General features: G+C 41.9%; 1 long non-coding RNA gene across 1 annotated transcript; it reads right to left on the bottom strand.

Annotated features, from left to right (window-relative positions):
* Nucleotides 1-49,411: 49,411 nt before the first annotated feature.
* LOC125484174 lies at nt 49,412-59,325 on the bottom strand. Its single transcript, XR_007263013.1, has 3 exons — nt 59,246-59,325; nt 50,239-50,313; nt 49,412-49,506 (listed from the first exon to the last, which is right to left on the bottom strand). It is a non-coding gene; the product is annotated as an uncharacterized LOC125484174 (long non-coding RNA).
* Nucleotides 59,326-69,365: the final 10,040 nt, after the last annotated feature.

Raw genomic sequence — 69,365 nt, 5'->3', positions numbered from 1 at the left:
CTGCAGGGTCTAGGCCCGAAACGTCAGCCTTCCTGCTCCTCTGATGCTGCTTGGCCTGCTGTGTTCATCCAGCTCTACACCTTGTTATCTCAGATTCTCCAGCATCTGCAGTTTCTGCTATCTTGGAAATATATTGCCATTCTTTCACTCTTGCTGGATCAGAATCCTGGAATTCACTCGCTACTGGCATTATGGGTCAACCCACAGCAGGTGGACTGCAGCAGTTCAAGGCAGCAACTCACCACCATCTTTAATGGCAACTAGGGACCGACAATAAATGCTGGCCAGTCAGTGAAAACCGTATCCCACAAATGAATTAAATAAAAGCGTTTGATCTGCTCGTGTAGCCATTGTACTTCTATGACTAGTCTAGCTCAGTTTCGAGTTAATGGTAACCTTCATGATGTTGATAGTTGAGGATTCAGCAATGGTGAATGTCAGGGGGGATGGTTAGGTTCTGTCTTGTTGGAAGTGGTCATTGCCTTGCACTTGTGTGGTGCGAATGTTGCTTGTCATTTGTAAGCTCAAGTGGCATGCAAGCCCATGATCATTGCCATCTAGAAGGCCAAGGCAACAGAGACATGAAAACACCAACACCTGATACAATTTGAAGAAATTGAAGTTTCAAAGGAAATAAACTTTGACAGCAACACTGATGCCAGAAGATGTCCTCAGCAAAAGACAGTATTTGGGAAACCAAAGATTCCCAAGGTTCTGGTATGGCAGTGATATGTACCTGAAAATTTTATAAATTTATTTTATTTTTATTGACTTAAAGTCTGAGACTTAGTGTGCAATGGGTAGAGATAAACCTACTTAATTTATTGGAAACATTGTACAAAGAACTAACTACCAAACCAAAGCTTGACAGCATTAAGCAGAAAATGCTGAGAAACCAGCAGATATAACACAGTGTGGAGCTGGAGGAACACAGCAGGCCAGGCAGCATCAGAAGAACAGGAAAGGTGATGTTTCCGGTCGGAACCCTTCTCCCGACCCAAAACATCAACATTCCTGTTCCTCTGATGCTGCCTGGTCTACTGTGTTCCTCCAGTTTCACACTGTGTTATTTCTGACTCCAGCATCTGCAGTTCCTACTATCTCTGGAGAAACCAGCAGGTCTTGCAGCATCTGTGAACTTCAGTTCTGAAGAGTCATATAAGACTCAATGTTAACTCTGATTCTCTTTCCAGAGGTAGTGTCAGACATGCTGTGTTTCTCCAGCATTCCATGTATTTTTTTTCTGATTTCCAGCGCCTGCAGTGTTTTATTCTTTATTTAAAAGCTTGAGGGAGATGTTGTTAAATTTCAATTCATACCTGAAGGGGTTAACTGCCAATATGCTATAGTTCCTCTTGATGAATTGAGCCTAAGGATGTTAATATGTTTTTACGAGTGTTTGCAGTGTTTTTCTCAGCTGATGTTACAAACATAAAAGGCATGTGGCCTATCACATCCACTCCTGTCAACAAAGATCTGACTTCACCAATTCCATTTTCCAGCTCCTCGCCCATAGCCCTGTCGGCTATGTCAATGCAAGTGAATATCTAAGTACTGCTCAAAGTTTGTAAGTTTCTAACTCAACCATTCTTTCAGGCAGTGAGTTCCAGATTCTCACCACCACTGAGTGAAAAACAGTTCCTTTCAAGCCACATCCTTTTGATTTGCAAGCCTACATTTCACTCCTCCCAAACTATCTCCTTCTCTTTAAACCATACATTTAACTCCTTTTACTTTATTTATCCTCTGTCAGTTTGTCCATGGCTCAAGTAGTAATCTGAGATTTTTACCTCAGGGGATTCTGATTTTAATTTAGTTCCTGAATGCTCAACGTCATTCAGCAGGACCTCCTTTCCAGTCCTAGTAGTATCATTTGTACCAAAGTTGATGGCAACAAGTGGATCCCTCCCTTCCGACTCCAAGTTAATGCCTTTAACCCTGACACCTGGTAGGCAACACAGCCTCTGGGACTCATGCTCACAAATGTCATCTATACTACCACTCTCATTCAAACAAACTGCAGGACCTTGCTACTGTTATATAACTTCAGGGACTGAAATTTCCTCAAGAACAGCCCTTGGATCCCCAAACCTGCCTCACCCACAATCACATGCTCCTGTCTTGATCACAGACCAAGTATAAGTGGACCTAACCTAAGGGGTATGACTGCCTCCTGGAGTCAAGTGTCAAGGTAATGTTCCTGCTCTCACTGGTGAAGAAAAAAGACTTCAGCTTAGACTCCAGATACTCAACTTGGGATCCAAAATTATTTGAACTGCAAACATTTGCTGGAGATTTGGTCACTGTGGATCAACGTGGTGTTCAGCAGCTCCCACATGCTGCAGCCACAATACATCATATTTAATTAATTTATTAAGTAATATCACTCTAGATTCCCTGCTCTTTACTGCATTATTTTCCTTTATTGCATGGGTCTCAAATAAAAAAAACGTGAATTATACACTTTGACAGGAAGAACAGAAGATCCGAATATTATTTAAATGGAGAAAGACTGCAGAAAACTGTAACAAGAGAGATTTGGAGATCCTTATGCATGAATTACAAAAAGCTAGCATCTAAGCTCAATAGGTAACAGGAAAAGCCAATGGAAACTGGCCTTTATTTCAAAGGGAATGGAATATAGTACAAAAATAACAAGGTTTTGCTAAAATTATACAAGGCATTGACCAGACCTTGAACAGTTTTGGTCCCCTTATCTAAGGAAAGATATGCTGGCATTGGAGGCAATCCAAAGAAGGTTCATTAGATTGATTCTAGGCATGAGAGACTGTCTTATCAGGAGAGATTGAGTAGGTTTTTGTTGGTTAACATTTGATAATTCTTTGGATTCTAAAAAGGCTCCTGCTGACTGCAAGGTAACAAATGTAATCCTACAATTTAAGTAGGGAGGAAGTGGGAGAGCAGGGAACTACAGACCTGTTGGTTTGACATCAGTAATAGGGAAAATGTTAGAATCTATCCTAAAAACTGAAAAAACTGAACATTTAGAAAAGTGCGACAAAATTGGGTGGAGTCAACATAATTTATGAAAGGTAATCATGTTTAACAAGCTTTGAGCTTCAAGACATTACTGATAGCGCAGACAAATCAAAACCAGCAGATTTGGTGTATTAGAATTTTCAGAAACCTCACACAAGAGGTTCATAAATAAAATTAGAGCACATGCAAGTGGGTGGAATATGTTCGTATGGATTGAGAACTGGCTAAAAACTGAAAGCAGAGAGTAAGAGTAAATGGATCATTCTCAAGAAGGCTGATTGTTACTTGTGATGTATGATAGGTGTCAGTGCTAGGACCACAAAAACAAAGTTGCTGGAAAAGCTCAGCAGGTCTGGCAGCATCTGTGAAGGAGAAAACAGAGTTAACGTTTCGGGTCCGGTGACCCTTCCTCAGCAGGGAATTTAGAGTGATATTACTTAATAAAATAATTTTTTGCTTTTCCAGCAACTTTGTTTTTGTTCCTGATTTACAGCATCCGCAGTTCTTTTGGTTTTTATTTAGTGCTAGGACCACAACTGCTTGTTATCTGTATAACTAATTTGGATGGTGGACTATTGTAACTGTGATAGAAAGAATGCGCTGATAATCAAGCTGCACTAGTCAACCAATCACTATTTGTATAAATGTTTAAACTCAATCCTCAAAATGGCCAATTGTTTCTCTTTGGTACTGCTATCCAGACTAAAAGAATCTTTCATGAGGCTTCTTCAATAAACTCAAAAAAGTCTGTTTATTATAACACCAAACCTATTCTTTAAAAAATGTCACAAAACCAGTTAATATCTAAAATGTAATCCATAACTAAAACTTTTAATCCCAAAGAAATGCACTCACATGAACAGGTCAACAACAACCATGTAGAAATGTGACAACCAATCATCTGTAAATAAAGGATAGAAGTTGATGACTTCTCACAGTCCACCAAGGTTCTTGTTGATAAAAATCAAATTGCTGACATCCATATACCTATGGAAGATCTTTTAAACAGGCTTCAACAGGCTTGAATGGAAATCAAGTTGGTTCCAAGACTGTGGCAAGTCATCACAATTTAGTTTCTTGTGGTTTGCGAGGTGATGAAATTCTGAGGTTTTATCAAATTTCCGAATTTCAACCACGAGAATGAGAGAGAGCGAGCAAGAATGAGAGAGATCCTTTATTTTTACTGATTGTTCTTTGATTCCCCCAGGGTGTTCAAAGCAGAAGTCAAACCTAGCCAAGGTTTCTCAGCAACCATTCGCCCAGAGGCAAGAGTTCCAGCAAGTGACCAAACAATTCAACACCCTCCAGTCTTTTCCTCACAAGTCTATAAATATATACATGCATTTATAACAAGACTAATTGTAAAAATTTCCAAATTTACTGATGACAATAGCTGAGAATACAAGTTGTAAGAGTGATGCAAGGAAGTTTGAAAGGCTAGAACGTGGCAGATGGAATATAATGCAAGTGTGTGTGAATTTATTCGCTTTCGAAGAAAGAGAGGCAGAATTTTTTTAAATGAAGAAAGGTTGGGAAGTTCATGTATCCAAAGGAATCTGGGTATCCTTGTCACCAAAAATTAGCATGCAAGTGCAGCAAATAGGAAGGCAACTGGTATGCTGGCACTTATCAAGGGGATCTGTGTACAAAAATAAAGATGTCCAGTGGCAGTTGCATAAAGCCTTGGTGAGTGGTCACCTGGAGTATTATGAATGGTTTTGGGTCACCTTATCTAACGAAGGATATCCCTGCCATAGAGATGTTCAGCAGAGGTTTGCTAGATTATTCTCTGGGATAGCAAGTGTGTCTAATGAAGAGACATTGAAGAAATTGGATCTGTAGGGTAGGGGAATCTCAAAATTAGAGGGTATAGGTTTAAGGTGAGAGGGGAAAATTTAAAAGGAACCTGAGGGGCAATTTTTTCACACAGAAGGTGGTGTGTATATGGCATGAACCGCCAGAGAAGTCATAGAGACAGGTACAGTTATAACATGTAAAAGACATTTGGACTGATACATGAAAAGGAAAGGGTTGAGGGAGATATGGGCCAAACATAGGCATATGGGACTAGTTTAATTTGATAATCCTGGTCGGAATGGACAAGTTGGACCAAAGGTCTGTTTCCATCCTGTATGATTTTATGAATGAGAAGGTTGGCCCTGTACTCATTAGAGTTTAGAAGAATCTATAAGATTCTTAGAGGGCTTGACAGGATAGATTCAAAGAGGTTGTTTCCCCTTGTGGGAGACTATGGGATGAGAGGACATAATCTCAGACTAAGGGGACCCCATTTAAGACAGGTGAGAATGATTTTTTTTTCTCTGAGGGTGGTGAATCTTTGGAATTCTTTACTGCAGAGGGCTGTTAAGGCTGGATTGTTAAGCATATTCAAGGCTGAGATACACAGATTTCTAATTATTAAAGGGAACCAAACATTATGAAAATAAGGTAAGAATGTGGAGTTGAGGAGTGGACGTAATACGCTAAATGTCCTCCTTCTGCTCTTACATCTAATGGTCTTATGGTTTCAGAGTTAACCTATTTGCAATGTCAAAGCCATTTTCAAACATTTAAGTATTGTCAAAATGTTTTAAAAACATAGGTATACTGAATTTTATATTTTCTTATATGGGGGGGTGGGGACAAGATTGCAATTTTGCACTGTTTCCTCCTCCTTCAGTGGCCTTTTTAATACAATGGACAATTTGGGCCCTTTGTTTCCTGAGCTTTTCATGTTGGTGTTTACATTGGGGGAAAAATGTCATTGCACTTACTTTTTAAAAAATTTAACCTATTTTCTAATCAACCTGTTTAGAGAAGTCACACACCACTGCAGCAGGTGGGACTTGAACCCAGGCTTCTTGGGGTAGGGACACCACCACTGAACCACAAGAGTGCCCCAAAACTTTGAATAGCATCTTTAACCATGATGGTAGAAGTCTAATACACTCTCCATTGTGCTACAGCGCCACAGTCATTGCACTAACAATGCTTCTGGAAGAAATACATTCAGTTAAACAAAAACAAATCCCCTTCAAGCACAGTTTTAAGTAAATTGCTGTTCTGCCTTCAGTTTTTCCATGTTTATTAGTCGAGCTATATTGCTGTTCGGCCAATTATTTTCTAAACAAGTGTCCTTCATGCAAGTATTTTTATCAAAGCTGTTCCCAATATTTATTTAATAGTGATAATAAAGCTTATTTGTTTAATACAGTGATTTAAGCAGTCTTTTAAGTTTTAACCCTAGGACTCCTCTCTATAAGTAAAAGCTTTCATCCTTCCATTAAAGGAACTTAACCCACATCAGGTGTTTGATATTGGTCACAGTAACATGTGTCATGCTTTGGATTCTTCCCTTTTGTGGCTCTTTTAAAGCTCTCCATGGTCTATTCAAGCATTAATATGCCATACTATTTCTAGTTGTTTAAAGGTTGAGCACTGCTACTTTTTAAACCGCCAGCTGCACAATTCACAGAAGCTGACTGTGTTTTTCAGCTGCTGAATATTTAAGATCTGGTCAGAATATAATTTTCTTTTCTTCTCTTAGGGTGGTTGAGACTTTTGTAGAATTGAAGATATCTTCAATCTGTGCCCACCAGTGCTGTCATATAAATTGGCAAAATTCACACCGTTCATCATGTCATGCCTCTAAGCAGCCAGCCTATAGTATTGATGTGACTGACAAGCATTGGGGTAGTTTCACTGTCACCAGTCATCTTAGTGGTATTTGTCTCACTTATTGATACAGGAGAAAGGATGTCAAGACAGAGCCTTGAGCAGAATATAGTTTCAATCTTGATCAATATCAAATAGGGAATTACATGACATCTTAGTTACATGATGGCCTCTTGTGAGACATCAGGCTCAATTACAGAGTAGGTGCACATTAGGAGCTGTTACGAAGAGCTTTCTAAACTGAAGTGGGTCGAAGCAAGCCACTAGTTGTCAGACTTCCACAAAATAATTTTTTGCTCAAAGAAATCTGCGAACCTTGAAAGTGGGTTGCCTGAGAAGTAATAAGAATTTAGCAAAATTATGAGAAAAAAAATCATTGGGTTTGCTTTGTGAGTAAACATGTCTTTTACAAAAGAAGGGGGAATATGGAAGATATGAAATATTAAGTTTAATTTTCATCAGTTAGGGGAGGAGATGGCCTAGTGGTATTATTGCTGGGCTATTAATCCAGAAACCCAGATAATATTGTGGAGACCCGGGTTCAAATCCTGCTTCAGCAGATGGTGGAATTTGAATTCAATAAATATCTGGAATTAAGAATTTAACGATGACCATGAATCCATTGTTGACTGTTGGGAAAAACCCATCTGGTTCACTAATGCCCTTTCAGGAAGGAAACTGCCATCCTTACCTGGTCTGGCCTAAACGTGACTCCATACCCACAGCAATGTGGTTGACTCTTAACTGCCCTCTGGGCAATTAGGATGGGCAATAAATGCTGCCTCACCAGCAATGCCCTCATTCCGTGCATGAACAAAGAAAAAAAATGTTTTACTTACAGATTGTTTGTAGATCTTCTGATTTTTAAAGAGGTTAATTTGTTCACTTGTCATTTAGGTAAGTGGATGATTAGGATTAATTGGCAATTTAACTGACTGGGTACATAAAAGGGGGAACAAATGGGACTGATGTGTGAAAGGAGTTGCAAGACTGAGCACTTAAACTCTATCCGTCAAGAAATGTGACTTGGTTTTTTGGCTCACTAATTAGCTTGGATCTAATTTGGCAATACATAGTTACAGTGGTAGAGTAGTGATAGGCCATGATTTGTGAACTCACAAAACTACTGCCGAGATTGGAGCATAATGAGGAAAATGGCTGGGGGTAGAAAGTGACCCTCCTCAGAGTGGTAAGAGAGACAGTCCAGAGACTAAGGTTGACTTAAGAATTCTGATGTGTGTTTTTGTCAGAAGATATGACAACTGCTGAAAATTTCAATGAAGCACTGAAGCATTTGTAAGACTGAGCAGGGCTCTTCTGGAAAATATTATCTCAGTTGGTAAAGCTGATGACAAATCTGTAGATCCTCCCACAGTCACAACTTAAGTGGGACAAAGTGCAGGAAATTATGAAAGCTTCTTGTTGGGGAAGTGTCATTTCTTGCCTACTGAGGAAGAGAGGTTAATTGTTATTCTTAGGTATGAAATCAGTACAGTCCCTGATGGTGGCAGATGGCAGTGATTCCTTTCCAGAAAATTTACTAAACATACAAGTACTGATTTGGGATCTACCTAGAAATTATAAATCTGTTCCTTTGTAGGTAGTTCTTTTAAGATTTGATTTAATTAATGGCCCTGTAATTGTGAAGTTGCTTCTTAATTTACCTGCTCATTCTTAAAATTAAGAAATGACTCATGAAGATAAGGTCCTGCCATCTCCAGTTGTTTACAAACAACTGTTGAGATTGTTAAAACTAGAGCGGTATCAGAAGTGTCTTAAACCAAATCCATGGTTTCCTGTAACCTTGTTGCGAAAAGTATTGTGTCGATGAAAGATGTGTTCAAAGAGTCAAAAAGGCACTTAATTATAAAGGGACACTGCAGCGCCAGGCTGATAATTAAGAGCAAACCAGCAGTTGAAACCTATTTAAAGCCATTAGCATGGGAAACAAGAGCAAGGTGTGGGAGAAAGATGACGACGACGACAACAACAACAACGACAATGATGATACTCAAAGTTAATGATAAAACAAGAAAACACATGCTTTGAAAGCATGTGACAGAGCTTCAGCTGATCCTGATACCACAGACTTCTGAGGAAGAATGTGTAGTTGAATGTAAAATAAAACTTTAAAATTACAGAACAATTGTCCTTGCTAATAAAGAATTTGACAAAGCTGAAACTGAATGGAAGGATAAAGAACAAAAATAAATTCAAAGTTTGTGTGCTAACTAAAAAAAGTATTGAGCTTTCTTGGCTGACCATCAACATAACTTTAATAAAGCAGATAAAGTGGATTTTATTACCCCAGAAAAATGAACTGCTTGCTGCGTAAGGAGGCAGCTGTAAATCTGTGGTGTTCTTTATCAAGAGATAATCAATCTCAAGAGACATTTAAAAAATGTGATTCTGATTTTAAACTTAAGTAGATTCAAATATTAACAAGCCGATCATCGAAATTGTCCTGTATTAGAGCTTATTCTTACAGATTTAGACATTAAAACATGCAAATATGGAAGAAAATGAACAACCAGCAATTAAAACATGAGAATTGTTCAGAATAGTCTCTTAAAAACAAAGTACAACCGAAGACGTCACTGAATCCAAAAAGTAAGAAGCACTGCAGCAGTGAATTTCTCCTTGGATTTCAGTTCACAGCTGCCTGTACCCAGAGTTCACGTGGTCTGCCAACATCAGCAATGTTCTTGACAAAGGTAAACAGACCGAATAAACCGTGAAATGTTTGGGCTCAAAAATATTATCCCAGAGTCCAGACCATGCATATTCCAAGACAAATTTTTAAAAAACATAAGAGGTGCAAACCATAGTTCAGTAATTTCATTGAGGACATGGAAATGCAAATAAAGATGATGCAAAATGAAGAATGAGGTCTCTTGTAAATGAATTGACCAGAAGGAAAAGAAACTCTCACCTACAAGAGAGTTGGGAATCGTGTATATATTTGTACAATCTTTACAATTAAATACGTACAATAAAATAAGTTTTGCCAGGACAAAATGTTTAACAGTGAAATGTGATAAAAGAGGGAAAAAGTATTACCTCTAATGTATCAGGGATGGGAGTGGCCAAAGACAAAAAACCCTGAAAATTACTCAGTGAAGTTACAAATGTGAATTATTTTCCCTCAACAAGAAAATATATGGTCAACAGAGCACAAAGTAGCAAAGACACTGCAGTGTGGAGTTGGAAAATTTAGCACATTTTATAACCTTTGATATGCAAATGCTTTTGATCACTTTAAATGCATGAAGTTGTGGAAGTACTGTGAGATGAGTGCGCCTAGGCTAATTTTTGAACTCAAAAATTAAATATCCACGTGACCTGACCAGGATACTGGCGTTCTTGTAAGCTTACAATAAAAGAACAGTATGAAATTCTGGAATGGAGTTGGAATCCCGGAATCAGTCCCTGGCCATCTTTCATGAATTAAGTCTAAACATGCTAATATATCAGTCCATCAATCTGTTTACTCAGATTTTGAGGCCAATTCAAAGGCTTCCAGCTCTTATAAGGGTTGTGATTTCTATTCATGAAGCGAATAACGGGGTCAGGAGATGACGATATTGGGTGAAAGGATGGGTTGAAGTGCTACATAGCTGAGCTGCTGATAACTTGGAAGTACTAAGCCCTTTGCAAATGGAGGTGGGCTTTTTAATTTGCCTGTTCTGGACTCGCCTCGCTTCCACTTCTTAAGGCAATTGGCCCACCTCATGTCACTTTTAGCTTTGGAATATCTCACTTGCTACAGTCATTAGACAGAGATGGAACTGTAACAGTGGAATTAATCCACCTCTGGGACATGAAAATCCAGCCCCAGGAATTCCTTCCAATCATTAAACAACTGTATCTATTAATAGAGATAGTTAGAACTGCCGATGCTGGAGTCAGAGATAACACAGTGTGGAGCTGGAGGTGCACAGCAGGCCAGGCAGCATCAGAGGAGCAGAAAAGTTGACGTTTTGGGTCAGGACCCTTCTTCAGAAATGGGGGAGGGGGAAGGAAGCTCTGAAATAAATAGAGGAGGGGAAGGTAGGTGGAATGGTGAAGGGTGAGTGCAGGTAGGCAATGGTGGGGATTGGTCAGTGAGGTGGGAGGAGTGGATAGGTGGGAGAGACGATGGACAGGTTGTGTCATGTCATGGAGGCGGGGATGAGAGGGAGGGTTGGTCATGGGATAAGGCCGGGGGGTGGGGAGATTTTGAAACGGATAAAGTCCACATTGAGAGCATTGGGTTGCAGGGTACCAAGGCGGAAAAGGAGGTGCTGCTCCTCTAGTTTCCGGGTGGTGTCATTGTGACACTGGACGAGACTCAGGATGGACATGTCACCCAGGGAGTGGGAGGGGGAGCTGAAATGGTTTGCGACTGGAAGGTGTTGAAACGTGTTGTCGTTTGCCTCCGCTTGGTCTCACCAATGTAGAGGAGGCCACATCAGGAGCAGCGGATGCAATAGACCACATTGGCAGATGTGCAGGTGAACCTCTGTCTGGTGTGGAAGTTTTTTTGGTTCCTTAGATGGAGGTGAGGGCAGAGGTGTAGGGGCAGGTGTAGCTTCCTGCGGTTGCAGGGAAAGGTGCCCGGGGAGGTGTGGCTAGTGGGGAGTGTGGAGCGGACGAGGGAGTTGCGGAAAGAGAGGTCCCGACGGAAGGCAGATAGGGGTGGAGGGAAATATATCTTTGGTTGTGGGGTCAGATTGCAGGTGGTGGAAGTGGTGGAGAATGATACGTTCAATCCGGAGGTTAGTGGGGTGATACGTGAGGACAAGAGGGATTCTGTCTTTGTTTTTGTTGCGGGGAGGGATGTGAGGGCAGAGGTGCACGAACTGCAAGAGATGCGGTCGAGAGCATTTTCGACCACCAAAGAGGGGAAATTGCGGTCCTTGAAATACGCGGACATCTGGGATGGTCGGGAGTGGAACGTCCCATCTTGGGAGCAAATGCGGCGGAGGCGGAGGAATTGGGAGTAGGGGATCGCGTTCTTGCAGGAAGTTGGGTGAGAGGAGGTGTTATCTAAGTAGTTGTGGGAGTCATTGGTTTTCGGGTGGTCACCAGAGATGGAGACAGAGAGGTCCAGGAAGGAGAGAGAGGTATCAGAGATGGTCCAGGTGAACTTGAGGTTGGGGTAAAAGGTGTTAGTAAAGTTGATGAACTGTTCAAGCTCCTCATGGGAGCACGAGGCAGCGCTGAAACAGTCATCGATGCAGCAGAGGAAGAAGTGTGGGATAGTGCCAGTGTAGCTGCAGAAGAGGGACTATTCCATGTATCCTACAAAGAGGCAGACATAGCTTAGGCCCATGCAGGTTCCCATGGCCACCCCCTTAGTCTGTAGGGAAGTCAAGGTAAGCGGAGATAAGTTCAGTGGGGCAGGAGCAGGCAGAGACAATGGGCCGGCCGGGTTTGTGGATTTTGGGAAGGAGATAGAAACGGGTGGTATGGGCTTGGGGAACGGTGAGCTTGGAGGCTGTGGGCGGGAAGTCACCTGACGTGATAAGATTATGGATGGTCTGGGACATGGTGTTTTGGTGGTCAGGGGTGGGGTCATGATCGAGGGGACGGTAGGAGGAGGTGTCAAAGTTGGCACCTGGCCTTGGCTATGTAAAGGTCAGTGCGCCATACCACAACTGCGTCTCCCTTATCCGCGGGTTTGATGGTGAGGTTAGGGTTGGAGTGGAGGGAGCAGAGGGCTGCACCTTCTGTGGGGGAGAGGTTGGAGTGAGTGAGAGGGGTGGAGGGATTGAGGCAATTGATATCGCGACGGCAATTAGAAATGAAGAAGTTGAGGGAGGGTAGGAGGCTTTGGGGTGGTGTCCAGGAGGATGAGGTGTGTTGGTGGTGGGAGAAGGGGTCTGTGGAGGGTGGGTTAGACCCGTGGTTAAAAAAATAGGCAGGAAGGAAGAGGCGGCGGAAAAACTGCTCGACGTCCAAGCGTGAACAGTATTCATTGATGTGTGGGCAGAGGGGAATGAAGGTGAGTCCTTCACTGAGGACTGACCGTTTGACCTCAGTGAGGGGGAGGTCTGGGAGGATAGTGAAGACCCGGCAGGGCTTGGGGTTGGGACTGGGTGTAGATCTGGCGGCTGTGGTGGTGGAGTTAGGGGCCACATCTATAAATAGTCAGGCTTTAATCTTCACAATGAAGATGCATCTGGAGTACAGATCCTTTCATAATAGGTTGCACTAAGGATTCAAATACACTTGCATCTCAACTAGTCAGTGTATCATCAATCAATGATGTTTCATTAAGCATTGGAGAATACAGCATCCATAATGTAATGGGCAGTACAAGCGGAGATTTTAGCCATATGAGGCGAAAACAGGACATAATTTGAGAAGTCAGTGGATTAAATATCAAAGAGATAATGTTGCAGCACTGAAAAAGTAATCTTCATGACGGTAATAAATTTACAGAAAATTATGCATAAGGTTATCTAAGATCAAAACATATTGGTTCAATGAGCAACTGCATTGTGTGAATGACAACTAAGATGATGGCTGAGTTAAAGCATTTCTTTTGTTCATGAGGTATGAGTATTGCTGACAAGACCAGCATTTATCAACCAGTCTTAATTGCCATTGAGAAAGAATTGATGAGCTACTTTCTGGAACTGCTGCAGTTCACATGGTGTGAACACACCCATTGTGCTATTAGTAAGGGAGTTACAGGAGTTTGACTTAGGTACAGTGAAGAAATGGTGAAACAGTTCCAAATCAAGACGGTGTGTGGCTTGATGACAAGGATCACTCGCTCTTACTTCCCTTTTGGTGATAGAGCAACATAGAGGATAGCAATTCAAAGGCTTTGTTTCTCATGGGAGCTATTATTCAATCAAGGTCTGCTGTCTGCTTATCAATTTGATCGCATATGAGTCTTCAAACTGATTACTAAATAGGATGATGTAGAGCACAGGGGATGTTTAAGCTGAATTATGGAATAGTTTTGTGGAAAATCAACAGCTGGAGACTTTGACTGTAATTTTACTGAGTCACATCAGGACCAAAATGCATATCTCAAACCCATGAGGAGAATGGGCAAATTCAGAGGAGAATTTACCAGCAGTGGCCAATTAAGGAACCTCCACGAGGACCACCATCCCATTATGCATTACAGCATGCCCCTTCTAACTGCCAGCCCGTTCACGGCCAGCAGCACAACAGTCTTAGCAGGGCCACTAATAGACGTAACTACACAGAAAGGGTAAGAACTGCCGATGCTGGAGTTGGAGATAACACAGTGCAGAGCTGGAGGAACACAGCAGGCCAGGCAGCATCAGAGGAGCCGGAAAGCTGAAGTTTCAGGTCGGGACTCTTCTTCGGAAATCGGGGAGGAGGATGGGAGCTCTGAAATAAATAAAGAGGAGGGGTGGGGCTGGGGAAGGTAGGTGGGATGGTGATAGGTGAGTGCAGGTAGGCAGTGGTGGGGATTGGTCAGTGAGGTGGGAAGAACAGATAGGTGGGAGAGAAGACGGACAGGTCAAGGAGGCGGGAATGAGAGGCAGGGTCGGTCATGGGATGAGGCTGGGGGTGGGGAGATCTTGAAACTAGTAAAGTCCACATTGAGGCCATTGGGTTGTAGGCTCCCAAGGCGGAATATGAGGTGTTGCTCCTCCTGTTTCTGGGTGGCGTTGTTGTGATACTGGAGGAGGCCCAGTATACACATGTCATCCAGGGAGTGGGAGGGGGAGTTGAAGTGGTTCACAATTGGAAGGTGTTGTCGCTCTGTCCACCCTCTGTGGGGCCATTTCAATGCTGATAGAGATGTGAAACAGCCATTAATAGGTCAGTTAATTGCCTCTGGTCAGTGTGGCGAGCTGTTGTTGTTCCCACATTTCAAAATCTTCCACGAATAGTGAGGAAATGTTAGACTTCCTTCCCAATGCCTTTTGCCACTACTTCACCAATTCTCCTGTCTCATCCCCAAGACTTGGTCTAATCTTAGCCTGTGTGTTCTTTTAAATATAGGAGACATTTGAAGTATTATGTATTTGAGAAACATTTAAACAATTAGGCTAACTGAATGAGCTGTTGCAACTTTGTGAATTAAATCCCGAAACAATTCACAAGTTCATCCTTAGCATATTTTGCTGCTGAAGATACGGTGGAGAGGGACTGCAACTTTCTCAAAATTGCACCCATGGCTAGCTGTCAGTTGCCAGCATTTCCTGCATTAAAATATTTCTGGTGGGAACCTGTGCCACTTAAAATGGCAGGTGAAAGTTTGGAAGCTAGTTGCCTTGCTGCAAAACAAGTGGAATCCACAACTGCCAGAGACCTTCAAATATTTTTGGTTTTAATCGGCTGGTTTCAATCTAGGAATCAAATGTTTTATGAAGGATTGTAGTTAGGAAACACCATACTCCTCAATTTTAAATATCGCGGATATCTTCAGCAATAGTGGATGCTAGCAACACAAATGGAAAATGTAACAACATACAATATTTCCACTTGTTTCCCCCCATGTGAACATATTTGGCTTTGGCTCAAACTATTTTTCAGAAATTCTGACACAGAGCAGAAAGATTTTGGAATTGACATAACCAAACTCCACTTCAGGTAAGAGCTGTTTAACATTAAAAAAAAAAGTAATTTCACAGTCACTGTCATTTTCTTCTAATTTTAGTGGAACTACAGATTTGAAGCACAAGGAAATATTCATATTACTGCCATAGCAAAGAGAAGGACAAATAGGTTAAGAACTTAAGAAATAAGAACAGGCGTAGACAATATGGGCTGTCAAGCCTGCTCTGCCATTCAACACAATCATGTCTGATCTTTAATGTGAGATAACTAACTGAGCAGATAATTGAAACTTTGGAGTTCAGGCTTCACAAAAGATACCTGAGAGAAGATCATATGGATGGAAAGGAAGTAATCTTCAGTAAAGTGCAGGGCTGGATGAACACAGCAGGCCAAGCAGCATCATAGGAGCAGAGAGGCTGACGTTTCGGGCCTAGACCCTTCATCAGAAAAGGGGGAGGGGAAGGGGGTTTTGAAATAAATAGGGAGAGAGTGGGAGGCGGATAGAAGAGGGATAGAGGAGAGGATAGGTGGAGAGGAAACAAACAGGTCGAAGAGGCGGGGATGGGGCCAGGAAAGGTGAGTGTAGGTAGGGAGTTAGGAAGGGGATAGGTCAGTCCAGGGAGGACGGACAGGTCAAGGGGGCGGGATGAGGTTGGTCGGTAGGAGATGGAGGTGCGGCTTGGGGTGGGAGGAGGGGATAGGTGGGAGGAAGAACAGGTTAGGGAGGCAGGGACGAGTTGGACTGGTTTTGGGATGCGGTGGGGGGAGGGGAGATTTTGAAACTTGTGAAATCCACATTGATACCATTGGGCTGCAGGGTTCCCAAGCGGAATATGAGTTGCTGTTCCTGCAACCTTCGGGTGGCATCGTTGTGGCACTGCAGGAGGCCCAGGATGGACATGTCGTCTGAGGAATGGGAGGGGGAGTTGAAATGGTTCGCGACTGGGAGGTGCAGTTGTTTGTTGCGAACCGAGCGTAGGTGTTCTGCAAAGCGGTCCCCGAGTCTCCGCTTGGTTTCCCCGATGTAGAGGAAGCCACACCGGGTACAGCGGATGCAGTATACCACATTGGCAGATGTGCAGGTGAACATCTGCTTGATGTGGAAAGTCTTCTTGGGGCCTGGGATGGGGGTGAGGGAGGAGGTATGGGGGCAGGTGTAGCACTTCCTGCGGTTGCAGGGAAAAGTGCCAGGTGTGGTGGAGCTGGAGGGGAGTGTGGAGCGGACAAGGGAGTCACGGAGAGAGTTGTCCCTCCGGAAAGCAGATAAGGGTGGGGAGGGAAAGATGTCTTTGGTGGTGGGGTCGGATTGCAGATGGCGGAAGTGTCGGAGGATGATGCGTTGGATCCGGAGGTTGGTGGGGTGGTACGTGAGGACGAGGGGGATTCTTTTTTGGTTCTTATTGCGTGGACGGGGTGTGAGGGATGAGGTGCGGGAGATGTGGGAGACACGGTTGAGGGCGTTCTCGACCACCGAGGAGGGGAAGTTACGGTCCTTGAAAAACGAGGACAACTGAGATGTACGGGAGTGGAATGCCTCATCCTGGGAGCAGATGCGGCGGAGGCGAAGGAATTGGGAATAGGGGATATCTCCCCTCCCCCCACCGCATCCCAAAACCAGTCCAACTCGTCCCTGCCTCCCTAACCTGTTCTTCCTCCCACCTATCCCCTCCTCCCACCTCAAGCCGCACCTCCATCTCCTACCGACCAACCTCATCCCGCCCCCTTGACCTGTCCGTCCTCCCTGGACTGACCTATCCCCTTCCTAACTCCCTACCTACACTCACCTTTCCTGGCCCCATCCCCGCCTCTTCGACCTGTTTGTTTCCTCTCCACCTATCCTCTCCTCTATCCCTCTTCTATCCGCCTCCCACTCTCTCCCTATTTATTTCAAAACCCCCTTCCCCTCCCCCTTTTCTGATGAAGGGTCTAGGCCCGAAACGTCAGCCTCTCTGCTCCTATGATGCTGCTTGGCCTGCTGTGTTCATCCAGCCCTGCACCTTGTTGTCTCGGATTCTCCAGCATCTGCAGTTCCTACTATCTCTAATCTTCAGTAAAACTAAGTTTACCTTGAAAATTGGATTGACATTCAGCATCGCATTTATCCACGAATAATTCATCACATGACTCTGTACTTGTACTATCCTCACAATCTTCAGTTGCGTCATATATATTTATTTCTGGACAGATCAATTCACAAGCTGTACACAAAAGAATCAGAATTTTAGAATATATTTTATCTGCTAATGTCCACTTCATTGAGAATGAGTTCTCAACTTCACTTGAAACATATCCTGGGTTGACACTCCAGGGCAATGTTGAAAGAAATCTTGCCGAGTACATAGTTGAAAATTTCTTTGAAAGCAACTTCTGCATCACCCTATGAACAGCATGTTTACCCAAGTTAGTTCTACTAAATCCCACCTGCTTCTTCACATGGACCAAAAGGATCCTATGCAACATTATCCAGAACAGCAAGTTTTCTTAACCACCGTTGTTCCCATAACCAGGAAAATAAACAGATTAATTATTAAGATTTAATTTTCCATTCATTTGACTTTTATGTGTGCAAATCAATGATTTCATATACAACAGTGACTTCACTTTAGACCTAATTTATTGGATGGAAAATGCCTTGGATGGTCAAAGGACATGATAAACGGATTTATAAATGCAAGTTTTGCCTTTGGTTAAACATGGGCTAGAATGTTTGGTGGAATGGTATTAAGCCACAGTGGAATTTTTGTACATTATTCAATCGCCCATTGAAGTCAAAAGATTAGGCGAAGACCAAATGAGATTGGACCATTTTCCTAAGGTAGCCAGAAAATACTGCCTCAAAATGTTCAAAAGTGTCACCAGTTGAATTTTGAAATGACCCAATTGTTTCCACTGGCATTTCCTTGAAAAGTGAGGCAGAGATTTGAAGTTATGTTTGAGTCAGAGAAGGGAAAAGACAGAGAGAGATAGAAAGAAAGGGTAAGAAACAAAACACAAATATGAAAGAACATTGACTTAGTCTATCCTGATTCCAATTTCATTTTTTAAAATTGAATTTTAACTTTAAAGACACTTTAAACAAACAAAGACACTTTAAATGGAAAATCAAGGAATGGAGGAGTTAGCCATTTAGTCCATTAAACTGGTGCCACCATTCTAGATCATGTCTGATAATGCTGCTTTTCCACACCATCAACATATCCTTTCATGTTATTTGTCTCCTCTGTCAATTTTGACTAAGCTTCCACAGTCCCCCGGGAGAAGTCCAAAGATTTATCACACTTTGAAGAAATGTCTTCTCATCTCAATCTGAAATCTCCTTATGTCCTTTGATTCTAGAATCTTCATCCAGGGAAAAATTCCTGTCTATATCTGCCACAGAGACATACAGCACAGAAACAGACCCTTTGGTTCAAGCAGTCCACACTGAACATAATCCCAAACTAAACTAGTCTCACTTGCCTGCGCTTGACCCATATTCCTCCAAACATTTCTTGTTCAAGTACTTAGCTAAACGTCTTTTTTAAATGTTGTAACTGTACCCGTATCCAGCGCTTCCTCTGGAAGTTCATTTCATGCACTAAAAACACATGCCGCTTGTGTCTTCTTTAAATCTTTCCCCTTTCACTTTCAAGGTATGCCCCCTCGTCTTGAAATCCTCCACCGAAGGGAAAATACACCTGCAATTCACCTTATTCATACCCATCATGATTTCATAATCCTCTATACAGGTCACCCCTCAACCTCCTATGCTCCAGTGGAAGAGGTCCCAGCCTATCCTCCCCTTTTAAATCAAACCCTCCATTCCTGGCAACATCCTGATAAATCTCTTCTGAACCCTTTCCAGCTTCATAGTATCTTTCCTTTAACAGGCAGACCAGTACTCCAGAAGAGCCTCACCAATGTCCTGTACAGCCACAACAAAATGTCACAACTCCTACACTCAAAAGGTGTCAGCAATGAAGGCAAGCCTGCTAAATGCTTACTTAACCACACTATCTATACATAATGCAACCTTCAAAGAATTATGTACCTGAACCCCTTCGTATCTCTTCTCTACAACAATACCCAAGGCCCTATTTTTAATTGTATAAGTTCTGCCCTTGTTTGTTTTACCAAAATGCAATATTTTGCATTTATCCAAATTAAAGTGTGTCTGCCACTCTTCAGCCCATTGACCCAATTGATCAGTATCTGTTTGTAAGCTTAGATAACCTTCTTCTCTGTCCACTACACCACCAATCTTGGTGTCACCTGCAACCTACGAACCATGCCTTCTACAAATCTCATCGAAATCATTTATATAAATGACAAACAAAACCCAGCCCTGTTATGCCCTGTAAAGAGTGCGATGTTTCAATTCAGTCACTGCTCATTCATAGAGTCATACAGCAGGAAACAGATCCTTCTGTCCAACTTGTCCATGCCAATCAGGTTTCCCAAATTAAACTAGTCCCATTTGGCCCATATCCCTTTAAACCTTTCCTATTTTGTGTACCTGTCCAAATGTATTTTAAACATTATAACTGTACCTGCCTCTACCACTTCCTCTGGCAGTTCATGCCATATATGCACCACCTTCTGTGCGAAAAAGTTGCCCCTCGGGTCCCTTTTAAATTTTCCCCTCTCACCTTAAACCTATATCCTCTAGTTTTGAGATCCCCTATCCTATAGATCCAATTTCTTCAATGTCTCTTCATTAGACACTTGCTATCCCAGAGATTAATCTAGCAAACCGCTGCTGAACATCTCTATGGCAGGGATATCCTTCCTTAGATAAGGAGACCCAAAACCGTTCATAATACTCCAGGTGAGGACTCACCAAGGCTCTATGCAACTGCCACTGGACATCTTTTTTTTTTACACAAATCCTCTTGATAAGTGCCAACATACCATTTGCCTTTGCTTGTTGCACCTGCATGCAAAAATTTTACTGACAAGGATACCTAGATTCCTTTTGGAAACCTGCACTTTCCAACCTTTCACCATTTAAAAAAAAGTTCTGCCTTTCTTTCTTCTAATGAAGAGAATAAATTCACACACATTTACATGTTATTCCATCGACCACATTCTAGTCTATTCACCTCAAACTCCTGTTGAAACCTCCTTGCATCATTCTTACAACTTGTATTCCCAGCTAGTTTAGTATCATCAAGTAAGCATGGAAAATTACAATTGGTCTTATTGTAAATGCATGTACGTAGACGTTGTGAGGAAAGAGGCTGGAAGGTGTTACATTATTTCGTCACTTGCTGGAACTCTTGCTTCTGTGCTATTGCTTGCCGAGAAACCTTGGCTAGATTTGACCTCTGCTTTAAACCCTGGGGGAAATCAAAGGAGCAGTAAAAATCAGAAAAATAAAGGACCTCTCTCTCATTTGCCTGGTTGAATTTTGGAAATTTGATAAACTCTCAGTATTTTGTCACCTAGCAAACCACGAGAATCTGAATTGTGATGACTTGCCACAGACTTGGAACTGGCTTGATTTCCAATCAGGCCTGTTGAAGCTTATTTAAAAGACCTTCCATTAGCATGTGGCTGTCAGCAATTTGATTTTTGTTGACAAGAAGCTTGGTAGACTGTGAAGAGTCATCAACCTTTATCGTTTATTTACAGTCGATTGGTTAATAACGGTTCTTTGCCTTTGTTTTAATACCATTTCTACAGAACTGTTGCTGATCTGTTCATGTGATTGCATTTCTTTGGGATTAGGAGTTTTAATTTTGGACTACATTTTAGATATTAATTGTTTTGTGACTTAAGAAAATGTTTGTTATAATAAACAGATTATATGGGGACAACACAGTGACTCCATAGTTAGCACTGCTGCCTGACAGTGCCAGGAGCCCAGGTTCGATTTCGCCCTCAGGCGACTGCCTGTCTGGGGATTGCACATTCTCCGTGTGTCTTTGTGGGTTTCCTCTGGGTGCTCCAGTTTACTACCCTAGCCCAAAGATGCGCAGGTTAGGTGAATTGGCCATGCTAAATTGCCCATTCTGTCCAGGGACGTGTAGGCTAGGTAGATTAGCCATGAGTTACAGGGATAGTGTGGAGTGTAGGTCAAGGTGGAAGGTTCTGAGGGTCAGTGTGGACCCGATGGGCTGAAGGGCCTGCTTCCACAATGTAGGGATTCTATGATTTGAGTTTATTGAAGGGGACTCATGTAAGTTTCTTTTAGTCTGGATAGCAGTACCAAAAAGAAACAATTGGGCATTTTGGGGATTGAATTTAAACATTTATACAAATAGTGATTGATTGAGTAGTGCAGCTTGATGCATACTCTTCCCATCATGGTCACAACAGTCCAGCATTAAATCAGTTATATAGATAATGATCAGTATGGTCCTAGCATTGATGCACATTGTACACCACTAGTAACAATCAGCCTTTTTTGGAATGTCAGAAATCATATGATGCCAGGTTCTAGTCCAACAGGTTTATTTGAAACAACGCTTTCAGAGCCTCAGTCCTCCTTCAGGAGTTAGTGAGAGAGGTAGTATCAGCCACAGAATGTAAGTAAAAGATTCACACCACTGATGAGGTTGTACAAAAATATATCTAAGATGCTGTTAAATCTTGAATCAGTTAGAAGATTTTAATTGATTAATATGTATATTTAAATCCCCAATTCCTTTTGAGTCATGGTCCTGACAGAATCCATTTATTCTTACTCTCTGCTTTCAAATTCTTAACCAATTCTCAATCCATACTAATATGCTTGTGCTGTAATTTTGTGAACCTCTTGTGTGAGGCTTTATCAAAAGCCTTCTGAAAATCCAAATAAACCATATTTACTGGTTTTGATAGAATAGAATAGCCTTATTGTCAAGTGCACTCAAATGAGTGCAGTGAAAAGTTTGTAAAGATGGCGCCAAAGCAGCGACATCTTAGGTACAGTGTTTGTTACAGAATTGAAAGAGTAAAAAAATTCTAGCATAGGAATATAAAGTTTTAAAAAGTACTCGAATTACTCAAAGTCCAGAATAAAACTAAAAAGTATCTTTAAAAAGCAATCAAATTATAGTCCTTTTCAGTGAGTCCGTGACCGCTGGGCTTCAGAACATGAGGCCTAGCTGCCTCAATGCGCTGGGGTCCGGCCTGCGACTTGCTACTCGGACTTGTCTGCTGGGCTGGCCCACGCTCAGACTGTCTCCTGCTCTAGGCTCCGGCCCACGACTTGAGTCCAGGATTTGTCTCCCAGGCTAGCCTGGGCTCGGACTAGCTCCCGTTCTGCCCTGCGCCCCACCATACACCTCTGGGACCCATCTTGCAGGCTGGCCTGCAACTCACCTCTGGCATTCGCCTTTTGTGCTGGCATGGTCTCCAACTCAATTCCACTCTCCATTCCCTCCATGGAATTTTAAGGAGTTAAAAGTTGAGGCAGGGGTGGGGGAGACTGCAGAAAAAGAAAAAAAAAAGGAACTGGCAAAGCAGAGGAGCTCCAGCTGGAGCATCCTACCTGCTGCCATCTTGGACCAGGGGCCTTAATGCCGAACAATGCTGGGCAATATCCATTTCCAACAAGACAAGACAATCTACTGATCTGTCTGTGCTATTAGGAGCACCTTGAAAAGCTGTGTCAAAACTTAGTCAAACACGGTTACCTTTCATAGGTCCTAATATTTGCCCCACTACTGATGTCAAACTAACTGGTCTGTTGTTCTCTGCTCTCCCACTTCCTCCCTACTTAAATTGTAGGATTATGTTTGTAACCTTGCAGTCAGGGGCCTTTCCAGAATCCAAAGAATTACCAAATGTTAACCAACAATGCATCCAATGTCTCTTTTGCTACTTCCTTCAACATATCCCTAGCCCCGCACTCATCCCTGGAACGTCTGGGCATCAAAGACACATACATCAGACTCCTGCTCATTGACTACAGCTCCACCTTCAACACCATTATCCCCTCGGGAATGATCTCAAAACTCCATGACCTTGGTCTTGGCTCCACCACTGCAGCATGTGGGTCAGAAAGCTGAGGATCCAGCTGCAGAGGAAGATAGGTAACTGCACCTCCTCCACAACACAACACTGGACTCCTCCAAGGATGCGTCCTCAGCCCCCTACTGTACACCCTTCACACCTACAACTGTGTTGTCAAATTCCAAATGAATGCTATCCACAAGTTCGTTGACGACACCACGATAGTGGGACAGATATCCAACAACAAGTCAAACTACAGAAGGGAGATACAGGGCTCGGTGATGTGGAGCAATGAAAACATAATCTGTCTCTCAACATTGGCAAAACTAAAGAACTGATTATCAACTTCAGAAAGAAAGTAGGAGAACACACCCCACCCACATCAAAAGAACTGACGTTGAGAAAGTGAACAACATCAAGTTCCTCGGAGTGACAATAACTGATAACCTGTCCTGGACTTTCCACATAGATGCGACATTCAAGAAGGCACAACAACCTCTTCTTCCTCAGGCGGCTCAGGAAAGTTGACATGTCCGTAAGGTCCCTCACTAACTTCCACAGATGCACCACTGAAAGCAGACTGTCAGAGTGTGTAACGGCTTGGTATGGCAACTGCTCTGCCCAGGACTGTAAAAACTATGGAAGGTGGTGTGCACAGCCCAGACCGTCACGGAAGCCAACCTTGCATGAATTCCATTGACGTGGCTTGCTGCCGTGGAAAGGCTGCCAACATCAAAGACCCATCACACCCCGGGAATGATCTCCTATAACCTCTTCCGTCAGGTAGAAGATATAGAAGCCTAAACACATGCGCAAGCAGATTCAGGAGCAGCATCTTCCTGATTGAATAGACTCTCTAGCCTCAAATAATGCTGATCTTGCTAATGGTGATCTTGCTAAAGTTAATCTCGCCGAGCACACACCCTGTGCAATGTAATCTATATGCCTCTAAGTAGCTTACAATGATCTGTCTGTACTGCTTGTAAACAAAGCTTTTTACTATATTTTTGTACACGTGACAATAAATGAAGTCAATAAATAAATAATCAATTCAAATTCTGAGACTCAGCTCATCTGGTCTCGGAGATTTATCGACACTCATTGTAGCTATGTTTTTCAAGTACCACCTGTATAAATTTCTTTTAACACTGCAGTTACACAGGTCCCTTGGACACTGAAGAAAATCTCTCAGAAATAGTAACTTCTTCCATGACACAGCTGCAAAGAAGAAGTGTATAGGTACCTAAGTCCCCTGATCCTGATGGCTTGCATTCTAAGATCCTAAAAGAGGTAGTTATGAGATTGTGGATGCATCATTTTTAATCTTCCAAAAATCCTTGGATTCTGTAGAAGCACTGGAGGATTGGAGAACTGCCAATGTTTAACTCCTATTCATAAAAAAGGGAGGAGGCAAAGGCAGATAACTATAGGCTGATTAGCATAACAGCTATTGTTGGAAATATGAAGAAATTAATTAACGAAGTAATAGCAACACACTTGGAAAATAATAATCTAATCAAGGGAACTCAGCATGGCTTTATGAAAGGGAAATTATGTCATTGGTGGCCACTTTTTCTGCCTATGTTAAACCTCACACCTGAAAGGAGAGAACAGACACAGACCCACAAAAAAGCAAGTTCAACAGGATAACTCAAGCAGAGAAGATGAGAGACTGATCTAATGAACAGCAACAACACCACAAAGATGTCATAAACGGACGACATAAATGGATGACTGAATTCTGCGTGTAACATTGAGGAGAATAAAAAACATAACTTAATCAAGAGCACTGATGCTGAAATATTCAGTACAGCAAAAGCGTCTGTACAAACTCCATTTGTGTCCTGTTGGTATCCATCTAACAGAGTAAGGCCATTTGGCCCATTGAGCGTTTACCATTCAATCGGGGCAGGTTATGTTTCTCAACCTCATTCTGCTGCCTTCTCCCGGTAACCCTTGCAAAACCATGAAAATTCTCAAAATCACTTTTCCTCACATAAGTGAATCTACTCTTATCTTGATCCCCTGGATTTTCTTTAGAACTGCACGCCACTAGTCTGGCATTAGACTTATGCATTCCATCAGGAAGCACCTTTTCCGTACATGTCTGCGCTGTGAGATTGGGCTAGCAATCCCCTACCAGCCACCTTTGCTTACAAAATTTCTCTCCAGACTTGTATTTATGGCTTCAGAGATAGTAGGAACTGCAGATGCTGGAGAATCTGAGATAACAAGGTGTACAGCTGGATGAACACAGCAGGCCAAGCAGCATCAGAAGAGGAAGAAACCTGACGTTTCGAGCCTAGACCCTTCTTCAGAAATGGGGGAGGGGAACGGGATTCTGAAATAAATAGGGAGAAAGGGGGAGGAGGAAAGAAGATGGATAAAGGAGAAGACAGGTGGCGAGGAGACAGACAGGTCGAAGAAGCGGGGGTGGAGCCAGTAAAGGTGAGTGTAGGTGGGGAGTTAAGGAGGGGATAGGTCAGTCCAGGGAGGACGGACAGGTCAAGGGGGCGGGATGAGGCTAGTAGGTAGGAGATGGGGGTGGGGCTTGAGGTGGAAAGAGGGGATAGGTGGGAGGAAGAACAGGTTAGGGAGGTGGGGACAAGCTGGGCTGGTTTTGGGATGCGGTTGGGGGAGGGGAGATTTTGATGCTTGTGAAGTCCACATTGATACCAAAGGGCTGCAGGGTTCCCAAGTGAAATATGAGGTGCTGTTCCTGCAACCTTCGGGTGGCATCGTTGTGGCACTGCAGGAGGCCCAGAATGGACATGTCGTCTAAGGAACGGGAGGGGGAGTTGAAGTGGTTCGCGACTGGGACGTGCAGTTGTTTGTTGCGAACCGAACATACGTGTTCCGCAAAGCGGTCCCCAAGCCTCCGCTTGGTTTCCCCGATGTAGAGGAGGCCACATCTGGAACACTGGATACAGTATACCACATTAGCAGATGTGCAGGTGAACACCTGCTTGATGTGGAAGGTCTTCTTGGGGCCTGGGATGGGGGTAAGGGGGGAGGTGTAGGGGCAGGTGTAGCACTTCCTGCGGTTGCAGGGAAAAGTGCCGGGTGTGGTGGGGCTGGAGGGGTGTGTCGAGTGGACAAGGGAGTCACGGAGAGAGTTGTCCCTCCGGAAAGCAGATAAGGGTGGGGAAGGAAAAATGCGTTTGGTGGTGGGGTCGGATCGCAGATGGCAGAAGTGTTGGAGGATGATGTGTTGGATCCGAAGGTTGGTGGGGTGGTACGTGAGGACGAGGGGGATTCTGTTTTTCAAGGACTGCAACTTCCCCCCCTCAGTGGTCGAGAATGCCCTTGACCGTGTCTCCCGCATTTCCCGCAACTCATCCCTCACGCCATTCCCCGCAATAACAACCAAAACAGAATCCCCCTCATCCTCATGTACCACCCCACCAACCTCCGGATCCAACACATCATCCTCTGACACTTCTGCCATCTACAATTTCGCTTGGGAACCCTGCAGCCCAATGGTATCAATGTGGACTTCACAAGCTTCAAAATCTCCCCTCCCCCACCCGCATCCCAAAACCAGCCCAGCTTGTCCCCGCCTCCCTAACCTGTCCCCTCCTCCCACCTCAAGCCCCACCCCCATATCCTACCTACTAGCCTCATCCCGCCCCCTTGACCTGTCCGTCCTCCCTGGACTGACCTATCCCCTCCCTAACTCCCCACCTATACTCACCTTTACTGGCTCCACCCCTGCCTCTTTGACCTGTCTGTCTCCTCTCCACCTAACTTCTCCTTTATTTATCTTCTGTCCGCCTCCCCCCCTCCCTATTTATTTCAGAATCCCCTTCCCGTCCCCCATTTCTGAAGAAGGGTCGAGGCCCGAAACGTCAGCTTTCCTGCTCCTCTGATACTCCATGGCCTGCTGTGTTCATCCAGCTCTACACCTTGTTATCTCTTGTAATTATGGCTGTTTGTCATCTTTTATTAACTTATATTTTAATCTTTTCATGGCCACTAAGACTTCCCAATCATTTGGTGTTCTGCATCTGGTGGTATCCTGGTCTGTACTATTTTCTTGTCCTTGTTCGACTATGCCCTTTGTCTTGCCTTTTATCTCTTTCTCCAATTAATAGAATTCCTTTCAATGGTTTTATGGGGTATGTTCACTCCCAGACCCACTGTCCAATGTGTACTGCATTTTTCATTCCATTTTTGCACTTCATATTCTTCATCCATAAATCTAATCTCCTAACACTCAACCTGTAAATTCAATACCAACTTTTACATCTTCCAGTGGCCTTCCCTGCTCTACTAAGAACAGTCCCATTTCTCTACTGACTAGCTCATTCTGTTTGTTTTTAGAACCCACTTTTGGCAGTTGTCTTTTGGACTAATAACCTCATTTTGATTGTCAGAACTGATCTGTCCATTATTGGACAAACTTTCAACTGGAACAATTTAATCCCCATCGCTGTCGGTATGAGGGGTGCTTGGTTCGTCTTTCCTTTATAAAACTCCATTTGATTCTGCAAATTTGTATTTGATGCCAAGCAACTTCGAAGTAGATACCGCAATGTTCTGGCTCCCTTACAAGGCAGTTATTTGTGTTTTTGCTAAGAACCATTTTCGCAAGTCTCTCCAATCTTTAAGCCTCCCTCTCAATAAACATATATCCTCAACTGAAACTGGTTTACAAAGGCTTTACATTATATCTTAAAGCTTGTTGAATTCTTGGAGAGACTGCAGCTTTTTGCCTGAATGAAGTCCATTCAAATGTTTCAAAAGGTAAAGCTAATTGTAATCCTTTCCCAAACTAAGGTTGATTGTTTATTACTGATGGAACTTCAGGATCTCTACCAAAACACAACTGATGTGGACTGCATAAAACCCGAAAGAACTGCAGATGCTGTAAATCAGGAACAAAAACAGAAGTTGCTCGCAAAGCTCAGCAGGTCTGGCAGTATGTGAAGAAAAATCAGAGTTAATGTTTTACAACACATGATAATTTACAATCTGGCTTATCTTGCAAAATTTTATGAACGACTGCAGCTATGATTGCTTTCACACACCCCGTTGCCAAAGGGGTTTTCTGTTGCTGTAATCATATGTATTATGATCATATTTGCACATAAACAGCTGAATTCATCATTAGCAAAGTTTCCCCTTCCCCAATGAGAAATTTTGCCAGTGGTCCAAGTCCAGTCCCTATCCAAATTGTCATTACTGTCAATCATGGTTATTTTCTTGCTTATTATGTACTATTGTTGACTGGCTAAATCTGTTTGCCAAATATATGAAGTATAAAATGAAAATGTTCTTTTTCTCTACATCTTAAAATCAACGGCCACTACCTTGATTAAATCTCTTGCTAAGTGTAGATTTTCTATGGGCTTACTATGGGGATCTCTTGTGGCATGATGGTAGTGTCCCTACCCCTAAACCAGGAGGTCTTGGTTCAAGTTCCAACTGCTCTGAAAGTGTCATAACATAACATATCTGAACAGCCTGATTAACGACTGCTTACTATAGGCTGTGATGGAATCCTTCAGTATTAATTACATCTATCACTCATCTCTACTATGAACATATCATAACCCCAACTACTACTCTTGTATCCTTCACTAAATTTTTAACACACACCTTAAGTGGAGAACAGAGAGAGAGGAGGGGTAGAAATAGAGAGAGAGAGGGAGGCAGAGATGGGAGATTCAGGCTGAATTGTCAATTTAACCTTGAATCTGGCTGCAGTCCATTCATGCTCCATGACTCACCAAATGCTAAACCCTACTCTATACTAGAAGCTGGTGGTTGCAAGGTTTCTTGCAGCTATGAAGGCTCTTCAGTGTTATTGTTCTCTCATCACATCCTGAGATGTTGTGAAATGCATAGGCAGGGTGACTGAAAGCAGGATGACAGAAGAGAAACACAAGGTCAGTGGATTTACAACATTAACTCTGTCCCTCTACAGATGCTGCCAGACTTGATGAATTTCTCCAGCACTTTGTTTGGTTTGCGTTTCAGATTTTCAGCATCCACAGTTCTGTTTTTAATGTCAGTAGAAACAGATTGGACGACTGCTGTTTGACAGACATGATATTATTAATGCCATGACAATCAATGTCTCCATTCAAAAAACTTTACAATTCAAACTGCTGAATCTCAAACAAATTGCAGTAAATTGTAGCAAAGATATATAAAAAATCATTTTAGTTGTCTTTTGTCTTATATTTCTTCTGTCACTTAGAATTATAGAATCCCTACAGTGTGGAAACAGGCCATTTGGCCCAAGTCCACACAGACTCTTCAAAGAGCATCCCACCCAGACTCAACCCCTGCCATATCCCTATAATCATGCATTTCCCATGGCTAATCTACCTAACCTACACATCCCTGGACACGATGGGCAATTTAGCATGGCCAATCCACACAACCTGTACATCTTTGGATTGTGGGAGGAAACCCACAGAGACATGGGGAGAATGTGCAAACACCAGACAGACAGACACCGTCACTGGGGCTGGAATTAAACCCAAGTCCCTGGTGCTGAGGCAGCAGTGCTAACCACCGAGCCACCGTGCTGCCTACTTTATTAATCTTTTGTTTTTTTAAATGACCCAGATATTCCATAACCTTTACCATACCATTACAAGTTTGCGATTCTAGAAATTTTACAGTGCAATTTGTACTTAAGCTGAAGGGTGCAAAAAAGTATTGGTGGACACACAAGATGCCTGCTCAGAAAGATTGGCCCATTATTGCATGTAATTGCACCATGTAAGAAACGAATAGATCCCACAGTGGATACTTTATGCCATTGATCCATCTATGTTATTCAAAAATTTTTAAAAAGTGTTATATTTATGTAGCAGCAATCAATGCCTGGGGTCATCCCAAAACACTTTATAGATAATGCACAGTCACTCACAGGATAGGAAGCACAGCAGCCAATAGGTGAACAGCAAGACAATGGTTTCATACTGAACCTGCCTCAATGAAATGCTTTCAAAGGGAAGAAATGAGGAATGATATCACATGAAACAGTTTATTTTACTGCTGCTTATGGAGTGAGGATCATGGAATCAAGTTAACATTAGACAGCAAAATCTAAATTCCTCTTTGCACTGCTTGCTGATGAGAGTTACCATTAATAATCAGCTTCTAAACTGGCACTGTATGATATTCCAGTGACACAAGCATTACAATGAAATTGTTGCTGCTCTTCACTCAATATATGAAAGAACAAGACGCTAGAAGTGCGCACAAGAAGCCATTTATTATGATCATCAGAGATAGTAAGAACTGCAGATGCTGGAGTCAGAGATAACACAGTGTGCAGCTGGAGGAACACAGCAGGTCAGGCAGTATCAGAGGAGCAGGAAAGTTGATGTTTCAGGTCGGGACCCTTCTGACGAAGAGTCCTGACCACAAATGTCAACTTTCCTATTCATTATGATCATGCCTGGTCTTGGGGCTTCAACGCCATATTCTTTGATTCCCTGGTAGACCAAAACTGATATCACAGTTTTAAATTTGTTTCAATACTGGAGGATCTGCAACTCACTGGGACACAGAATTCCAAACATTCATAACCCCATGAGTAAGAAATCATCTCAGCCCTAGCTCAACAGTCCCTTATCCTGAAACTGTGTCCCTGTATTGAGATTGCTTCTATTGGTCACGCAATCTCAGCATCTATAAAATACCTTCAGAATCTTGGGCCTTTCAATGAGATCACCTCTCATTCTAAAAGGAGAAGAATATTGACTTAATTTACTCAGTCTCTCATCATAGGAAAATCCCTTATTCGAGGGGGCAGTTTCGTGAGCCCTGTACTCCCTCCATTGTAAATAAATCTTAAATGTGGAGACCAAAACTTTAACATCTTTCACCCCGACCTCAAATTCACCTGGACCATCTCCGATACCTCCCTTTCCTTCCTGGACTTCTCCATCTCCATCTCTGTGACTGCCTCGAAACTGACATCTATTTCAAGTCCACCAATTTCCACAGCTACCTGGACTACACCTCCTAACAACCACCCTCCTGCAAGAATGCGATCCCCTATTCCCAATTCCTCCGTCTCCACCACGTCGGCTCCGAAGATGGGGTGTTCCACTCCCGCACTTCCCAGACGTCCTACTTCGATGACTGTAACTTCCCCATCCGGTCATCGAAAATGGCCTCAACTGCATCTCTTGCATTTCCCGCACTTCTGCCCTCACATTCCCTCCCCCCAACAAAGATAAAGACAGAATCCCTCCTGTCCTCACATATCACCCCACCCACCTCTGCATCCAGCATATCATTCTCCGCCACTTCCGCCACCTTCAATCCAACCACACAACCAACAAGATATTTCCCTCCCTACCCCTATCTGCCTTTTGTAGGGACCGGTCTCTCCGTGACTCCCTCGTGTGCTCCACACACCCCACTAATCGCACCACCCCCGGCACCTTTCCCTGCAACCGCAGGAAGTGCTACACCTGCCCCTACACCTCCCCCCTCATCTCCATTCAAGGCACAAACACCTTCCATATCAGACAAGGGTTCACCTGCATGTCCGTCAACTTCATCTACTGTGTCCACTGCTCCCGATGTGGCCTCCTTCACATCGGTGAAACCAAGCATAGAATCAGACTTTTTTGTAGAGTATCTGCGCTCTGCACGTGTTAAACGATACCACCTTCCAGTCGCCAACCATTTTAACTCCCCCTCCCCCTCCCACTCTCCGGGTGACATGTCCACCCTGAGCCTCCTTCAGTGTTACAATGACGCCACCCGCAAACTGGAGGAGTAACACCTTATATGCCACCTCGGGAACCTACAGCCCAATAGCCCAAACATGGAATTCACCAGTTTTAAAATCTCCCCACCCCTGGCCTCATTGCATGTCCAAGCCTCCCTCTCATCCCCACCTCCTTGACCTGACACAACCTGTCCATCTTCTCTCCCACCTATCTGCCCCTCCCATCCCCCTGACCAATCCCGACCTGCACTCACCTATCATCATCCCACCTATCTACCTCAGCCTCACCCTTCCTCTCTCTATTTACTTCCGAGCTCCCTCCTCCCTCCCCATTTCTGAAGAAGGGTCTCGATCTGAAATTCAACTTTCCTGCTCCTCTGATGCTGCCTGGCCTGCTGTGTTCCTCCAGCTCCATACTGTGTTATCTCAGTACTCCAGACATGGTTTCATAAAAACCTTTAAAATTGTAACAAAATTCTCTTTATGCTTGTACTTCAATCCCCTTACAATAACGGTTAACATGCCAGTTAACATGCCATTTACTTTCCAAAATGCTTGTTGCAAATGCACGTTAACTTTCTATATATCTTGTGCAAGCACACTTAAGTCTCAAGTCTCTGAAAATTAACATTAAACGTCTCTCAACGTTTAAGATATTTTGCTTTCCCATTATTTCCAAAGTGAATACTTCCCTATGTTATATCATCCATCCACCATCTTGTTATCCATTCATTTAACCTAACACTATCTCTGTGCGGTCTGTCCTCCTCACAGCTTATTTTCCACTTAGCCTAGCAAGCCAAGGTACATTGCTGTCTTTTCAACTAAGTCATTAATGTAGATTATAAATAGCCAAGACCCCCGATCTGATCCTTGTGGCAATTCATTTTCAAGATGGCAGGCAATGAATAATGTCCTGTTTATCTTATTGGAAACTTATAAAACATTGTGGTGATGGAAAATTAATTGTTGCAACAACTACAATTTCATTGACTTAATTGCCATTGAGATATATTACCTGAATATTCAGAGTATAATTGACTGCATGTATAGCTATAATTTTGGATAATTTAAGAAGAACACTTTGCAAAACAAAACTTTGCATCAGGGAAAATGTTGTATTTGTAAAGAATGCAAGCTGCTTGATTTGAGTCACTCAATCTCCAAAACTGAGTGAAGTCACAAGACCCAGTCTGCGTATATAATAACTTTTAATTTGTTATTGAAGGAACCTGGCTGACTTGTTTCTGGTCCTGAGCTATATGCAGTCTGATATATATATATATATATATAAAATATATATATATATGATAGCATCAATTTCATTACATATCACATCCCTTTGTAAGTTCAAACTTTGTGGAGGAGTGGGACAAGGAATCAATTCACCTCCTAACTTGATGGTAACAAAATATAAAATACCTGTAAGATCAGATTGACATGAAGCATTATTAGCCATCCCTGAACTGGTACGCCTGTGTTGTTTTGATACTGCTGTCAGATTCTGTTCATTAGTTCTTTCATCTGAATACAAAAGAATGCAGGTTTTAAAAATATATTCACCTGAATCTTTGGTTTGTTTTTATCTAGAACTCTAACAAATAATTATAGCTTTGACGCTATTAAATGGAGTACTAGTACATGTATACTTAGATATTTACATGAAGTTTCTTCCTATAATAAAGACATCACAAACTGTAGTCACAGTCCCCTTGGCGTGATCTGAAATAAACTGCACAGGCATCACTTATACTAAGTAAAAAAAAAACAATAACTCATATTCCAGAATGATCAAGATCCAAAAGGAATGAAACATGTTGCTGTTTCTCAATAATCAGTAACCAGGTTTGTCCTCAGGCAACAACTGGTAAGTGGAATGCAGGTTGCTCCCTCTGCTGCAATTCTGGAAGAATTACACCAGCAGTGTGCGGCTGAGAATTGATTCAGATTTGTGATCTTGCATCAGGATTTTACCCAATACTGAAATATTGAGCACTTTGCCTAAATTTGTCTTTTCCTCCCCTTTTCCCCAGATTTCCTTTTACAGATATTTCTCTTATAATAGGATAGTTGCGTTCTTGTGTGACTTTGCAGTATCGAAAATCATGTTATGGGGAAATCAGTAAAAACCTCGATACTGTAGTGGAAAGTTCACGTTATCCAGTGTCCACTATTCAATCATGTTACAGCCAATTTGCATTAAACCACATGTTATAGCAGAAATACCTATATTCCAATTCTTGCTCTCAAATTTTACTTAATTTTAATTTTACACTGGGTTGAATTTTCCCATATTTTGGTGAAGGGTCAAAATTAATGGTATTTTTAGGGGATACCCTCAGTGAGCCCTGGTGACATTTCTCATGCATTTCTCCACTGTCCACTTCATAAATTATGCATTTGGTCTCCACGCTACTCTCACAATGTTATGGTCAACACAGGTAGGTGTGCTCACCAGCGCTGGGATGCTCTAGTGTTCATGCTGCAGTCACTGTATTTAAAGCCAGCTGCACACACTGCAAACCAGGAACAGCCCTCAGTGTGTTGCAATGTGGTTCCAAACAACATGGTAGAGAGTGGCAAATTTTCACCCTGACTCACAGACAGGGACCTGGAGGTTCTAGTGTAGAGGAGGGCCATCTCTTAACCCAGGAAACCGGAGGAAATAATGTTTCCAGACACTGCCAGTCTATTCTGGAACAACCAACTGGGTGCACACTCCATAGGAAGGCACAGCAAAAATGCTAAAAAAGGTAATAACCTTCAGGGATCAGTGCCACCATTTGCTATCTCTCACTTACCAAGCCTTCTATTGCACTCATTTCCAAGGCTCATGACCCAGCACTGTCACAGCTGCATGCAACATCCTCCGTCAACACCACTCATCCAACCCACTACTCCCAAACTACATCCTCTCTATCCTATGTTTTCCACTCAAGTCATGGCATCTCAGCACCTTTTCTGCACTCGCACCAACGGCTGTGCCAACCATCCATTTTCATGTCACTCAATCCCCCTCTGTTTCACTGCAGGTGATAATGGCTCACAATAGGGTTGAAATGGGCAGGTGGCGGAGTTGCTGAAATTTGACTCCTTACCCTTGTACGAGGGAAGAAGTCCTCAAGCTTGTGGGAAATGGCCATAATCACTGATGTAACGATACTGAGACCTCCATGTTCTAGCAACCAAGGAAGATTCACTGTGTGTGCTGTACTGCTCTTCCATTGCCAGAATAGTAAATGTATTCTTAAGATGTTCAAGCTTCCATTCCTATGAAAAACATATTCCCCCTCAATTTTTTGCAAGCACCAGCAGCATCCACTCATCCTCTACCTGTAAGACACCAGACTCTGGATATTAGTTCCACCTCCAACTGAGAAAAAGGCATAAATCCCTCAAAGAATGCACTGAAAAGGCTTTCTCCTGCTACCATCTCATAGAATCATAGAATCCCGACAGTGTGGAAACAGGCCCTTCCGCCCAACAAGTCCATACCGACCCTTGGAGCATCCCTCCAGACCCACTCCCCTATAACGCACCTATGCTAGACTACACATCCCTGAACACTACGGGCAATTTAGCATGGCCAATCCACCTAACCTGCACATCTTTGGACTGTGGGAGGAAACCGGAGCACCTGGAGGAAACCCACACAGACACGAGGAGAACGTGCAAACTCCACACAGACATCTCAGATACTTTCACGTTTGATTAGACTCAGGATCATATTTCGGTGATTACCTGGCAGAGGAAGAAACACTCTTGGTCATCTGTACCCAGAGGTGTGCCAAAGCCCAGATACCTGCTCAGCCCCAGGAAGAAAAGGACCCCAAGGTATCAGCCATTAATAATGTGTGAAAAAGCATAGACAATAGCCGCAGGCAGGTCTTTAGGAGGCACTAGGTAAAAATTGGAAGAGTCCAACAATATTCAGTGCTGTGTTGGTTCCAGTGTACTGGCTCACTGCTTGGTCAGGTTGGCAGATGCCATGGAAAGACAGGTCCAGCAGAATGCTCAGTGGCTGTCAGAGTTGCATGCAGACCCCAGGGCTGCACCTGGATGTTCTTGGAGGACAAGGAGAGAGAAAATCTTCTGAAGGCACAGATGACATTTCAATCTAAATACAATTTAACATCTAAACATATTGGCATTTTAAGTCATAACCTGTCTGGTCATCATTTTTTCTGCAGATACAAGAAAAAAATTACAGAAGCTAACCTTCCTTCGTGCCACACAATGTTAGAACCCTGTCTGAAGGAGTGCTACTCTTTCTCTATAGCCTATTGCAACTGAACATCTGGTAACTTTTAATGTGAGCATCAAATGTTGAAGTCTCATACAGTTGCTAATATTGTTTAATAAACAAGAGGAAAAGCAAAGACAGAAACAAAAAAGTTGCATCTGCTTTTGACCAAATAGGGTCGGCTGGCTTTTGGGGCATCAACACATCAACAATCAATGAATAATATCTTCATCCAACTCATATCTATTGAAACTTGAGTGTTAATAAAGTCCAATCTGGCCTGTTGCGCCTGACATTAGTGCTCTATCATTGAGAAGGTGCTGATGATCCTCTCATTCAACGTCCCCATTTTCTGAGCAAGGGTCACTTAACCCGAAAACATTAACTCTTTCTCTCCAGAAATGGTACCAGAACTACTTAGCTTTTCCAGCAACATCTATTTTTGTTTGATTTACAGCATCCGCAATTTTTTCGGTTTTTAATTCCGAATTTTCTTCTGCTGCCACTCTCCTACCTCTTCAGCATCTCTCATACTTTGAGTTTGTTGTGCTCTGCATAGCTGGAGCAGACAAAGAGGAATTGTAATCCCTGTGCAGAGCACAAGAAACTCAATGTATGTGGCACATTGTCTGGAGTGTACTGCAAGGAATCCTCAGATCAATCCAAGCATTCAAACCTTACCTTGAAAGGTCAACTATATGGTTCATGACGGTCCTGATGGGAGAATTGGTTTTATGGTTATCTACCCTTGGCCTCAATCAGGGGACTGTGTAATACAGTCATCAGATATGACTGGAGATAGTAACCTTTGTCTCTCAATATACAAACTTGGGAGCAATACACCCTTGGAATGAAGCAGTAACCTGAGAGTGTGTTATCAAAGATTCAGACATCATGGTAGCTTACTGAATACTGGCACAGATTTCTAATATATCGAAGATATGGTAGTGATGATCACAAATAATCTGTACATTGACCAGATGGAACCATTTCCTATTGAAGAAATTCAGCTACACTATGATATGGCATTCTGAATGCAACATCTGTAAACATCCCCCTGCACGTGGGGAAGTCACTTATGTTGGAAAAGCCTACTGTCTCGGCTGTAGCACTGACCTCATCATAAGGAAACAAGATGAAGCAGTTTGATCTTCCATAAACCATGATACCTTTGTGGGTTGAAGACTGAGAGATCTCACGCTGGTCTCACAGCAGTTCTTTGGAAGAAGCCAGTAGCATAAATTTTTTAAGTGCTGCTGTCAACTTGATTGCAAGTCCTGTTCCAGCAGATGACTCAGTTCTGTGACAGTGTCATATGACATCCTCATTCGGTGGCAGTGTTGGGCTTTACTCATCTTGGGAATACAATAGTAAGGTCTGTGTGCTCTTGCACTCTGGAACCTCCTCCACAGCCTGAGGAAACCCTCTGATGCAACTTCATATGAACACAGTTCTGCACTCAGTGGAGGCTGCTGCTTGTCTTGGATCTGTTGATGCCCTTGTACCTCCTCAACTTCTCTGCGTCTTTCTTGTGCAGCAATCACAACAATGATAACACTTCCTGTGACTAGATGAATGGGGACAGTTCCTGTGAACCTATGTTGGGAATATCAGAAACAAAACTGCTCCATAGTAATGTGACTAGTCAATCACAGCCTGTCCCCCTGTATCCCAAACTGCCCAAGAAATACAACATTTCATATAAAAGCATGTTATCATAGATACATTGCAGTGTGACACCCTTGTGCAGCCTATGAAACCTTCATAATTTGTATGAGTATTGATCATAGCAGGTACAGTTTAGAGATTGCATATGACCACTTCAGCTTCAGACAGATTGCTAGGATTAATTTGTATGGATCAATTACATGGTCAGGAATGGTGTGGCTAGGATAGAAACAGGAGGAGGCTATGTGCTCTTCGAGCCCACTCTGCTATTCTTCATGATCATGGCGGATCATCTGACTCAATAGCCTAATCCTGCTTTCTCCCCATAACCTTTGATCCCATTCACCCCAAGTGTTATATCTAGGCCTCTTGAATACAGTCAATGTTTTGGCATCAATTATTTCCTGTAGTAATGAATTCCACAAGCTCACAACTCTTTGGATGAAGAAATGTCTCATCTGTCCTAAATCGTCTACTGAATTCTCATACTGTGAGCCCTGGTTCTGGACATACCCACCATCAAGAACATCCTCCCTGCATCTATCCTGTCCAGTCCTATGAATTTTAAAAGTCTCTGTGAAATCTCATTCATTTGTCTGAATGCTAGTGAAAATAATCCCAACCTAGTCAGTCAATCTCTCCTCATACATCAGACCCGCCATCCCCGGAATCAGCCTGGTAAACCTTTGCTGCACTCCCTCAAGAACAAGAGCATCCTTCCTCTAGAAAGGAGACCAAAACTACACACATATTCCAGATGAGGTCCCACCAAGGCCCTGTACAATTGCAACAACACATCCCTGCTCCTGTACTCCAGATCTACAGAGCGTGGTCACATCAAGCATCCAACTGGCCATGGTGAGCTTCCTTTATGAGATCAGACAACATCCTTGACTGACTGTGGTGGCATTCACTCACCGACCATCGTCCACTTTGACTGGACTAAGGGCTCTACATCTTCGACTTTCAGACAAGGCTATTTACTTGAGGCATAACACTTAAGAAGCCTAACATCACGAGGATAAAGAAGCCCACCCAAAAGGCACCACATCCAAACATTCATTCAATTCACCATCAACGCACAGTAGCAGTATGGCATACAGACACTACAGAAATTCACCAAGGCTCCTCTGACAGCACCTTTCAAACCATCCAAAAAGACAAGGGCAACAGATACATTGGAACACCACCTGCAAGTTCCACTTCAACCCAACTTATCCTTCTAACTTGGAAATATATTTCCATTCCTTCACTGTCTCTGGATCAAACTCCTGAAATCTCTTCCTTAATAGCACACCACCACCACCTTCTCAGTAACAATTACATATGGGGAATAAATGCCAGTCCAGTCAGCAAAAGCTACATCTCCTGAACAAATAAAAATGCAGTGTGTCTGCTGTTTTAGTTGCTTGTACAAACTGTAGGTGTGACACTGAAATATCAGTGTCATTCAGCAACTGTTCAGAGCTGGCAAGCATGAAGGAAAAAAAAAATGGCTCGCTTTGTTTGCCTGAAAAGACAAGGCAAGATAGCGATGCTGTGAGCATCCAATAAGCACAAAGTGAGTGAGTGCTATGAAATGAAGAAGCATCTTCTTTTGGTGCACAGTCTTGTCAAAGTGGCCTGGCAGTAATATGGTAATAAGGTGTCGGTGAGCTCCAAAGTGCAGTGCTGAATTGTATTATCGGTTAGTCTCACAGGTGCCATGATGATCTGGTGAGGATGATACGTTTCTGATGCCAAAGTCTGTTGACAGAGATGGCGTGTGCGTGCACGTGTGCATGTACGTGTCTTGAGATGCTGGCACTGCTGGCCAAGATAATTACCTTGAAGATGCCAGCAAACTGTTACTGCCAGGCAACTGCTTTGACTTTCAAAAATCAGGAATTGGTGCTATTTTCTCATCGGTACCGAGGAGAATAGCAGCCTTTAAACTGGAGATTGATATTCTATTGTTAACAAAGATTTTATGAATCTATAATAAAAGAGATAAATGAAGTTAGGTCTCAAATTAGCTGTGATCTTCGAATCAGGAACAGGTACAACAGACTAATTGGTCCATTCCTGTTCTTATGTTCTTAAGCTGCTATAGGTCGTTAATGCTTGTAGTTCAGAGTTCACATTTCTTCCTGTAATGAGCATGCACATACACTGTTGTGGAATGCAATCGCTTGCAGAAGAATGAGGACTGCCTGCAAACCATTTGACCACAAACACAGCAAGTTCACATGTATTTCAGTGAAGCCCTGTTTTGGTATGCTGTAAACTGAAGCACTTAGATGAATACTAGTCCCAGAAACTCTTGGTTATTTTCATACAAGCAAAATCATAGGTATCGTAAATTTATGCTTAATTCTACAGTCTTTCTAGCATCTAAACTGGCATTAGGCCAGACCATTTCAATGTCTGAAATCAAAACTGATTTTGATGCTGACTAGAAGTTTGACTTGTGATAACTTATGACACTGAAGAAATATTTTTGGCAGAAACTGAAAATTCAACACTTTCACATAAGCAGGCTAAGTACCTGGACAATCAGGGAGACTTGGAGCAAGATCTTTGCTGGTCAATGAACTACTTCCGCTCTGTTTTGAGACAGCAGACATACTACGACTTCTTGCTGTCGGAGAAGTCAAGTTATTATCTGAACACAAAAGAATTGTTGTTTTAAGAAATATAGCATGAGTGTTTTACACAGTTTTAGAAAGTTTAGTCTGAATCTTGCACCTCATGTACCTGAATATCAAGCAGCATCAGAAGAAGTATAGTATAAAATGAAACAGGATCCTGTTAAATTAGATTCCGCAATACTGATGAATAATTGACATTTATATTCTATTTTCCAACATTGTTATCTCACTTATGTTGGATATTAATCATATTTGCATAAAGTAGGTTGCTATTGTTGCACGGTTTTAAGTGAAAGGCAAAAGTGGATTTTCAAGAGTCTGAGAGGTTTTCATTGAGTTTGGCCACCTCTCCAACCTTTTATGACTACAATGAAAACAACACAGTTTTGAGGCACAAGCTTCATTTGCATTCAGCTGGTAAGCTGTGCATGCCAAACCAAATCTCTGAAACAGTTTTCATTTGCAGAGCTGGTGGAGCTCAGTGAAAGAGGGCAAGGGCAGGCGTGGGGAGGCAACCTTAACGGCAGCCATGCACAGACTGCAGTATTTGTGTGGAGTCCAGCAAAGCATTCCAGCTTCCTCTGGCTCCACAAAAAGAAATGTAAAAAATTTCTTTGGGCACTTTTTAGAAAGACCTCCAGCATTCCTTTAAGGATGATGCTGTTCATGCCATGACAAGTAGATGGAAGTGCTAATTTGACCAATCGAAAGCAGCCTGAAAACAGCTTGGGGCTTTGTCTGACCTTCAAGGCTGTAATTAAGATAGTAATGGCTAGAATATCAACATAAATGGGGCAGTATGTGAACTGTTAACATTTCCAGAATGGTGTTTTATTCTACAACATAGGCAAACTTTCGATGTCTGTTTAATTTTTCTTAACTTTACTAGTTCTTCACAATTCATTGGCCACCTATCTTTGTTGCTGCCTCAGTACTGCACACCCAACCCCTAATCGACATCAAATTTTCAGAACCCACAAAGGGATTCCATCTATTTGAAATCTGTCCACATCTTCAATAAACTGTTTTTGTTCTCATAATGTCACCTGTGCTGTGTGCACTGGGAAGACCAAATGGCTATTGGGTGATGCTTTCGGAAACATCTTTCAGTTTGTAAAGATGACTAAGATTTCAATTGCCTTTTGGTTTGATTTTCTGCATTTCTCTCACATTGACCAGTCATCAGCCTCCTGCAGTGTTCTAGAAAAGCTCATGGCAAATTGTAGGAATGGCATCTTACTTCTAATTAGACACTTTAGAGCCTTCCAGACTTTCTGATCAAGAATCAGATCGGAATCTCTGCCCCCATTTTTTTTTCATGTCCTTTTTGGGTTTCAGCTATTTTTCCCATCCATACTTTGTTTTGCTTTTGGATGGCAGCTGTTAATCAATCTGCCATTCATGCCTCCTCTCGATTTATCTTCTCTTGCTGTTACATAACCACTGCCTTTGCCCCTGCACCATCAACTCTTCTGTAATAAAGATCTGAATCTTCATAAAGTAGGAAGGCCTCCACAATTTAGACAAAATAGCCAGAGTCCCAACTCCAAAAGTCCCACCCCCAAACCCAGCAGTCACCATTTTTGCTACCGGAAGATGGAGTAAGAATGGGGTTGGGCCATATTTTGTCCATCTGTTGCTCATAGAGACAGCTGCGCTGGTTTAAAGTGCAGCTGCAAACTGAAGCAATTTTAATTGCTAGGATTTCCAAAGCACGACTTGTGGGCTTTAGATATTTGAAGAAAAAGTCTGAACTGAGCAGAGTTCTTTGGAGACATAAGGTATCCTTTTGGAAAGATCATGTACCATGTTGGGAAAGGTCACGTACTGTTGTATTTGTTAAAACATAAATACGAATGTGTTTAAAAAAATGGATAAATATTAAATGTATTGAATGGGCTTTTAATCAATTAGTGTTCTATTCAAAATAGAGTGAAGCTTCCAAAAGATTTTTAGAATTTCATTTTTTATTTTATCTCACCATGGTTCCTTAGGTCCGTTCATGGTGAATACTCAGTGAATTGACATGGAGAGTGTAATGACATAGGGTGGGGGACGGTGACCATGGGTTAGTATCAGTTAGCACTAAATAGGCATGGGGCTAAAAAAGATGAGTAGCAGGTTATGAAAGACTAGAGAGAGTGACAAAGAGACACAGGTTTACACAGAGCATATGAAGGGCTTTGGGAGCTAGGTGGATTACCCAGCTTGTATGGGCTTGAAGGGTCGAGGGGGTGGTGTTATTGGGATGGGTGGGGCAGGCAGTGAGGTCGTGGGTGAGGAGAAGATGGCAGTAGACTGAAGGCCCTTTTTTTCACAACAGGGATGAAATCCCACAACACTGAGAAGGGCATTTTTAAAAAAAAAAGTCACTTTGTACTCAGCAGCTACTGTGGTTATCACTGAATTCTTTCTGGGCGTTATGCATCACTCTAGATAGCCCCTGCCCCCATCCCCGTCACTCAGAATGAAAATTAGACCACGAGGTGCACTTTATCCTGAGTTGTGTTTGTAGACTGGTCCTTAATCTCATCTGTCAATACCATATCGAAGACCTTCCCTTTGATTCTCTCCCTCACCATCCCAACCTGCCTAAAATCCAATACACTAACTTTCCCAGTTATGGGAAGAGGTCGTCAAACTGAAACTTTAAGACTTCTGCTGATGCTGCCTAAACTGCCTATTGTTTCCATAATATTGTTTTCTTTACACTTTTTTTGGATAAAAATACTGTTAATGAAATATAACCTGTAATAGTAAATAAATACTTATTGCTGGGAACTGAAAATACTGAATTTTTGATAAGTCAATACCTGGGGAACTGGACTGTGATAGTGCAGAATTTTTGTCTATCAATGGGCTTACATTTTCTTCGTTTTTTGAGAGACTGTTCGTACTATGGCAACTTCCTTTTGGAGAATTCAATCTATCATCTGAATACAAAAGAATTGTAGTTTAAAAACATACATAATTCAATTGCGCTCTTAGTCTGCTTTGTATTCATGCATTGCTTGTGACTATTGCTGACCAAGGCCATATTTACTGTTCATTCCCAATTTCTTTTCAGAAGGTGTTGGTGAGCTGTCAACTTGACTATGATTGAGTTTGTTTGGCCATTTCAAAGAACAATTAAAAGGCAACCCTTGATGCTATGGGTTTGCAATCATTAGTTGATCATATTAAGCAAGGGCAGCAGATATCCTTCAAGATGATATAGGTAAACCAGACAGGATTTTAACAATTCTATATAATTTCACTGTCCACTGGTACAGATATCAGCTTTTAAATTTCAGATTTATTTAATTAGCTACATTTAAAATTCCCGGCTGTCAGGTTGAGATTTGAACTCAAGCCAGATCATTAGTCAAGCCTCTGGGTTACAGTTTCAGTAGCATAACCACTATGTTACCATACATGTTGAAACAACTACTTTCTTTTAATGCATACTTATTCATCTTAGAATGAGAGTTTCACAAATTTATTGCCTACCTTGAGTTACTCTTGAGCAGTTTCGTACTAAGCACCTATTGTAAACTACTGTGGTACATATGGATAGATGCATCACAACAGGTGTTCAAAAAGGCATTCCAGGATTTTGAAAAACCAGTGACAGCATAGTATATGACTTGGTGTTCTCAGGCATCTGTTGCCCGAGTTTGTTTATATAGTGGAGGTAAGAGGTTTGGAAGGTGCTTTTGAAAAAGCATTGGCAAGCTGTTGCTGTATATTTGGAGATGAAAGTACTGATGCACTGCACTGGTGGTGCAGGGTGTGTATCTTTAAATGGTATACCATTGTGTACCAATCATGTGGGCTGCTTTGCCACAGTGTCTTGTTTGAGTAAATTTTAGAGCTGTATTCAGACAAGTAGAGAGTACTCTACTATATATTTGCACTGCAGATGGTAGACAAGCTTCAGGGAAAATTAGGAGTTCAGTTACTCACTGAAGAATTACCAGCGTCTGACTTGGTCTTATAACCTGACTTATAAATGATGTGATTAGGTATCTACAGAATGGTAGACCCTACGATGTTGATGGTGGGGGTCTTGGTGATGGTAATGCTGTTGAATTTAGTGGCTATAAGTTGAAAGAAAGAAACACGCAATGAAACTGGAGTATCCTCATACATCAGTTGCTAACGGCAAGCATGCAGGTGCAGCAGGTAGTAAAGAAGGCAAGTGATATGTTGGCCTTCTTGGCAAGAAGATTCGAGTACTTAGGAAGGGATGTCATGCTGCAATTATACAGGACCTTGAGACCACATCTAGAATACTGTGTGCAGTTTTGGTCTCCTTACCTGAGGAAGGACGCTTTTGCCACACATGAATGTGATGAAGGTTTGCCAGACTAATTCCTGGGATGGCAGGACTGACGTATGAGGACACATTTAATCAATTACGATTAAATTCACTGGAGTTCAGAAGATGAGGGGTGATCTCAAAAGAAACCTATAACATTCTATTAGAACTAGATAGGGTAGATGCAGGGTGTTCCCAATAGTGGGAGCGTCCAGAATCAGGGGTCATACTTTAAAGGAGGCTAGACAGATCCACAAAATTCCAGGGTTTTAACCCAGAGACAGTGAAGAAACTGCTATAGTTCCAAATCAGAATGCCGAGTGTTTTGGAAGCGAGCTTGCAAATGGTGGCATTCCCATGCATCTGCTGTCCTTGGCCTCCTAAATGGTACAGGTTCAGAAGGTGCTATCAAAGGAGCACCGGTAAGTTGATGTGTTGCAGATTGTTCACTACTACTACTGTGGGGGAGGGAATGAATGAATGTTGGAGTTATTCAGTGGGATGTCAATCAAATGAGTAGCTTTTCCCTGAGTAGTGCTGAACTTGAATATTGCAGCTACACTCAGACAAATGGAGTGTATTCCATCAAACTCTTGACCCTGCCTTGTAGGTGGTGGACAGGCTTCAGGATGGCAGGCTGTGAGTCAATTCACAGCATCTGTCCTGCTCTTGTCACCACAATACATACATGGCGAGTCCATGTTCGTTTCTAGTCAATGTACCCCTCAGGATATGGATACTGGTGGATTTAGCAATAGTAGTGCTATTAAATGACCAATGGCAACAGCTGCATTCTGCCTTTATGGCGATGGTCATTGTCTGACTTTTGTATGGTACAAATGCATTTCATATTTGTTCATCGGCATCACTGACTAGGCCAACATTTATTACCTAATTACCCCAGAGAAGGTAGTGGCAAGCTGCCTTCTTGAACTTTTGCAATCCTTTGCTGGTGGGGTCAGCCACAGAAATCTGAGGAAGAGGTTCCATGATTTTGAGTCAGGAGCAATGAAGGAATGTCAATATAGTTCAAGTCAGGATGATGTGTGGCTTGGAGATGAACTTGCAGGTGGTGTTATTTGAATACATCTGCTGCCCTCGTCCTTGTAGCTGGTTGCAGTCAAGCGTTTGGAAGGTGCTACTGGAGGAGCCTTGAGTGTTACTGCAATGCATCTTATAAATGGTATACACTACTGTCATTAGTGCATTGTCAGTGAAGGAAGTGAATGTCGAAGATGATAGATGGAATGACTGTCAAGCAAGCTGCTTTGTCCTGGATAATATCCAACAACACTTGAAGTTTGACATGTGCTTGAGCAGGCCAGTGGAGAATATTTCATCATACTCTTGTCTTGTAGATGGTGGACTGGCACTGGGGATACAGGAGGTGACTTATTTGCTGCAGAACTCTTAGCCTCTGACCTGCTCTTGCAGCCACAATAATTATAGCTGGTCCAGTTCAGTTTCTGATCAATGCTAACTCCCAGGATGTTGATTGTGGGGATTCTGCGATGGCAATTCTATTGAATGTCAAGAACAGAGTTAGATTCTCTCTTGTTAGTGATGGCCACTGCCTGGTATTTGTGTGGCATGAATGCTATCTGTCACTCATGAGCCCAAGCCTAGATATTGTCCATGTGGATATGGACTGCTTCAGGATCTAACAAGTTACGAATAGTGCTTGACATTGTAATCATCAGTAAACATCATGATGAAAGTAAGGTAATTGATGAAGCAGCTGAAGGTATTTGGGCCTAAGACAAATTAAGAACTCCTGCAGGGATGTCCTGGACCTGATCAGACTGATGTTCAGCAACTACAATCATCCATGTTTAACCTACATACAATTCCAAACAATAGAGAGTTTTCCCATTGATTCCAGTTTTCTAGTTACCTGATGTAACTGACCAGTTGGATTTGTCCTGGTTTTTATGACTCGGACATACCTGTGCAATTTTCCCCACATTGTTTGGTCAATGCCAGTATTATAGCAGTACAGAAAGAGCTCTAGTCACTCTTGTCCTTAATGCATTTGTAGAATCTCTTTCAATTCTTGTTAACCCTATTTACTAAAGATATCTCATGTTCTCTTTTTGCCCTCTTGATTTCCCTTTTAAGTATACTCCTACTGCCCTTATACTTGTCTGATCTCAGCTGTCTATACTTGACATTTACCTCCTTCTTGTTCTTGATCAGGGCCTCAATTTCTCTAGTCCTCTCGCATTCCCTATAAGTACCAGCCTTGCCCTTTACACCAACAGGAACATACTGTCTCTGAACTCATTTTTGAAGGCTTCCCACTTTCCAACTGCCCCTTTACCTGTTAATAACCTCTCCCAAGCAACTTCTGAAAGTTCTTGCCAAATACTGTTCTAAACTGGACTGAAGCCAATTTTGACCAACTTTTAGATCAGGCCTATTCTTTTCATCACTACTTTAAAACTAGTAGAATTATAAATCACTAGCCCCAAAGTGCTCCCCACTGACACCTCAGTCACTCGTCATGCCTTTTTTCCCAAGGCTCCTTCTCTAGTAGGAATATCCACATGCTGAATAAGAAAGTTTTCTTGTGCACATTTAGCAAATTCCACTTCATCCAAGCCCTTAACACTATGGCAGTCTCAGTCTGTCTAGAAATTTAAAATCCCTTACCATTACAACTTATTCGAATAGATACCTGAGATCTCTCAAATTTGGTTTTCAATTTCTCACTGACTACTGGGGGCCTATAGTACAATCCCAATAAAGGTGATCATCCTTTTCACCCAAATGACTTCACTAGACTTCAAAGGAATCGAAGTACAGCCATAATATTCTCCCTAACCAAAAACGCCAATGCCCCTCCTCTGATCCCACTCCTATCCTTCCTATTGCATCCATACCCTGGAACATTAACCTGCCAGTCCCGCCCTTGAGCTACACTTTTGTAATAGCTATGATGTCCTTGTCTCATGCCCTCAATCATGCTCGGAGTTCATATGCCTTACCCGTCAGGCCTCTTGCATAAATGCAGTTTAATTTAACACTCTTACCTTACTCTCACCTGCCTTGACTATTTGACTTGCTCCTCTTCAACTGTACTAGCCTCAGACCTCTTCTCACTGTCCCAAGCATATAGGGTAAGATAAGGGTGAAAGATAGGGCTTATGATAATTTCATAAAGTCATTGTTTAGGAAGTATGAAGTTGTATAAAAATATAGTGGTAAAGTGAAAAGTTAGTTAGGAAAGCAAAGAGAGGGTATGAAAAATATTGACCAGTGAAATGAAGGAAAATTGAAGGATGTTTCATCAGTTCATTTAGAGCAAGCTAAAGTGACTTGTAAGTGGGTTCTAAATGAGCACTTCAAAATGAGAATGATATAGCCAATCTAGGTAAAGAAAAACCATGTGAAATATGAAAGAAATGAACATTGAGAAGGGAAGCACTGGATGGATTGACTTCCTTGAAGTGGTGAAATCACCAGAGCTGAATGAATTGTATCCTTGGCTATTAAAGGAAGGCAGGGAAGAAATAATGAATGCTCTACAGTTCATTTTCCAGTCCTTGTTCGGTAGAGGCAAAGTACTACAGGATTCGGGGTCAGCAAATATCACATTATTATTCAAAAAGGGTACAAGCGAAGGGTTATTGGACCCAAAACATTAACTCTGAATTCTCTTCAGAAATGATGCCAGACCTGCTGAGCTTTTCCAGCAACTTCTGCTTTTGTTTCCCACATTAATATTTATTTTAAATATCCATTATGTGAACATGTCCTTTTACAAACAACTATTTTGTACTTTCTTGCATGTGTTCTGACTTTGATACAAATGGACTTATTAATTACTCAGGAATGGAACCCATTCATAAACCAGGGACTGCCTGCATACTGATGATTTAAACATGAGGAGGGACCAGTGAGAAGTTTGCAGATGATAGTTATTGGCAAGGTAGTTGATAGTGAAGAGGGCAGCTGTTGACTGAAGCATGACATTTGATTGAGTGAGCAAAGAAATAGCAAATGGAATTCAATCCAGACCAGTGGAAGGCTATATTTGTGGTGGTTGAACACAGCAAGAGAATAAACAATTAACAGGAGAGAATTGAGAGAGGTTGAGGAAGAGAGAGACTGGAGTGTATGTCCACAGGTTCATTGTAGTGGGATGGATAGATATGGTGGTAAAGAAGCTATATTGGATACTTTCCTACATTACTTCAACAGTCCAGTTCTGATGAAGAGTCACTGAACTTGAAATGCTAACTCTGCTTTCTCTCTACAGATGCTGCGAGACTTGTTTAGTTTCTTCAGCAATTTGCTTTTGTTTCATATTTCCAGCATCTGCAGTTCTTTGCTTCAACAAATACAAAAAACAAAAACAATTTGGGAGTTTGTTATGTTTACTAACACGAGCTGTTTATTCCATTCTATTACAATTTGAATTTAAAATACCCACCTCTGCTTATGACTGGTTGCACTCACATCCAGTTCAGGCCTCTGAGTTATTAGTCCAGTAACATAGCCATTATGCTACTGTGTTAGGCAGTTTCCACCCAGGAATTAAAATCCACACTGACTTAATAAGCATAATAAAATAAAGGTTCTTGTATTCATAAAGCTCTTTAAAATATTACCATTGAGGATTCAGTGCAAGATAGAGACAATTCACAGGAACACTGCCAGAAACTGTCAATATTGTGTTTTCAATTAGGTAGAAAGAATGAAGAATTAGTACCTTGCTGACTGAAATCAGAGGGAGCATTAGTTTGTTGCACCTTTAAACTGCTGTCATCATTTGAGACTTCAGTCATGCACTCTTTACTTTGGGCTGGAGAGTTTGATCTAATATCTGAAGATAGAGGAACCATAGTTTTAAATAATTTTTCAGAAACCTATGTTTTAAGCAGCATCAAATGCTTTGCATTTCAGACATTTAAATATGTAACCAGCATGTTAAAAAAAAACTCAAAATTACAAACTTCTCATAAACTTTTCCATTCTATCATTTGGAGTTTAGCCCCAGAACAGACTGGCCAAAAAAGTTTACAAGGAATTGTATTAATGACAAAAGGTGTAGCAAAGGCAAAATACAGGCATAAATTAGCAGAAGAAGCAGACAAAATAACAACATTCTGAAGTAAAATTGTGTCCAAGTTTGCGTACTTGCTCTTCAAAAGGATGACACTCCCTTAGAGAGGGTGTAAAGGAGGCTTGCTAGAGTGATACTAATGATAAAGGACTTTAATTGTATGGGTTATATGGAAAGACTAGAGCAGCTGTGGGAATATTTACATTAGATAGACTACAGTGATTTAACAAGGTGGCTCATCACCACCTTCTCAGGGGCATTTAGAATGGGTAACAATCTGGCCTTGCCAGCAACACTGCCATCCCTTAAAATTATTCTCCTTAGACCACAGAAGGTTTTAAGGATATTTTAAGAGATGGTCAAAATTGAAGGATTTTTCAGGTAGAGAGAAACTGTATCCTGTGCCAGGTGCATCAGTAACTAGGCGACAGATATTTAAGGTAATTTACATAAAAAGTGTACCTGAGCAATTGAACTGACATAGTAAATTACCTTTGTCCAGGGAATGCTCAACACTTGAGGTTGTAGTTACCGTCCCTGGTATTTCTACTGAAGAATTTTGTCCATCTGAATATAAAAGAATTGTAGTTTAATAAATATTTACACATTTCACTTTGTTTTCTTGTAATTCTACACGTCTTTGGGGTTCTTTCTACAAAGAAAATGTTCTTAGGATGTGTAAGGTGTGATTTTCTATGTCCAGATGTGCTTCATTACATTTGATGTGAAATCATTACTGTTTTGCAAGGCAACATGGATGTCAACCTGCACACAAGGTCCCACAGACAGCTGGTTTATACAAGTGAAATTTTTGCTGATCATCCATTGAAGTTACAGCCAAAGTTATGAAACACTGTGACAATGGGAAAGCTTTCCTTATAAACATTTGCAAACAGTTCCAAGCTGTTTGCGGACATTCACTTTCAAACAGACATTAAAAATCAAATTTTGCTTCATTTCTCCATTTTATCAAAATGAATGCTTGAATTTCAACTATAAAACATATGACTGCCTCTTCAATTGTTTGCTAAATTAGCCAACATTTTTGATAAACAGTAACATCATATTTGATATCAATCTCCATAACTTTCATTATGTTCAGTAATTTGATTACTTCTTATGGTTTCTATTGGCTCAAAGATCTAATGAGGTTTAGGTGAAGTGATCAAAGAATTACATATTGCAATAGATTTAGAAATGTCAGCATGATTCTGCCCTTCTTGCAGAAATTGCTCCCAAAATCTGCAGTTTATGTTTGGCTTCAATTTATAGAGTCAGAGTTATACAGCACAAACAGACCCTTCAGTCCATCTCGTCCATGCCAACAGATATGGTAAACTGATCCAGTCCCATTTACCCACATCCCTCTAAATCCTTCCTTTTCATTCATTGGTCTTCCTGGTCATGAAAACATCATCCAGATAAATGGCAACTTGTGGTAGGCCTTGTAAAATGTTCTCTCACCCATTGAAAAATGACAAAGGCTGTTGATACCCCAAATGACAGTCTTGTCTATTGGTACAAACCCTATTGGGTATTAATTGTAGCATAGCTCATGTCCAGCTTTGTGAAGGACAGGACCCACCCAGTGACAGTTTTGCATACAAGTCTTCTATATAAAGGTATTGGGTATTTATCTAGCTACAAAAAGATGTTTTCTGTTTGTTTGAAATTCCAACAAATGCAAACCAACCCACCAAGTTTCACAATCAGTACAACTGGTGCTGCCCATTTTGCAAACTGGGCTGGTTTCCTAATTCCCTCACTTTCTAGCCTCCTGATTTCTGCCTGTACTCTTGCATGCATGGCAAATGGCAGTGGACAGGCCTTACAGATACCTGGAATTGCTTGCTGGTCAACAAGGTGGCCTTGGCTCCTTTGATAGTTCCTAGATCTTTCTGAAAAACCTTTTGGACGTTAGGATGGCACAGTGGCTCAGTAGTTAGCAATGCTAACGTCACAGGGAGCAGGTTCAATTCTACTCTTGGGTGGAAGTCAGTGTGGAGTTTACACAGTCTCCCTGTGTCTGCGTGGGTTTCCTCCAGCTGCTCTGGTTTCTTCCTAAAGTTCAAAGATGTGCAGATTACGTGTTTTTGCCATGCGAAATTGCTCAGACTGTCCAGGGATGTGCAGGCTAGGTGGATTAGCCATGGGCAATGCAGGGTTACAGGAATATGGCAGGCAGTGGTCTGGATGGGTTAGTGTAGACTCAATGGGCCAAATGCCTGCTTCCACATTGTAGTGATTCTATGACTTAATTAGATATTTCACTCAGGTAGCCACTTTCTAATCTAAAAAAAAGTTGAGTCTCAACTAATTTCACCACATCAAGTTTGGGCCCAAGCCTTTTACTACAATCAGTGGTAACTGAGCCAGCTGCTTCTCATAAGAGATCAGAACTGAAATGGTACCCTCAATCAGTACAGGATCTCCAGTATAGGTTCTAAGCCTAGCTAAGATCTTACACAAATGCAAGGGTGGGAGTCCAGACAGAATGCTGGTAAAGACTGGTTCTGCAATCACTGGTATTGACCTCAATTAGAATTGGGTGACTATTTACCCAGATGTTTATTTTAATTGGTTCTCATCTGGATGTTGCTAAGCAATGTAACTGTTCCAAGCCAGCTGTAGTGGACTTTCCAGGATGTGCACACTTCGGGATACCAGCCTTAGAGTTTTCTTACTCAGTTCAGGCAGGTGGGACTCTTTTGCTGTCTCAAGATCACATACCAGCAGCAACTGCAATGGCTTGCCAGAGCAGATCCTCAAGAAAAAAAATTTAATCATTTGGTTAAGGCTTTACTTTGTTTTGGGGTTTTTCTGTGGGCTGACACAGTCCATCTATTCAGGATGTCCTCAGTGAGGACATGCACTTGCTTTCACTCAAGTGGTGTTTCCCACAAGCTCGGTCAGCTTGGCAAGGGTACTCACTTACATAACCCTGTAACTCACAAGCTCCACTTGCCACATTATCCAATGACCAAACAGGCACAACGTCTGGCTTCAAGTCCAGCTGGGCTTCAGCAAGTAGGCACTTTTGAAGAGTTACATCATTATTCCCATATAACCAAACAAACAAACACTCAGTATTACACTTAGAGTTAAACTAAAATCACATGCCTCTGCTAGTCATCTTAACCTCACCAAAATCTCCCGTACAGATTCCCCAAGTCTCAAACTGCCAAGTAAAGCCAATAGCATCTCAGAATTAGGAGGCTTAGGGTCATAATATTCCTTAGCTAAATCCATTAAGTCTAAGAGATAGTAGGAACTGCAGATGCTGGATAATCTGAGATAACAAGGTATAGAGCTGGATGAACACAGCAAGCCAAGCAGCATCAGAGGAGAGGAAGGCTGACGTTTTGGGCCTAGACCCTTCTTCATTTTCTGAAGAATGAAGCTGCGTTCATCCAGCTCTACACCTTGTTATCTCCATTAAGACTAAAACGGTTTTAGAATCTGCTGCCTCATTCGGTTCCCAATAACCAAAAATACTGCAGGTCCACAAGCTGTCAGAATTACTTGTTACTTCACATCTGCCTCAATTTCATTTGCCTGGAAAACATAACACATTCTTTCCACATACAGGCCCAGTCTTCAACAGCAAGATCAAACAGGTCAAGCTTCTCAAATAGCAGCATTATGCCAGACATGCTTCGTCCAAATCAAAGACAACCGCTGCAAGCAAATCTCTTCAGGGGTGTGTTTTCCTTGTGTCACAACTGAAGTAACTCCAAGACCAGTAATCCAACACCAAATCACCTTTCATTAACACATACATTGTACATGACACTGATCCAGCTAGTTCACAGCAGGACTCCTGACACTCCTGTCTGTATCTTTAAGCCACACTCCCGGATTGGGGCTGTTAACCTGGTCCAATCAGGGAACCTATATTTTACAAGAGCCACCTGGGTGATATCATTCCAATCATCACGCTCAGGTCCGTTTTAAATTTTACCCACTCTCAACTTTAAAATATGCTCTCTAGTGTTGGAATCCCCTACCCAATTCACCCTTTTCATGCCTCTCATGACTTTAACAACCTTTGCAAGGTCAACCCTCAGCCTCTGAGAGCAAACAGCCCCAGCATATTCAGCTTCTCCCTATAGCTCAACTCTTCCAATCCCAGCAACATCCTTGTAAATCTTTCCTGAACCCTTTCAAGTTAAACAAATTCTTTCTTACAGCAGGGAGACTAGAATTAAATGCAGTATTCTAAAAGTTACTTCACTCATATCCTGCACAGCTGCAACATGACATCCTAACTCCTATATTCAATGTACTGACCAATGAAGGCAGGCATGCCAAACACCTTCTTCACCATCCTGTGTACCTGCGACTCCACTTCCAAAGCACTATGCACTGGCACCCCTAGGTCTCATTGTTCAGCAACACTCCCCAGGGTCCTACCATGAACTGTATAAGTTCTGTCCTGATATACCTTACCAAAATGCAACACCTCATATTTATCTAGATTAAACTCCATCTGCCACCCTTTGGCCCGTTAGCCCATCTGATCAAGGTCCTTTGTACTGAGAAAACCTTCTTCACTGTTCCCTCCACCACCGATTTTGGTGTCATCTGCAAACATTCTCACCATATCTCCGTCATTCACATCCAAACCATTTACGTAAATGATGAAAAGCATTGGACCCAGCACTGTTCCCTGCGGCACACCACTGATCACAGGCCTCCAGTCAGAAAAACAACCCTCCACCACGATCCTCTGTCTCCTACTTTCAAACCAATTTTGTATCCAATTGGTCTCTCCCTGGATTCCATGTGATCTAAGCTTGCTAACAAGCCTACCCAGTGGAACCTTGTTGAATGCCTTGCTGAAGTCAATTTAGAGAAAGTCTACCTCTCTACCTTCATCAATCTTCTTTGTCACTTCATCAAAAAACTCAATCAAGTTAGCAAGACACAATTTCCCACACACAAAGCCATGCTAACTATCCATAATCAGTCCTTACCTTTCCAAATGCACGTAAATCCTGTCCCTCAGAATCCCCTCCAATAACTTAAGCAGCACTGAAGTCAGGCTCATTGGTCTATCGTTCCTTGACTTTTCCTTCCCACCCTTCTTAAATAATGGCACCACATTAGCCAACCTCCAGTCTTCCAGCACCTCACCTGTGGTTATTGATGATCACAAATATCTCATCAAGGGGCTCAGCAATCTCTTCCCTAGCTTCTCACAAAGTTCTGGGATACACCTGATCAGGTACCAAGGATTTAGTCACCCTTATGTGTTTTAAGACCTCCGGCACCTGCTCTTCTATAATATGAACACTTTTCAATGTATCACTATTATTTCCCCAAGTTCTCCAGCTTCCATGTCCTTCTCTACAGTAAATACTGATGCAAAATACTTGTTTAGTATCTCACCCATCGCCTATGGTTCCACACATAGACAACCTTGTTGATCTTTAAGGGGTCCTATTCTCACCCTAGTTACTCGTTTGTCCTTAATGCATTTGTAGGATCTCTTTCAATTCTTGTTAACCCTATTTACCAAAGATATCTCATGTTCTCTTTTTGCCCTCCTGATTTCCCTTTTAAGTGTACTCCTACTGCCCTTATACTCGTCTGATCTCCGCTGTCTATACTTGACATATACCTCCTTCTTGTTCTTGATCAGAGCCTCGATTTCTCTAGTCCTCTAGCATTCCCTATAACTACCAGCCTTGCCCTTCGAACCAACAGGAACATACTGTCTCTGGACTCCCATTATCTCATTTTTGAAGGCTTCCCACTTTCTAACTGTCCCTTTATCTGCAAATAGCCTCTCCCAATCAACTTTTGAAAGTTCTTGCCTAATAACCATCAAAATTGGTCTTACGTCAATATAGAACTTTACTTTTGAATCAGGTCTATCTTATTCAAAAACTATTTTAAAACTAATAGAATTATGATTACTGGCCCCAAAGTGCTCCCCTACTGACACCTAAGTCACGTGCCCTGCCTTATTTCCCAACAGGAGATCGAGTTTTGCCCCTTCTCTATAATTTTCTTCGACTTAACAAATTCCTCTACAAAGAAGCCCTTAACACTATGGCAGTCCCAATCTATGTATGGAAAGTTAAAATCCCCTACCATTATAACCCTCTTATTCTTACAGATATTTGAGATGTCCTTACATAATTGCTTCGTAGTTTCCCTCTGGCTGTTGGCTTCTAGAGGTATAGCAATTTGTTCTTCTTTACTACAGAGTGAATGAAGTTTGCATTGTCACAACAGCACAACACTATTTAAGTTATGGCATGTCGCAAAATGATCAAGAATTTGGTTTTAGCACTCTGGACAGCTAATATGTTTTTAGCTAGATCTTCTGATAATGACCCCTAAAAATCCTAATATCTCAACATCCACTATTTAAAGCCTAGAAACTTATCTCTTGAAAGATCAATGATTTCTCAGTTATCAGGTCTAAAATATCAGGATGCATGAAAAATTATTCATAATGAATGATATACTCATATGCTATCTCGACATTTCCAGTTCTGAGACTGAAAGTAATTTTTAAGCACTCAGAAATTATCCAAGACTGTAGATTAGAAAAGTAAATGATACCTCCAGGAATATGCTGAATGTTTTTGAAACATACCACTTACTTCTATCAATAGACATAAAAGACTGTGTCTCAGATCTGTGTGTACTAACATCCAAATGAGTCAAGCCTTTCTTTGCTTCCATCTTACTTTCTGAAAAATGCATTTCACCCCAGCAAAAGATCCCAACAAGTCCCGTTCCAACAAAGATGATAATTGGCAATTTGAAATAATGCAGGCAGAGTTGATTAAAGCTGTTAGTAATTTCTGGCTTTACTTCATTGACTTCTCTGACCATTGTCTTCAGAATGCAGTACTACCATGTTCATATAATGTGGATTTAAGAATTGTAAATCCAAAATGAGGACTCCCATTCTAAAATAAATGGAGTTAATAAGTCAAGTGACCTTTTCATTCCTGCTAATATACATGGAACTACCAGACTCCCTGTGCATATTGTCACATTTGGACAAATCTCGACAGACATTCAAATATAAATGACCTTTCTGGACTCATCTTTTGAGAAGTTATTGAACTATAAACAACCCTTCCTTTGGCTGTACTTCTCCAACTTATCTAAAAAAAAACTTGTTTCACAGCACTGATTGTACTTTTTGATTATAGAAAAAATGTTTGAAAAGCCCTATTTTGCCACAATGCATGTGTATGGGTGACACTTAGATTCCACTGCTTGACAAGATCTAGCTATCAGAAAATTTTTATGAGGACAATGGAAAGAAATGCTTTAGTCAAATGTTAGAAGCCAGGTTTCTGATAAGGAGATTTAATAAGGCATAGTTTTGGGGCAGAGAAAAGAAACATCTTGATCATTGATGGAACAAGACCCTGCTTAAAAAAATACTAACGGGTAGATCTGGGTTGGCTATAGACTCCTGACCTGAGGAAATGGATTAGAGATGATGGGATGGTAAATAAAGGGAGAAGAAAATTGAGAATGCAGTGTTGCCTCACGTGTCAAAAGAAAGGGTGTACAGGATAGGAATTCCCAAAGACCCATGTGCTTTTTATGTGTAATACAATAGGCCATTTGAAATCTGACTGCTCGAACTTCAAAGGAAGCCAGGAGGTTTTGTCAGGATTCGCCAAGCCAGTCCAGAAAAGGGTGCTAGCACTGTTCACAAATGCGTGGTCTAGCCACAGTGATTGATCCTCCAGGAACAATACCCTGGCTGCAGCAGAAACAGTCAAAATCCATGAAAGTTACCACTGGTTTGTCTTAAAGAGAATAGTACCTCTGTGTTCCTTCAATGAAGTGAGAAAACAATTGTCCTACTCCGGGATACGGGGACTACCCAATCATTACTGATTGTTAATGGCATGATCTTCCTACCAGAGAGCTTAATGTATGCAAAGGTTCTGGCAAAAATGGTACTGAAGGTGCCCATACATACTATGCTAGTTCTGGTTACTGTGGGAGGCCAGGATGCAATACGATTACAGGAGGAAATTCTTGGAATATTCCTTGACTGTGTAGTGGTCAGTTCCATGCTTAAACAAATAAATAACAACAATCAGTCTGTCTTCCCAAAATCTCCAGACTCCAATGGACAAAAAACAAGGATAACAGGTTTGCACCAGTTCTGAGGAAGGGTCACTGGACCCGAAACGTTAACTGATTTTCTCTTCATAGATGCTGCTGGACCTGCTGAGCTTTTCCAGCAACTTCTGTTTTTGTTCCTGATTTATAACATCTGCGGTTCTTTTGGTTTTTATAGCACCATTTCAATGTTTCATCCCGGGGGTTAGCATGTGCAGCACAGATCTCTTTAATTATTAAGATGTAAATGCATGCTACTTTTTGTGATTAAAGGTATAAATGTGTTTCTGTATGAATTTGCAAGTGAGCATTGTTGCATATATACTCGGGTGTTAAATAATAAACATTTATCCTTCTTTAAAGTCGTGTAAAAAAACCTATAATTTATTTGTCGGTGTTTATAAGAGTACCAAAAGGTTAAAACATAGTCTTTAAAAGCACATCGTCTTTGGTCAGTTAAAAGGTGGAAGAATGGGAACTCTCCCTATCACTGGTCCATAAGAGCTTGAAAATGTTTCGTTCTCATAGTCTATCTCAAGTTCATTTTAGAGATCATTGAACCCAATTTCATTTGCACTTTTGATGGTCTTTCCCATTTTTTTTAATCACTTGCTACTTGAACGAATTAGGATTTGCTCCAAAACGATCAACTTTCAAGCCATGCAAGCATTTCTCACCATAACTAAAATCTCAGTTTCTGACTAAGTTCAAGATAGTTCTGTTTTTTTGTGGATTTTTCTGAAACTATACTGTTTAGTTAATTCAGTCTCTGACTTTGTACCCAAAATAGTAGTACTTAGAGCTAAAGTTCAGATATGTATACTTTTTTTTAGCTAATTCTTTTCCCGCAAAAATAACAATTATTATGACACAAAATGTAGTCACCTCTCCTAATTATTCTTTACTATAGGGTGGAGCAATTGTGAATAAATAATCTAACAAGGTCAATCCATGGTTGTTAAACAGGGTGAAATTCCACATTGTTTTAGTGTTTATGTTATTAATCAGAACTGCATATTTGAGTAACATTAAATGAATTATAACACTATATGGCTATACTTTGTAAATTCAAGATATATACAAATATGCTGATTACAGACAGGTACAATATTATGCAAACTACTGTATATCAATGGGAAACTTGACATTATATACATTCATCAGTGAATATGTGGTGTATAATTGCACAAATGCAATGACATATAAAATGTACACGTATCATTGTTTCACCTCCTTGTGACTTGGGTTGCACAATGCAGACAATTACACATCAGAATAGTTTTAAAAATCAGAAACTCCTAACAAAGTGATTACATTTTCAAAAATAGATGGAAAAATGCTAATATGAATAAATGGGAGTGGCTGAGGGAGGTAGGTAGATGAGTACCTGAACACGGAGAGCAGTTAATGGCACTTGAGGAACATTTTCTTCTAGATTCTTCCTCGAGATTAGGTATCTTCTGTTGTATTTCTACAAGAGATATCAGTTTATCAGCTGGATATAAATTATGATTACATGCTCAGCATACTTTTCTCTGTACTAAACAAAATATCTGCTTTCCTTCATATGCAATGCTCTGACAATTTTCAATTTAAATACATTCACAAGCTTTAAGGTCTTGGATCTTTCAATCGTTAAAACTAGGAACTTTGGGTTCAAAGTCTGGGTAACAATTCATTATATCAGGTTGCTGCACATACTGGATATTCTATGCATATCAGATCTAAATGATTCAATACATGCAATTCCAGTACAGGATTTCATGGATGTAAGAAGGTCCAATCTGAGATATGTGTTAACTTAATGAGAATAAGTTAATACATTAAGATGACCATGCAATCTTCTTATACGTGTATAACATTCTTCTGACTCACATATAATGGACGGTAGTTACAGTATACATTTGGAAGCTCACTGAATGAGCTCAGTAAGAAGAATGTTTCTGAAATAACTCCACCGAGGCTGGTAACCCATCACCGAGTCACCCTTTACTTACATATGGAGAGTCCTTGACACTGATCCAGTCCCTCACAGCCAGCTCTCAGAGTGAACAGGATGTCTGATTCTCTTGTTCTTATCTGTCAGCAGAGCTCCATGATTGGACTAGATTAACAGCCCCAATCAGGGAGCTCATATTCTACGCAGTCCACCTGGCTGACCTCATTACAATCACTATAGTTCCCACCCTGTCCAGCTACTTCTCATCTGTCTTTCATATTTTAACTTTTGTTATGTCACTTAGATTGCACAGAATATAAGGCAGTGAAACAGGTCATTCTGTTCAACCAGTCTATGTTGCTGTTTATGCTCCACTCAAGCCTCCTCCCATTTTTCTTCATCCTAATCTATAATCTATAATATTCATTTCAACGATTCCCTGCAGAAGAAAATTTCATCACTTTTGTTTTAGTTGGTCATGGGACATAAACGAGCCAGTTTCTTTTTACGACAACCGACAGTGATTAGTTGTCATTAGACTCGGAATTCATTCCAGACTTCTGTGACACTGAAATTTCACCTTCTGCATGGTGGGATTCTTTGAACCTATATCCACAGAACATAAGCCTGGGATTCTGGATTACTGGTCCAACGGCATTACCACTAGAGCATCTCCTCAGTGTGTGGGTTGAAGAATTTCTTCTGAATTTTGCATTAGATTGCTTTGTATCAATCTTACATTGATGTTCTCTAGTTCTGTTCCTCACACAAGAGGAAACATTTTCTCTGCATTCACTGTATCAAAAATCATTCATTAAAAGAAATTATTTTAGGTAACAAACCCACTCTCAGTTTTCATTTTTCAATGGAACAAAGATCCAGTTTGTCAATCTATTTATGATATATACACCAATATATTCCTGGTATCATCCTTGAAACAGTCAATGCAACCTCTTTATTGCCTCTGCATTTCTTTATTGTGTGGCAGCCAGAATTGCATGCAGTATGCAATATAAATGCGTTTTAACCAAGGCTCAATAGAGTTGACAAAAATTCCTTACTTTTGAATGCTATTCCTCTAAACATAAAACGTAATGCTTGATTTGGTTTCTTTATGGTCTTGCTAACCTCTACCACAATTTTTAGTGTTTGGTATTAAGGAGATGACTTTATCCTTCTACCTACCTAGACTTGCACCTTCCAAGAAATAGAACCTCTCTATTCTTCTGGCCAAATGTACTACATAATATGTAGTAATCTGAGGAAAAGAACAGTTGATGACAAAGACCTCAAATTTGTCACCAAACGCATGGTCTACAATGCATCAGCGTTACCAGCCCTCTTGTCTTAGAGACGTGCACAACGTACAGCAGACACCTCAGATCCTTTGAGAAAAATAACCAGTGATGCTTTCACAAAATCTTACAAATCCACTGGCAGGATATGTGTGCTCCAATATTAGTATCCTCTCTAAAGTCAACATCCACAGATACTTTGCAACTCACACATTGGGGAGGCACTGGTTACAGTCTGTCAGCTGCATTGGCTAGACTGCATTGTCCACATGTCTGATACAAGAATCACAAAATGAACTCTCTACTCTGATCTTTGGCATGGCGAAGAAGAAGAAACACTTCAAGGACATCTTCAAAACCTCTCTGAAAAAATTTAACATCCTCACTAACTTATGTGAAACCCCAACTGTAGCTCCTCTGCTCACCGGCTCCTTTTCCTCTTCCTTTTATTTCCTCTTGCTGCAGGTTTTCTTCCCCACTCATTCCCCTCTCCCCCCAACACTAACTTTTGACTTCTTAAAGTATCTTACCTGGAGGGAATGGAGAACAGTTGAGACTAGCCCAGTGCGGGATACGAATCGTGGCCGGAGTGGGAGCGGAGAGAGAGCGGGCAGAGTCCTGGAAGCGAGTCGCGGCCAGAGCAGGAACAGAGCGATTGCGGGCCGAGACCAGAAAATGAGTCGCGCGTCAGAGCCCAGAGTGGGTAGCAGAGGGAGTGCAGGCCGAAATGGGAGCTGAGTTGCGGCTGGACAGTGAGCCCAGGCCAGCTGGAGGAGTGGGGGAATGTGTCCCGGAGGCAAGTCTTGGACAGAGGCCAGTGCATTGAGGCGGCGAGGCCTCGTGTTCTGAAGCCCGGCGGGCACACACTTAGTGGAAAAAGGACTATAACTTGAGTAATTTAAAGACACTTTTTATTGTCATTCTCGACTATTTAGACTCCGTATTCACATGCTAGTTCTTTTTGTAACTATTTCAATTCTGTAGCAACACTTAAATTAACTGTACCTTGGTACCCTGTACCTAAGATGGTGCCGAGAGGCAAGATTACAAACTTTTTACTGCACTCATTCGAGTGCGTGTGTCCACAAAGCAGCCAACCATTTTCAGTGTCTGTGACAAGCCCATTTGAAAGCCAGCATAAACAGTGGAAGAAGCATGCAAAAGTCTGAGTGTCTCACCCACCCACTTTAACAAACGTTTCCTCCCCCATGTATGGAAAGGTATCCGTGACCAGTATGGATGACTTAGCCACAACACTGCAAGGGACTAAAGCCACCCTTCATCCTGAGGGACTATCTAAAAAGTCAACACATAAATCTGTGTTGAATTTAAATTGGCAATTGTTTACCCACTCTGCAAGTTTATTAATGTAATCCTGTAACTTGTTACAGACTTCCTCAGCATTGACTATACCCTCTCTCTACTCCAGTTTGTGTCATACACAAACTTCAAATTGTGTTTTTGATTCCAAAGTCCCAACTTTTAATGTCAATTGTGAACACAGCATCTTTGTAGAACACCATATCCCACTTTTTGCTACTTTGAACAATTACCCTTTACGCACGCTCCACTTTTTGTCTTGAATCCATCGAGTATCCATTCTAAAGAGATTTCAATTCACAAGAAATATCATGAAACATGACATGTGCTACAGGCACCGAATTTCTCCATAGGTATGGCACTATCACAGCCCATTAATGACACTCGTTTTAATTTCTTTTTTCATTAATGGGATGAGGACGTTGAGGATGAGGATGAGGCTATGCAGCATTTATTGTCCATTGTCCTAATTGCCCAGAGGGCAGTTCAGAGTCAACCATATTGCTATGAGTCTGGAGTCACACATAGGCCAGACCAAGTAAGGATGGCAGTTTCCTTCCCTAAAGGGCATTAGTGAACCAGATGGGTTTTTCCCAACAATCAACAAAGGATTCATGGTCATCATTAGACTCTTAATTCCAGATATTTATTGAATTCAAATTCCACCATCTGCTGTGGCAGGATTCAAACCCAGGTCCCCAGAATGTTATCTGGGTCTCTGGATTAACAGTCCAGCGATAATACCACTAGGCCATCGCCTTCCAGAACATCAGCAATGTAAGTCAAATAATAGTCTATTGACATCAAAGCAAGATTATTCATGTGCTCAAGCAAGAAATTTCATCTCCTTTACTACGGTCTTAAAGGAATGTATGACTTTATAACATGGTAGGTTTCTTGAAATTCCAAGAATCCATATGTCACTACATATCATCTTGCACAAATGCAACAATAAAATAAATGTGTGGCTACAAGAGAAGGTCAGAGGCTAGGAATACTGTGACAAGTAACACCCCTCCTGACTCCCCAAAGCCTGTTCACCATCTACAAAGTCAGGAGTGTGATCGAATACTCCCACTTGCTTAGATGAGTATAGCTCCAGCAATACGCAAGAAACTTGACACCATCCAGGACAAAGCAACCCACTTGATTGGCACTACATCCACAAGCATTCACTCCCTCCACCACCATCGCTCAGTAGCAGCAGTGTGTACTATTTACAATATGCACTGCCGAAATTCACCAAAGATCCTCAGACAGCACCTTCCAAACCCACAACCACTTCCATGTAGAAGGACAAGGGCAGCAGATATATGGGAACATTACCACCTTCATGTTCCCCTCCACCTCATTCACCATCCTGACTTGGAAATATATTGCCATTCCTTCACTGGGTCAAAATCCTGAAATTCCCATCCTAATGGCATTGTGGGAAACCCACAGCAGGTGGACTGCAGCGATTCAAGAAGGCAGCTCAACCACCTTCTCAAGGGCAACTAGGGATCGGGCGATAAATGCTGGCCAGCCATGACACCCACATCCCACAAATGGCTGTTCAGTTCATTTAAAACAATATTTAAAACAATACCCACTCCAAAGGCAGTTTTCATTTGAAAGGCTTTAAAACAAGTCTTATAGGGCTCCATTATATATTATTTCCTACTACGGGTGCAATGCTGCAGGACATTTGTTGAGCACGTGCATAATGAGATGCATGCACTTCCTAAGAAATCATCAAGATATAATTATAATGCTGAAATGGCTTTAGACGTCTGGATTGATCTGGGGACAAAGAAACCTTTGCTGGGAACATCTCGTTGAAACTTACAGAATACTGAGTCACCTGGACAGAGTGGACGTGGAGAAGATGTTTCCACTAGCATGAGAGACTAGGACCAAAGGACATAACTCAGAGGGAGGGGAAGGCACTTTAGAACTGAAATGAGGAGTAATTTCTTTTGCTAGAGGGTGGTGAATCTGTGGAACTCATTGTCACAGAAGGCTTGTGCAGGCCAAGTCAGTAAATGTACTTACGACAGTGAACCTTATGGAAAATTTTAACTTCCTCAGTTTTGCGTGCTGATATAAATTCAGAAACCCTAAAAATGTACACCTTGCTGGAGAGTTTGTGACCACTGGGAAGCCTGCTGAGGATTCAGGAACATCTGACCATTAAGAGTTCAATGTCTTGACAACTTCAAACACCACTTTTAGATGTTGTATTGTAATAGAAATGTCTTGAAAATGCCAGGAAAACTTCATCAAAGCTTCTATCTTTGCTGAGAGATCCTAATTTAAAAGGGAAACTAAAAAGAGAAATTGAAAAGGGAAATTCGCCCTCCCAGGTGCTAAGGAAGCTTAAGATTGATTTGAATCCAAAACATCTGATTCAAATTATATAAAAGGAATCAGTGCCATCAAAGTTCGGTAGAAATTGATATGTCCTATGGTAGAGGACAGTACAGGCAGGATGAAGACAACAGGCTAGATCCAGATGCTAAGTAAATACGTAGTTACTGCACCTGCTTCTGTTACTTCGAAATGGAGCTGTGCCATGCAGACCACGTTCAGGAGATTCTGCAATTATATTTTGGTCTGGGCCTGAAATGTTGGAACTCTGGTTGGTTGTGCGCTACTGTCTGCTGTGGATCAGGCAGTATGAAGAAAGTTGAAATTCAAGACAGAGGACGAAACTTTATGTTTTTTTTAGCGAAGTCCAAGTTGTGTCAAATCTCTTGGAGGGTTTTTTGCAGGAAGGCCAGATGAGTTCTCTCATTGTATTTTACTAAATTCACCACATTGCCCCATGGCTTCCTCATATCCAAATCTAGGCTGATCTTATCGTGTGCTATTCCAAGGACAACTTGTCACTCTCAAAGGATGTCTGAAAGTGTGGATACAAGGGATGCAGCTCTATCTTTAAATGTTGTGTACCTTGACACTCACTGGCATTCCAAATCTGCCTTGCTCTGTCAAGGACAGTTTTAGAACATGTCCAAGAAGGGGAAGATGGCACTGTGGTTCTCCAACCGGGACCTGGAGATCCTGGTGGACTGGGTGGTGCAAAGGACAGGAGTCCATTTCCGTAAGAACTGTCAGAGGAGGCTGTGGTACCAGACCTTGGCAACCTGGTCTAGGGTTGCCACCTGGATCAGTGTTATTTACAGGATATGGGTGAATGACCACCAGTGTTGTAAGAAGTTCAATGACCATCACCACTCCACCAGGGTTATGCGTCATATTCTTCTCTATGCTATTTCACACTCACTCTCTTTCTTTCTCTGCTACTGCACTCATCTCTATCCAAGGCTCATGCTCTGCTACTTTCAATATTCTCTGCAACATATTCCCTCACCATTCCCAACTACCCACACCACTATCTCTGCAAAGCCTCTATGCTGCCTCCTCACTCCCTCAGAACACTCCAGCATTTTTCCGTTTCCTACACCTGCACTAACAACCATGCCATGTACTTTCATTTCACTCAATCCTTCCATTTCTCTCATTATAGGAGAAGACCATAACATGGTAAACAAAAGTAGGCACCCAACATCAGGCTCCTCACCACCTACGAGAATCCTGGCCCTCACAGGAGAAGACTGCGGCAACTTCTGTGGGCTTACAGAGACCTCTGTTAGCCTCATTCACTGCACATTGCCTCTAACCACTAGGCGTGACTCCTTCTGTGTATTGTGTTTCGCAGGTTGAGCCAAAAGTCTATCACCTCCATAGTGAAATGGCTGACTCCTCCAAAGTCTTTCATCCTCCTTGACCTCAGAGGATGAAAGGATTCAGAGGAAGCAATGGCTCCTGCGCACCCCCTTATCCCATTCAACCCAGATGCTGACACCTCAATGGGAAAGTTAGGCTATGAGTGCAGGAGTACAACCACTGTGACAGCTCCTCACCTGGCCAAGGAAGAAATGCCCCAGGCTGCTGGCACTCAGAGGACTGCCAGAAACCAAGCACCTGATCAGGACCAGGAGAGAGGAGACACTGTACTGTTGGAATTCATTCACGCAAAGGTGGAACAAGTATTTAAGACACAATGGCTCTTATTGTCCAGAAACAGCAATAGTAGTGTAGCAAATCATGTGACCATTCAACAGGTTGCTCAAAGTATGCTTGGTATGGTACATGCACCCGCACTTCAACACCCCAAAGGTATGATGACACGATGACGGGGAACATGGTACGCACTGCAAGTGACCTGATCTTACAAAGAAATAGGGTGGTGTCAAGAGAGATAGCCACAGGAGGAATCACACACAAGTCCCTCAGATGTCTCCACACAGGATGGCCCAGAAAAGGCCAGGCCCTCCACATCCGCCCAACCTGATCCCTCCAATCTTTGTCAGTTCAAATTGAGGAGGGTCATCTTGCCTCTGCCTTCACAAGCCCCCACTAAACCTGTCTACGTGAACAGTACCTGCCCACCTTTTCCACTCAGCCCTTGGCATATGAAGTGATCGTGCCAGATCTGGTCATTCACTGTACTTGCCTTGAAGCCAAGGGTTCCTGCCTGTGGACAATCCATCTACTGCATCACCATTTCCCAGTTATGTTTTACTGTATTCCACTCACCCGCGCCCTTCAGATACTGAGGCTTCACCAGACCCTCTCACAACTCTAATTCTTCCTTTCCCATAACCTGTAGCCGCCAGTTCTGGACTAATGCACCATATGTCATTCCCACAGCAACAGCTGTCCTTGCCTCAATCTTTCCATAAACCCCCAATCCACTTCCCCTTAGTTTATACAGACGATGCCTACGCACCGACCACTGCCCACCCACTTGAGTGACCAAATTGGACAGCCCTAGATGCAAAATTCCCAGATAGCTGTGAAAAGGCAGTGTGTTATTTATTATTGTGTTTTTCAAAATCAAGGAGTGAAAAGAGAAAGAACATTTTTTTTAAAACCAGTGTTTCGCAAGGATATATTGTGAAAAACAAGCAACCTGACACTCGTGGTAAGCATTGCTTTAACAGCTGCTTGAACAAGTAGTAATTGAAGTTTAGTTATAGATGAACCAGAGGAACCAAAAGGTTCTGTATTCAGATGGAGCTTTGGCCGGCAATAAAAAGTTGATTATCTATGGACTAGTGACTAGTTATCCATGATATAAAGGCTCTTTATCTGTCAACAACCAAGTAATTGATTCATGGATAACTGAACAGCTTGGGACTAGGAAAATGGCATAGACCAAGGTGTTTAGATCTCCACCATCTAAAATGCTGTCTCTCTATTCTCTGTAGTCAAAACCTAATTCAAGCCTGATGAAAAAAAAGTTCATCTTTCTTTTAGCAGTTGATGTAAGCTGTGACTTTTAATTGATAGTCAGAGACATTTTATCAGTGAAGTAGCCACCATGTCTCTTGAAAACTAATGGAAACGTTCAGAAAAGGATAACTTCTAATTAGCAAAAACATATCAACATATCTTGTGAACAAAGACTACTGAACTGCTTTCCCAATTAGCCTCCACTTGTATGTATTTTTTCCCTCTGTACACGTATGCGTGTTTGTAAGAGGGAACTATATCGGAATTAGAGTTTTAATTAACAGTGTTATATGCTGAAGTTTTGTAACTGTTTACCTGTAGTTAGTGTCTAATTACTTGTAATGAATAATAACGATTGTTAAATAAAGAAACTTGGTCTGTGCTTTCTATCAACCTGGGTCTAAAAATGAGGTAAGTTGGGGAATTCTGCATACTTTTTAAAACCCTGAACTTTTCTGGAAACTCTGGGAATAGCAGGGCTTGATTTAAAGCATGCAATTCAAATGAGTCATGCTACTTAACTGGTGGCTGTATATTTCCTCCTATTTCTATCACATTAGTCTTAGCCCCTTGAACCGGCCATTATGGAGCCACAGGACTGACCATGTTTTACTCCACCAACTACAGAGGCTAGGGGTTCTAGACCAAAATCACCCCAGATGAGCGTCTGATTGCAGCCAATCTCCTGGACTGATACTGGCAGTCTTTGACTTATTATTCCTGGACATGCTAATGGACAGGTGTCTACAAGGACTGTGGTGAGAACTACTCCCCTAAGACTTTGAGACATGCTACAAGCTTGCTGCACATGCAGTGTGTTTGCTGCATATGGAGCAGATATGAGACTGACGTTGCACATGGTTGTACAGCAAGATATATGCCCCCTTGACTGAGGACAGCTGACCGGCAAGGAAAACTGCTTGGTTATATAAGCATACTTTACTGGCATGGTAGGGCAAGGCATGGATGCTTTGAGTATCAGGTGATTGCAACGTGATTGAGTGCTATCACAGCAAGCAAGCAGCCCTCAGATGCAGCTTGGTCCAATCTGTGAGCTGGGTCCCAACCCATGCAAGCAAAGTGTTCCCCTTGTAGCCTCTCAACTCTGGTTTCCAGTGCACCCTACATTGTAAGTCTATGCTTTCACAGCTCACTATCCAGTGTACTGGAGAGGTGTGTTGATAGTCATAGTGGTTGGTAGATGCTGGATGCCAATGTCCCTAGATGAGGGGAGCATGCTGCTGATGCCCAGCTCATAATGAAGACAAGGAAGTTCTCTTGAACACATTCCAGGAATTTGATTGAATAAAAGTAAATACTATGGATGCTGGAGATCTGAAATTAAGACTGAAAATGCTGTAGAAACTTGGCAGGTCTGATAAATTTCCTAGCTTTGTGTCTGCCCTAAATGGCACAACAGCAATAATATCAACCTGCCTTCCCTGGGTGAGGTGGCAGAGCATAAAAATGGCAAGGCAAGGAAATGTTAGACAAGGACACTGTAAGCATCTGAGTCAGCTCACACTGACTGAATGCTATGACAGCAAACAAACAGCCTGGAGATTCAGAGACAACAAGGTGCAGGGCTGGATGAACACAGCAGGCCAAGCAGCATCATAGGAGCAGAGAGGCTGACGTTTCGGGCCTAGACCTTTTCTGATGAAGGGTCT

This window comes from Rhincodon typus, chromosome 10, assembly GCF_021869965.1.
Source record: "Rhincodon typus isolate 14 chromosome 10, sRhiTyp1.1, whole genome shotgun sequence".
Lineage (NCBI taxonomy): Eukaryota > Metazoa > Chordata > Chondrichthyes > Orectolobiformes > Rhincodontidae > Rhincodon > Rhincodon typus.
This window is presented reverse-complemented; position numbering and strand designations above follow the sequence as displayed.